Here is a 72,089-nt window from a genome sequence, read left to right as displayed (position 1 = left end):
TGCATATTTAAGAGTTCTTGTTTGTAAATCCAGTCAGCTCGAAGCATTCAAAAGTCAGAAGGAGACAAAGCTTGTGTTACTAATTCTTTTTAGCTGGCAGATAAAACCTGTCTACCTCTGTCTGAACTCCAGAAACCATTGTTTAGAAATGAAGTGCTAACAATGACTCTGCTGATCAGATTATCAGTTTATCTGCACCGTCATCCTCAAAGATGACTGTTTTTTTTTTGCATCCACCTCTTGCTGAGTCACAGCGACCAGGAAACCGTTCAGCGAGGACGGGAAAAGATTTCCGCCCGTCAATCCTCTGAGCTGGAGCCGCGAGGCATCGTAGCAGGATTAGCCTCGTCATCTGCTGTTATAGTTATGGAGGAGCTCTGCACTGTAATACTGTGCATTGATTCAACTACACATGCGCACACACACCTGCTTGTAACCAAACATTATAATCTCTTTAAGAAAAGGCCGACAGTAATGGATCGACGAGTGCCTTCTCTCCCCACTCCTGATGTCATATATCGCTCTGTCTTCTGCCCCCGCTTTGTTTACCAGCCCGCCCGTTGATCGATGTTTGTAGTCTCTTCTTTAACCCTCACCTTAGGTTCTCTTGTATCGCCTCTTGTCGCCTTTGAACCATAAATCCTGCGTGGATCCCTGCGAGTCGTGCTCAATACTTCACGGCGCTGCTGTCGCTTCGCGCTCCATATTTCACCCTGAGGTGAGCGGCCTTCTCCACCAATCTTTCCTCAATAATATCATGGCCATAAAATGGAATCTGTTCGACTGCTGAGCAGGCTATTCAGTAATGATTGATATAAATTACATATATCATTATTAGCTCTTGTGCTTGTGAAGTGTCAGTACAAAGATAATACATGTGAGGGAGCAATGTTTAAAGTTACAGTGAGGATCTTTTAAACAGTCTCAGTTTAATCCTGATCCTATGATCTACATCAGTAAACGAGACCATCAGAGACAAGATCCTCCAGCAGAGACCTGGTCCACCGTGGACAGACCCAGATCCTCCAGCAGAGACCTGGTCCACCGTGGACAGACCCAGATCCTCCAGCAGAGACCTGGTCCACCGTGGACAGACCCAGATCCGGCTTCACCTGCAGCCTTGGACCTGCAGTCGGAGCTCCGGAGGGAGGAGGAGAGCTCAGCTCCCGGCAGCAGAACACATATACTATCTAGAAATGTAGAGAAGTCCTGCACAGTGATCAGTAATGTGACAATGGGATTAAAAACAAAGGAACAGCACTCATGTAGATGGATTCGGCTGGCCAGACACGACTTAATGGGCTGAAACAGAATCAGAAAAACAAGAAGTGGAAGAAGAGAAGAATAAATATGCGGTGCATTATCTGTTCTTGTGGACGACGTTACAGAGAAGTACTTTCTTTCTACCTCTCCTGCTGTCTCTTCACCCAACCTCTGGCTGACAAGGAGGGGGAAAGCAATTAACATCACTGTCACTATCCATCTATTATCCTCCGTCCTAATGGAAGATGACAAATTATGGAGCGCAATATGGGATGCCGTGGCCCACCTCCTACTCCCTTGTATGTGTGTGTGTGTGTGTAGGTGGATAACAGAGAGAGAGAGAGAGAGAGAGAGAGAGAGAGAGAGAGAGAGAGAGAGAGAGAGAGAGAGAGAGAGAGAGAGAGAGAGAGAGAGAGAGAGAGAGAGAGAGAGAGAGAGAGAGAGAGAGAGAGAGAGAGAGAGAGAGAGAATGGGGTAAAGTAGTTTCCTCATTCACCCTGAGAGTGAGTCTATAACTCAGAACCTCGGCCTGTGCAGTTTGTGATTACTGACTTACAGAGGGATGGAGAACGACATCAGCTTTCACTGATTCACGTGACGTAAAATGTCATCAGAATCCCGCACGCTGACTTACAAATTACCTTGGACATGAGCTTGACAGGGAACAATGTCATAAAACACAGCTGGAGTGACGCCTACTGTGAAGTCTTCATGAGAGCTTCAGCTCATACTTTGCTGCTGTTACATTTTCAACCATTTGAGCAATGAGAACCGTTAATACACACTTTATTATCCAGATTACAGATCATCCCTGAGCCACGGGGATCCTGTTTCTGGAATGACATGCGACTGCTGATGTGCCTATTTTAAAAAGCTCAGAACGTTGAAATTTTGTCGCTTGAGTTTTTTTCCCCGCGAGCTTCATATTTAATGCACAGACATGAGAGTTATATCGATCTTCTCATCCATGCTTTCAAGAAAGTAAATGTTGCATTTTTGATAAATGAAAGTCGATCTATGCCTTTAAAGGTGTCTGGCACAGAACATGCAGGCTCAACCTTCATCATGTGTTTTGTCCCTCGGAGGGAAGTTTAATTATTCAGAGAAACACGGAGTCAGCAGCACCGCATCAATGAACACTAAGCAACACATGATGACTATCCTGTCATCGGCACCGCATAAAAGTGTTAAACATAATCAAGAGCTCGACGTAAAGCTAAAGTATTACCACTATAACATTATAATCACAAGTCAACAGACTTGTCCAGCAGCAACAACATGATCAGAGATCAACTTGGAGTTTTGCTGAACCCCCTCAACCAGGCAGCGGTTTCCGGTCCCCACCGTCGGGTTATTTATCTCCTCGTAACTGAGATACGAGTGGATGCTTCTGTACCTGAGGGATGAACTGAGTCAGTGTTCATTTCTCCACTAATAGAAAGGTCCACTTTACCTCGGGCACTCTGTGGTTCTTGGTGCAGACCACAAAATGCTGTTTCTCATCTTGGGGACCATCAGGCTCCGGGGCCTCCTCCCCCTCTCTCTTCGTTCGCCGCTCCACTCGCTCCGTCTCTTTCTCCACACTTAACATTCGGCATGTCTTTGATTCCGCATCGAGCGTGGCCTTTTTATTCCACAGGATGTTTCTTCTACGTGTACATCAGTCCTGTCTGCTCTCACACGTACTCTACTTAGTCCAGACGTCAACTCAAAGCCCTGAGAGCGATCACGTGTTTCTCAAGGACAATGAACTGAGAAGAGGATGCACTATGTGCAAAGATATGGACAAGAATGAAAGACAAGAATGAAAGAATGAAAGATATTTACCTAAAACTAACAGAGAAGTTTTGTTGCTTGAACATAAACATGTTTTTCACAATCTTTTGCTAAACGTACATTCCGGCACCAATATAGTACTTTAATGTATATGTTTATTATCTACTTAATTCAATAACCTTCATGTAAATGGAGGCATTCCTTGCCACCTCCGCCTCTACTTTTATTTGATGCCACAGGTGTGCAGCATCAGCCCGTTCTCATTGTTACTAAACCTAACTCAGTGGTTGTGTTGCTTAAACCCGAGCAAGTGTTTAATAAGCCGTATACTTTCCAACGTTTCGGAGGCACCTCGGCACCCAAACCGCGCTCAACTCCACCTCTCCACAGACTGCGTGGGCTGTAGCTGCTGCGATGGACACATGGAAGAATGCTTGCTGTGATTGGCTTTGAGCAAAACATACAAATAGAAAAAAAGGTTTAAATGCAGGTATCGATACTTGCTTCTGGGTTATTTCGATCGATGCTTTAAAGGTATTGAGGACCGATACCCAGCTCAAGGGACAATGTCAAACAAGCTCATTTTGAGACGAGCGTTTTAATGGTTTGAGTGAGTTTTGCAGGTCAATAAGAGTAAATACTGACCAAGCATGGGATGGTAATGACCGATGCTTGTTAGCAATAGTCCAGACTTCCTGTTTTCCAGACGGGTCACACACACGTCGTCTTCGGTGCTTGTAAATAACTCCGTTGGTTAAGCGTAGAGAGCTTCAGAGATGGTAGTCTGTGCTAATCCTCCGTCCTCCATTTGTTCCTGTGACAGGAAAATAAATTGAAAGAACAGAGGAAGGTTACAGCCCTGAAGCATTTTCCAGCATCATCCTTTAATGCTCCGCCTGTTTCTTTGTGATACTGTATTTTTTACTTGAAACACTGAGAAAAATGATAATAGTAAGAGCTGTCATAGCAGGTTCAGGGTAAGCAGCACGATAGTCATTCTTTGTGCTTGCAGATTCTCTTTTCAGCTACGCAATCAAACCATAATAGTTAAAAAGCCCAGTGTCAACATATAAATATAATGATGCACGTTAAAGGTTTTGCACCAAAGCTTCAGGTAATAAACGGATCCAAACAGTAAAATCTGGAATTATAAACGCTTGCGTCATTTTTGACTCCAAGGAGCTAAATGAATCGATGCTTTGGCATTTGCAGGTTTGTAGACAAAAAGTATGTGCTCCCCGTGGGGGGGTCGGAGACGCGACACGTAAAAGATCACAGGGCGAAGACGCATCAGGCCGTCGTCATGGAACCAGACGTCCAAAAAAATAGCATCACAGCACATCGACAATCCCTGTGACCACTGACCCAAAGTCTTTATTTGGGCGTTTTTGTTCGTGGACACATAAATAACAGTGTTACATTAAAGGTGTTGTACAGAAACACATTGAGGTCGCTATTATCAACATCACATTTCAAGTAAAGCTGCTGAGGACTGCTTCTACTAGAGAGATGCTGCAATTTCTTTTCACATATTTTGTGAATCCCGGTGCTATTTAACTGAATACAGATTCATTATAATTCCTCCTTTCTGTCTTTGAATATTGTCGTCTCTACTTCCTGTCATCCTCCCGGAGTCTCCTCTTCAGAAACCCTTCACCCCCGGGTGTTCAGAAATGTAATTAACCTTTACAGCCGGGATCTTCCAGAGGCCATTTCTTTCTTGTTACTAAACACCGACTCAACTGCAGCTCGACCCTCACAAGCTCTTTTTCTGAGAATAAAAAACACATTTAGTGTCTATTTGACTACTTTCTTTTCCCTTAAATTCACCAAAAGTAAGCATTAGATAATACAGTTGCATTTTTACACAAACCTTGTAATACAGGAAATCATTTTCTTAACGTTTCTTACTAAACTCCCCTCGTCTCCCCTTAACTCCAGCCCAGAATATCGTTTGTCCATTAGTTTGAATCCGTCAGTCTCTTTCCAGAGTACATACTCAGCGGTTTGTAAGTTATAGCAAAAACAAGTAATTACCTGCCTCTCAAAATACATTTTTCTGAAGGTGTGTGAGCGCAAAGTGTGAGTGGGAAGATGAGTGGAGTGTGTAATTACAGGGAAAACAAAGCAGTGCATCCTGATGCATTCTAAAGCAGACCTTGCTAACAACCCCCTTTGTTGTTGTTTTTTTTAACGCATGAAATTATGCGCCCACCGGAGCGTGTAATTAGAAATCAATTAAACTCCATATCACACATCCAACTAAACTGCTCAAAAACAATTTCCCAGTATATCGTCTAAGCGTTCTCCCCAAAGGCTGCAGCAGTGAGAGGTTTGGAGAAGATTGCAAAAAAATGTCAAGTTAATTCATAAGCAGTGAACAGGATGTGAGGACAGTGACGAGTGTGTGTTCGTGTCTGTATGAATGCTTTTAAAGTGACTATTGTTTACAGTAATATTACAAACTAAAGTGTTTGTTACAATGCTTGTGTGACAGTAAGTTGTCATGCAGATACGCACACGATTTGTCACGTTTTTTTATTTTTGTGTTGGTTAATCAGGTGATTTTTACACAGTTAGAAAAGCTCTGCACTGCACACCAGCCTGGTTTAGTCCGGTTGAACCAAACACTGGAGCGATGACCCCCCACGGTTAGATTCGTTTGGGTCGGTGTGAACTAAACTACCGCTCTCTGGTCGGCCCTGTAGTATTGGTCTCGGACCGTGTGTCATGTGAACTCTGGAGCAGTTAATTCCTGGTGTGAACACCATTCTAACCAATCGCAGGAAGCGTATCGTTTATGTCTCCTTTCATTGGGGAAAAGACGTTTTGCTTTTCCTGTTTTGGTGACCGGTTAACTGGCCTATTTGCGCATTTGCTGCCACTGAATGTGATACATTTACTGTTCATCAGCTGCTAGATGAGCCAAATTGAGCCAAAACGTAATCGTTCTTCGACACACTCTTGTCATGTATCATCTTTGCATTGGTTTCGATTCAGGAACCAGACCTTTTAGGTGTAAACCCGCCTTTAGACTCCAAAGATGTTGGATCCGACAGTTTCCATCACACAACTTGATGGTGTCTTTATCTGTAGCAACCGAGCATCCCGAGGAACTGAATCCACATTGGGAGATCCTGGGTCCGTTACATCAAATGCAATCTGTGATTTGCAAGTAAATTTCTTCTTGTGTTCATTTTATCTTGTTTCACAAACAAATAAATAAAAGTCATCCATCATGTATTTATAAGCACGTGAGAGCCCTGTAGGACTCCTTAATCTATCTGCAAACAATCATCAAACAATCAACATGACGCCGCCACCGTTTTCAGATGTGTGTATACCACAAATTGCTTTTCTGAAGTGGGCCCCTGTACCTTGTGATTTACATCCAATGCCAACATTAGTAGTGCGTCCTTTATGTCGCACAATATTGCAGATTGATGATTGTGTAGCACGTCTGATTTTCATGAGATGAGAAGAGTTTGCATCACAGGCCTGCGATTCACGTTTGGTCTCTTTTCACTGACCTTGTTCCGGAGTGTCAGTTGTGTCAAGAATATGAATTTGAAACATTACTATTGAATATAATCCAGGGGTTTGCAGAATGGTCCAATATCTTCATTCTTTGGATTGAACGGTTTCTAAATGATTAAAGCTCATCTTGTTGGGACCGTGTTCCTATTTACTCATTGGAGCATATTCTTTATTGATCAAAGGCTTTGAATGATGGTTTATGGAAAAAAGAGAAAAAAAAGACAAAGAGAGATGATATTATTTGAAGGTGTATTGAGTTTGCATGCCCAGAACAGAGCTCATGTTATGTTAATGTTAATGCAGGAGTTATGTGCACATGTGTGTGTGTGTGTGTGTGTGCAGGCATGTCCTGATATGAATAATGTGTGTGTGCGTGTTTGGTTTTATTCATTTCAACCCTCAAATTAAACAACAGCTGCCCGATAGAAATGCAAATGTGTCTGCGTTTTTATTTGACTGAGTGAGAGGGACGTCCTCGCAGGCTTCCTTCCTCGCTCCTTGAGATTTCTCCTGTAATGGTTATTTCTGAGAGCGGAGGAGAGGAGTGCTCATTCACCGGGGTTCATAATGGCCCTTCTGCAGCCATGCAGAATGGGATGGGTTTTTGGGGGATTGCTTACTCTCTCTGCCCAGACGTCCGCATTGAACACTTTTAGCCTCAAAGTTTGGCGCCGGCTGGCTTCCTTCAGAAGGTGCAGATACAAAGACGCTGGATTCAGACGTGCAAAGATACACTCACATATACACTTACATTTCATACAGACTGTGCATAGGTGTCATCATTAGCTCGTAAATGTAGGTGTGTTACGCTAGTACCTATAGACTGTATATAAGAAGTGGACATAGTCATTGTAATGTCACCCATTGGTAAGAGTACTGATGTTTTGAAGCCTCGAGTTCAATGATTTGGCCGTCGCCATCTTGACTTTTTGCAACCAGTAAACAGAAGTGACCATATTTGGACTGAGGAGGAGTGACGTAGAGACGCCGTATACGTCTCTGGAAGCAACCTGTCAATCACTGTGTAGCCCCGCCCTAAAGCATCCCCTGCTTTATGGTCTGTTTGACTCTAAATGGACCATCATTTACTAAATGAACATCATGCTGTATTGAAGAAGACTTGAAACTAGAGATTGAGACCATAAACTCATGTTTACAATGTTTACTGAGGTAATAAATCAAGAGAGAAGTAGAGTCATTTTCTCATAGACTTCTATACAACCAGAGGAGTCGCCCCCTGGTGGACACGAGAGAGAATGCAGGTTTAACACATGAAGCTTTGGCTTCACCCATCAGGACCGAAGGTTGCAGCCTGCCTGCAGCAGAGATGAGCCGATACAGAGGCCGTTGAGTCAGTTTATCAGTTTAATCTCTCTCGGTAGCCACTAAAAGGGGCTTTAAACATGTGGGCAACTACGCCGCATCACTAACCAAGACATGTGAATAGAGCTTGATGTCTAAATACTTTAAAGTGACTCTATGTTTTTTTCTGGGTAGTAACTGCATCTTGAATTTCCCTCAGTTTCCAAAGGTGTTACAGAGAAACCTGCCAGGTGTAAGTAGTGACATGAATTAGCTGCTTTGATTTCGGGTTCCTGGTATCGTGCATGTGTTTGACTCACTGTCACTCTCACTGGCACTCTTGAATAGAACGGAGACATCGTTAGCGTTATTAGTAACACCTGTGCTTTTTTCCTGCTATGACGAAGTCAGAACGTGTGCAGAGAGAAAGACCTGAGCGCATAGAAGAGAAACCAACCTGACCATGATGACAAGCAGGAAACAACCAACATGTCTCTTTTTGAGGTAACGCTACACAGTAATGTACAATGTAATGTATTATGTTGTAAAAACTACTGAAATGTTGATCCGTGTTGTAGCAGAAGAGCTAGCAAGTTAGCAAACTGACTCAGTCGCACAGTAACTAAAGTTTTGCTAACATTAAGCTTTAACGTTACAGGTCAACAGTTGAATCCATGAACCTTCTCAGTGTCATTTATCTGCTCCTCAAAGTTACTTATTAGCAACAAAGATATGATTGAATTGCGTTTTCTTTTTCTAGCTATTTAAAAAGGCAGACATGTGAACCGCTGCAGGCAAGATTTATAATCCATTTTGTAATGAAATGCTTTTAGTTGTATTCTGAGGGTGTCGAATATGACATTATATAAGACATGGATGACATTTCAACATGTCACAGGTGTAAATAATTCAAATTAAACTGTGACACCTGAATGGAACAGAGCCTAATGTTATAAGCAACACTTGAGCTTTTCCTTCTATGTGTCAAATTAAAATGTCTGTTGTGTAAAAGGCCAAAAAAAAATCCAACTAACTCCTGAAATATGTGGTGTTATTAAATGAAATTGAGAGCAGATTATCATATTTCATTAAACTGGACTTTTGGCAGAGTATAGTGCTCCAGCAACAGTCCGTCATCCCTCAGTAAACTTCTTCCCAGCATGCCACTTTTCCCTCCTCACTCCTTCTCTCTTCGGTCTGTGATGCTGCCAAACACCCTGCATCACTGAGCCTCCGACACATATCCTGCTGTATGACACGGAAAATACTCACTATTGTCCGTTTATTGATTTCAGTCTGCCTATTCCCTCCTCTCCTCCCCCCCCTCCCTCCTCCCTCCCCCTCCACCACACTCCCACCTCCCCCTCAGCCTCTCAGCCTCTCTCCTCTTCCCTCGGACTGCAGCAGAGAAACAGCTGCATCGCAGGAGACAAGAAACGAGAGATCTCGGCGCGATGCTTTCCATCCGTGTCGCCGTGTAGACTCGTCGCGCTCGGATACGATGCGTCTGGTCCTCTGCAGGCTGTGAGTATTTGATTTATTTTGTTAAATGTGCCAAAACTGTAACTTCATCTCCCTCCGCTCTCCGCTGCACAGTGGAACATAGCAAGCCTCTTTATCCGCCTTTATGGGGGATCATTTAATATGCAACGAGAAGATGTCGGATGCACCTGGTGAATAAAATGCTATTTTATATCCCTAATGGCAGTACAATTATGAATATAGTCCCTGCGCGCGTGGATCACGGAAAAGTTGGGGAACTTTCCAAGAGTTATAAGAATTATAAAAAGATCACCTACATTTTTTATCAAATGTTTATTTTTAATACAGCAAAGTTTTTAATGAATTTTTTAATGAATAATAATGAAAAATAAATAAAGAACCACAATTTAACGAGCAAATTAGTGACTTTCCTCTCCAGATATCAGATGTGTGTGTGCTGTGGTAGGTCGTGGTGGTGTTGGGGGTGCCACCATCCTGACGTGCTCAGTGATCGTGGAAAGATGAGTTGGCACACACGCGTGGCGAAGGCAACCCCCGGAGCTTTCCCGTCCGCGGAGCGCGCGCATGCAGGCAGAGTATGAATCTGCAGCGAGCTGCGCATAGCCGGAGAGCAGATCCGTCCATTACTTCAGGTGGAGTCAAAAAAGCTCGATGCAGTGTGTGTGTGTGTGTGTGTGTGTGTGTGCGCGCGTCTATAACTGTGCACGTGCCGCCGCCGCGCAGGAGAGGATTGATTTCCAGGCAGCAGGACAGACCGAAATCTAATTATGGGACGCGACTTGCGCCAAACAGCCTGCGCGGTGATTGATGCTCCTTCCTGTACCGTGCGTGGTCTGTGGGCTGGTGCTCAGCCGGTGGAGCCGCTGTGTCGGCTGCAGCAGTGAATGCACCCTGCGAGTGGAACAAAGAGGAGGAAAAAGTGACGGATGGGTTTTGCATAAAGCTGACCCTCCCACCAGACTGAACGGGAAGTGTGATTGGATCAAAGATGTTGAAATATATCCAGGTGTTTGCTGCAGGGCCACTGCTCTGAAGGCTCCTTTTGTCAGTAGATGAATGTTTGCCTTGGGCCTGCATGTAGACCTCAGTGTTTGCTTTAGCTCAGCAGATGACAATGCAGCCATCTCTTCAGCCTGTTCAAACATTTGTTATTGGTTGTAAACACAAAACACAAAAGAGGAGCTTTGGCTTGCGTGGGTCTGCACCACATATCATGATGAGGGCCAGGCCAGAAGGATGCCATCCTGTCAGCCAATCGGTAGCCTGGAAAGAGGAGAGAGGGGAACATCGTAAAGCCATTCAGATGTGAAATCTAAACCAAAAAAAATAGATGTTTGCAGAAGATGACAGCACAGAACATGTGATTCTTAATGGAAACGCAGTTGAGCGTGTTAAAGCGACGTGTGTAGGATGTGGCACATCTTTGGTGAGGTTGCAGATTGCAACCAACTGAATTCCCCTCGCTCACTCCTCCCTTTCCCAGACTGCTAATGTGAGCCGCTGAGTGCCTCGCACAGGCTTTACCATAATAACACTACTTTAGAAGCAACGTTTGTTTTTACTCTGCGACTCATATTATCACGGTTTCACATGCGTGTCGAAGAACTACGGTGGCCTTCACGTAAGATCAAACTGCAGGTGTATTTTTTTTTCCTGTAAATGGAAGATTAAAGAAATGATTGAAAGAAATTCACACACACACACACACACACACACACACACACACACACACACACACACACACACACACACACACACACACACACACACACACACACACACACACACACACACGGTTTGGGCACCCACACAGGGACCCCCAAAGCAGCTGGCCAAACTCCAGCAGCCTGTAAACGCTCACAGTCATCATTATGTACGAGCAATCAGGCAGCTGTGTGTGTGTGTGTGTGTGTGTGTGTGTGTGTGTGTGTGTGTGTGTGTGTGTGTGTGGAGGAGAACCCAAATGAAGCGCTGCGTCGTTTGACAGTTCCCTTTGCAGCGATGCATTTGTGAATTTATGAATTCATGTGTTTGTGCTCAGTGGATGTCTGAGCTCCAAGCCATGATGCTGCTGTATAAAGTAGTGTGCGTGTGTGTGTGTGTGTGTGTGTGTGTGTGTGTGTGTGTGTGTGTGTGTGTGTGTGTGTGTTCATCACTTTAATGCTTCATTGCTGCTTCAACAGCCTCTTGAGGCTGCGTGCTTTTAAAGCGCTTCTTCATCAGTCTGTCTGTCCCCCTTTTTGTTCTGGAAAGCAGAGCTTTGTTTCCTGAAAAGTTCATTTTTAGGTATTTGGGTATTAATTAAATCAAAGTTTGCAGACCTGCAGTGAGTTTTAAAAAGGCGTCGCTCTGTGTTTTGACCGACCCTTTTGCTCTTCACTGATTAGTTCACATTGTGTGGAAAAGGTTATTTCTTAGTTTCTTTAGTTCTTTAAAGCTCGTGATCTCACATGAATCTGCAGTCGACTTGGGATGAAAACGTGTTTGTCCAGTGAAGCTGAACATTGAAATCCAGATTTTTGTGTGAAGTTTTTCTCTTAACGACAAACATGTCTAAGCTCTACTTTTCTTCACTACCTGCTGTGTTTCAGTCCACTGACCCTGATTTGCCATTGACTTACACAGGCTGCATGCGTCACAGATGAGAGGTTTGCTCGGCTGGTAGATCTACGAAGGGGCTTTTGCGGATACAAATGTATTTACTCTATTCAACCCTATTTCAACATGGCATGGTAGCCTGTATCTAAAACCCTTTCCCCCCCCCAAAATGAGCTTGTATGTGCAGATTCTTTTAATGCTGTAAAACCTGCTAAAATGGTCGATAAACGTCCCTTTTGCCAGTAGGCTGGTATGCATTTCTTTTCTTTTTCTGCTGTGTCACAGGGTTAGTAAACCGAAGATGTCACATTGGTTACTTCTTTCTTTTTATATCTGTGACTTTTGTCTTTCTTTTAAGCTCGTTGGCGACTAATTTGGAACGATATTTGAGCTCTGCTTTGACGGAGACGCAGAATTTGTGGCTGAGACGACAAACACTTGTTCACAGCAGACAGAGTGGTGAAAATCAACGCGTCCACCCGAGTGTCATGTTTGCATCACTGCTGATCGGAGCTGGAGACGATGAATACCTGTCACTACTGCAGAGTCACATTGTAACCTTTCACACTTAAGACAAAAGCCAGATGTAAGTGTGTGTTTGTGGATTATTTAGGAGTTGAGTTATCGCTACGACTGAAAGAAGAAGAAAATAAATGGGCTGTCAGGAACTGGTGGGAGGATGAAATGAATGCATGATGAAATGTGTTCATTAGCATTTGTTGTTGTACCTTTACCCACGTAATACATGTTGGGGAAGTATCTACATTTTAGAGCTTATAAATACCAGAAATGTTGCTAAATTAGGGGAAATGTGTAAAAATCAAAGAAAGAAAGGGATAAGATGATCTACTGCAGCAGTTTCAAACTTGATTCTCTTTTGTGTTATTTTGTATTCAACGCTGTTTCCAAGTGTATTTATACAAACACCATTCCTGTTCTTTTATACTTTAGTGTACACAGCACTAAAGCTGGTCATTTAGGACAGAACTCACATTGCATATTAAGCTGGAGGAAGTCCTGCGTTATTTCTGTCCAAACTTAAACCTCACTCGTGCGGCATCCGCTGAGCTTGGCGTGTACTTTTATTCTCACGATGTGCGTTTAGCGACTGCCCACTGCAGCCATCTGTGGGCACTGCAGAACGCCTGTAGGGCTCTGCACACACCACTCACATTTACATACTGTCGATCAGCGTGTCGCATGCAGATACAGGATCTCTCTCTGGGTGTAACTCACATGTTCGTATTTCTTTTCCCCCTCTTTGAAAAACACAATATGTTCAGAGAAAGTTTGTCGGAATGTCCTGCAGAAAACATCGTGCACAGTGTGAGCGTGCATCTACTGTATGCGTGTGTGTGTGTGTGTGTGTGTGCGTTTGCGTGAGTGATTAATGAACGTGGCTGGATGCCGTCAGCGGGCCATGACAGCACGACTGCGAGGAAATGATTTCTGCTCTCCCTCCGTGGACTGCTGATTCAGAGCTCGCAGGACTTTTTCGCTGATTGCAAAAATCACATCATAAGGGTGCCGTTATAATAACCCCAATCACAGCATCACAGCAGAAGGCGAGGGGAGTCGCCATCAAAAAAGGAAATAAAAGCGGCCATGAGTGATATTAGCTTGCCTGTTTATGGGGGGGGGGGCAGGCCAAGGTTGTGGGTTGAAATGTGGCAGCTTCTTGTGCAACCATATCTTACATCAGCAGAATGTGTTGGCTATAGGTGGCTTCAAAGAGGGGACTGGACATTTAGATATTAAAGACTGATCTCTGTGGCTCAAAGGGAATGAAAAGACTTCTAAATGTCAGCATTAATGACTATTTGCATAAGGAGGAGAGCGGTTAGCTTATCATGAATAATGAAATGTCAACAGAAGAGGGATATCGCTCATTTTTTTCTACGTTGCCGTCAAGACGCTGACTTTGAAATTCCTGTCGCACTCGGATGAGAGAGATGAGAGGATGAAGAGAGAGAGAGAGAGAGAGACAGAGAGAGAGAAAAGGAAGAAGAGACGAGAGATTGACAGTCATAGAGGGGAAACAAGCATGGGGGAGGTGAGACCAGGGATGACACAGACCTGGCTGCATGTTATGCACCATTATTCGTTTCCCCTCCTATTATTAAAAGTTCTCTCAGTGTTGCAGTGCAGCGAGTTGATTGGCTACTTTCTTCTCGCCCATGCGGTGCAGAAACTCTCAGAGCATATCATGAGGTTTATCACAGAGTCAAAGTGCTCAGCTGGAGGAGCTGGAAATGAGTCCAGGGAGGTTTGGAAACAGGACTGTGCTTCGAACATGCATATTCCTTTGATGTTCTGGCTTTAGGGTAACCAGCAATGTTGTGTCTTTGTGTCGTGTTGCGTCTTATTAAAAGTTTCTTTTCCATAAATGCCAACGCTGAAATGCCCTAAAGCTGCATTCTCTCTAGTGTCCACCAGGGGGCGACTCCTCTGGTTGAATAGAAGTCTATGAGAAAATGACTCTACTTCTCTCTTGATTTATTACCTCAGTAAACATTGTAAACATGAGTTTATGGTCTCAATCTCTAGTTTCAAGTCTTCTTCAATACAGCATGATGTTCATTTAGTAAATGATGGTCCATTTAGAGTCAAACAGACCATAAAGCAGGGGATGCTTTAGGGTAAACCAGCTTAGCTCTCTCCAAAAGTTCAAATATATGTTTACACTGTGCGGTTGCCATGCAAAAAAATACGGAGTGGACTGACGGATTATTATTTGTCAATAAATAGTTACATTTAATAACTTGGAGAGAGCCAGGCTAGCCTTTTCCCCATAAATCCAGTCTTTATGCTAAGCTAAGCTAATCATCTAACTCTCGGCAAGACAATATATTTAGTCAATGCAACAAATAGGCTTTTGTTCTTTTTCCAGTGAGAACAGTTTCATATATTTCTCACTGACTGCCTTCATCAGTACACTTGGTGAGGAAGCCAAGTAAGAAATAAACACCTGACCGCTCAATCAGCACTCATTTCACTGAAATACCGACTTAAAAAACTCGTTAAAAGACTCACTTTTGCCTTCATGCTTCAACCGAACTGAAGTGGGAAATGATGCAGCGTAAACCCCGACGGCAGCCGTTCTTTTTATTTACTCTCCTGAAGCCACAGGGTGGTAAGATTTTTCAGACACTTGCATGGCCGGGGGGGGAGTCAGCGTCTCATCATCGGGCCGTGCACAAAGTTAGTTAGAACACATTTCCTACTTCATTTCATTGCTGCATTGCACCAAAATCTCTCGGGCAGCTTTACGTCGCTGTGGAGCCCACGATGCTTACGTGCAAATGACAGATCCAAGCTGATGTTTTATCTTATCCAGCAGAGCAAAGGTGAGCAGAAACACCATACATCAACCTGCCACGGTCTATTTGGAGACTCACCCGGTCTCAACACTTCAGTGTGTGCTCTCCACTCCACGGACTGCAGATACAAATACAGCAAATAGCAGATTATGCAGAATACCGGCTAACTGAAACCAGAAACCACTGAGCCGAGTCGTCTGTGTTTGAATCATTTCTGTTTTGGGTTGTCTGATTTTTGTGTTAGTGGTTTTGATCAGCAGATGCCACTGACTGCTGTGCTCCCTGATATCAACAACGAGATGCATCAAACAGTGAAGACATAATGTATCATTTACACCAAGTCTTTTATTATTGGATACCTCCAATACCAAAACTGATGCGATACATTTATATGTATTATTTGTGTATTCGTATCAACACAGGACTTTCACCCAGGAGATCGTTGTTCGTGTCGAGTGTGAAACAAAGTCACCGTTGACTCAGTTTAGCGTAGTTTTGTTACGCAACAAAATTACTTATTTTAACCTAAACCAGTATCTTTTCCTAAACCTAACCAAGTACTTATATTGCTTAAATCTAACAAAGTACTTTTGTTGCTTAAAACTAAACAACTACTTTTGCCGCGTAAGTAAAATTAAAAGTAAGTATTTAAACATTTTATTTTGTAAGGAAACGGTTTACTGCACGTTTCCTGTGAACGTTTATTTTGAAAAGACACTCCGAGCAGAAAGTGACACATCTCAAACTCACGCTAGAGGGGAAAATAGAGCCCAAAACTGAAAGCCCTGATTCAAAAATATTACTTTTATCATTTGTAATTGTTGATAAACAATTTGGAGGCAAGTCTTAATTGGGAGAATGCGACTCCTGAAACTGATGTGAAGCGATCGACTAGAGAGAAGTCACGCTGTTGAACATCTTTTTTTCTTGATTTGCATTAATCAAAGGATTTTACATTACTAAAATCAATTTGCCAGACATTAATAAAAGAAGAATTTCCAGTCAAATGGCCGTGAAAATCCTTCTCCACATATCTTTAGCATGTTGTGTTTGTGTGCTTTTGTTCTGTCCGTGCTCTGTAACAGAGCTGTCAATAACAGTGTTGATGAAGGGCTTTAGAGTGCGTCGTGAGGACCCAAAGCTCGCTGCCGTTTCTCCTGCAGCTGCCTGGCGACCGCTGGCTGCAGCGTGGTGGACGGACTGCTCCGACCTGACGTGTTGACGGGTGTTCTGAGAGGCCATGCCAGAGCCACAGTAGAGAGAGCCAATCATACAGGCTGAACAAAACGAACACATTTCTGAATGTGTGATACAAATGAATACATGTCGGCTATAAATGATATCTTAGTTCAGCTCTACACACTATGCACCTCTTCTTCTAAAAAGGCAACACAACATATAGTTTATTAGGTGCAACCAGCTGCACACATGCAAATATAAGATCCCTGCATTAAATCTAACCCTTGTTAATCTCATCATAGTAGGTGTCTTACTTTGGCAAAGATGTGCTCATTCATCTCTTTTTGGAGGCTGTAGCATCATAATTATTGGTGTCTGTAATATCCATATATCTTTCTCTTTTGTTTGAACCCTCTTTAGTGAAGCGTTTCCTCTTCAGTAGTAGATTGCACTTTGCATCGGCTTCAGTCTGGCTGCCTTGGTGTCGAAAATGCTCTTTTGAAGTTCTTTTCAGTGTGCCAAGAAATACTACAGGCGAGTATTTGTGACGGCTGTTAATCAAGCTAAACTTGCTTTTCTCTTTCTGTCCCCTCAGGACGGTGGTCTCTTGTGCTGAGCTCTGACAGGGCCGAGGATCTTTTCCAATTTGAGATCAACTGTCTTCATTCCAGTGCTGTCCGGCGACTCCCATCCAATGGAATTAGACATCATTACTTAATCATTACTGTTCTGGCAGCTGACTAACTTTTTAGCACTAATAAACTGCTTCGAGTCTGATACTAGAAGACCAGACAGAAAGAAAACCGTACCTTTGTGGCAACCGTTGGAATAAATCTCAATAGATTTGAACTAAAAGACTTTTAGTGCCAAATCTCCTCGTTCGAAGATGGATGAAACACATAACAACAGGACTGCCTTGGCTAAAGGGGCCAAGGACATTGCTAAAGAAGCAAAGAGGCACGCTGCCAAAAATGTAAGCAAAGCCGTCGACCGGGCCTCGGACGAATACTCGACCCATCGCAGCTACAACCGCTTCCAGAACGAGGACGACGAAGAGAACAACCGCAACACGTACGGTCAGCAAGACGGCCACTACGCCGACAACGCGGCCAACGACGACGAGGACGCGGCCTCGAGCGACGCCACGGAGGGCCACGACGACGAAGACGAGATCTACGAGGGGGAGTACCAAGGCGTGCCGGCCCACAACGACGGGAAGCCGCGGGACGGTCAGGTGGCGCTGGGCCAGCCGGTGTCCGACAGCCTGAAGAGCCGCAAGGAGCTGGAAAATGAGAGACAGTCGGACGAGGAGGAGCTCGCCCAGCAGTACGAGCTGATCATGCAGGAGTGTGGCCACGGGAGATTCCAGTGGCAGCTGTTCTTCGTCCTCGGGCTGGCGCTCATGTCCGACGGCGTGGAGGTCTTCGTGGTGGGCTTCGTCCTGCCCAGCGCCGAGACGGACATGTGTGTCCCCAACTCTGGCGCCGGATGGCTCGGTAAGCATTTTGCAATTACAGTCGGAGTTGTTTGTATTCGTACACAGAGTCTCACCTTTAAGAATCTTGCTTTTGCTGCAGTGATGTAGACGTGTACCCCCGGTGCACGCTGACATCACCGTGGGGGGGCGTGGTTACAGGTGCAACACGGCACCCTCATCAACCAGAGATGGTAGAGAAACACTGCTTTACAGCATGGTGTCTTTAAAACACCTGTTTTTTCAATTAGCTTCTTAATATGAGCGATGGGTCCTAGAACAGATTTTTGTTTGTGCTTTTCTCGTTGGTTTGAGAAGGTTGAGGCTCAGTTGTAAAAAGGTGATGCCATATAGTTCAGCTCTGTGAGGCTGTAATGCTAATATCTGGATGCTAACATGCTCACAGTAACAACGATAATGTGCTGATGTTAAGCAGGTGTAACGTTTAACCGTGTTTATTAGTTAAGTTTAGCACGTTAGCATGCTAACATTTGCTAATTGGCACAAAACACAGAGTAAAGATGGCCGACATTGTCGTCCCTAGATGACAGCTGTTGGGCTGTTTGCTTGTGTCAATCAAAGTCCCGATGATGCAGATTTAAGCCTTAAACTGTAAGAATATTTCTTTCTTTGATTGTTGCGTATTAAGTCATGTATATTTAATGTTAAAGAGAAATAAGATTTTGAATCAAGTTTCTGACAGCCTTTAAAGTCAAAGTAAAAAAACAAACTTAAAGTGACAACCAAACACAAAGTCGTGGAAATCAGAATTTCCTGTGTTCAGTGATGGAAAGAGGAAGCAGGTTACAGTCAGTCTGGATATTTATTATCTGAGTGAAAGCTTGAATCACTCCACGTCAACAGGGATGTTCTAAATAAAACATCCTCAAACAAATACGTGAAGTTACAGGTCGGATCGTCAGCAACCTGCTAACGATGTGTGTTGTTTCCGACACGCTGCACATGGAGACACACGCAACTGTAACGCCGTTGCTTTAGGAGCTTACCGGAGGGTTGTCATGGCACCAGGTATTTGGATACATGAGTAGGAGGTGTAGATGGATCTCTCCCACACTACAAGGGAAGGTTGTGTGTCTGTGGGCCACTGATGTGTCTGTATGTGCGATTTAGCTTCATTATTTATCTCACTGATATCAAAAATAGCTGCCGGACGTGTTTCTTAATATACTGTATGTGTGTCTATGTTTAGTGTAACATTAAAGCATGTTTATTTATAGAGCACACTTCATACTCCATGTGCTTTAAAATGAAAAGGCAAAGATTAAACATATTAGATAAGATGGTATTACATCTATGAAAGCATACAAGATAAGAAAATAAAAAGGGAATATAAGACAGTTTTATGGAATAATAATAATAATTATTCTGGAATAAATGTCAAACACTTTAAACCTTGAAAAAAAAAGATATGCTTTTAGTCATTTACCATTCCCAAATAAAGATCACCTTTATTTTCTGTCTTTTCACCATATGACTTGCGTGGTTTTATAACCCAAAGTAGAGTGCCGACCATTTACATATTTTTGGGAGTAGGATGGTTTGTTATTCACCCAGATTTCACCCGTATTCTGACTCATCTCTCAGTGGGAGACAGGAGGGAGAGAATAGCAAGAATGAGTCATTTTACCAGCTCACTCACACACACTGCATAAGTAAAGGATGTGTGTGTGTGTGTGTGTGTGTGTGTGTGTGTGTGTGTGTGTGCTCACTTGTGAATGTGGTTAAGACTCAGAAACACCGAACCGACATCAAAGAACTGAGTGTTGCGTCGCCAAACAGTTGCACTTAAACGTGTGAAAATCCCACAAAATCATTTTGTATGTTTTTCACGTAATCATGAACAAGGAAATGTAAAGACAGCAAAAGCCCACACAGAGCAGCTGGATGGGGCCAATAAACACACATGGTTCACCCAGGAGACCGCTGAAGTCGATGACCTTTACCTAAAGCGAACCAAGTTGTTTCCTGTGAAGGTGGAAGTTTATTTTGAAAAGACATGTGTGCATGTAACTCGCATAAATTCATACGAGTTGCATAACTTTGTAGGCAAATGCACGAAAAATGATGAGTAAATTAAATGATATGACGATACGGCCGTGGTCATCTTGGCTCTTTGAAACCAGTGAACGGAAGTTATATTTGAACTGTGGAGGAGCGACGTAGAGACGCCGTATACGGCTCAATCACGGTGTAGCCCCGCCCTAAAGCATCCCCTGCTTTATGGTCTGTTTGACTCTAAATGGACCATCATTTACTAAATGAACATCATGCTGTATTGAAGAAGACTTGAAACTAGAGATTGAGACCATAAACTCATGCTCTGATTCGCTTATGCTGAACAGCCAATCAGAGTGACGCACCACTAAAAGTAGGGCCACAGACGCTCACATTGGTCACATAATATGACTGATTGGTGTTTTTTTCTCCGGGAAGGTCAGAGACTCTATTAGTGATCAATAAGAGCCTCTTCAGTGGAACATCTGGCTGAAACGAAGGCTCAAGAGAGAAATAATAAAATAAAGAGAATGATACAGAGATCATCCAGCACAGTCAAATGTGATTACAGCACAATATTTAGCTCAAATTACACAGCATGATCTAATGTTTGAGCATTAAGGGGCTTTGCATAATTCATCCACATTAAATGATTGCAAATAATGGAAGTAGAGTATAATATTCATGGGAACACAACCAGCTGCAGCAGCAGAGTATCTAAAGGAGCAGAAGGTTTATGTTGTCTGGATCATGTTCTCTGTTACATCAAGAACTTATACAGAAATAGATATTGATCAGGAAGGACGGGGTTTTCCATCCACGTGAGGCTGGAACAGTCTGAGGTGAGGACTACAGCCGGGAAGTGTTTGTGTGTGTGGGGGAGGGGGGGGGGGGGGGGGGGTTATGTGCCGTGTGAGGGTCCGACAAACACTTAGTTTGAAGCTTACTGACCCTTTAATCTGAAATAATTTGGGGGAATTGGAGCATATTTTAAAATGCATCAACCATGAACATTTACATGAATCGTTTGAAAGCATTTTTAAGAGCTTTTGCAAAGAGGAAATGTAAATGTACCACACAGCAACCTCCTGTTTCTTAAAGCTGCATTCTCTCTAGTGTCCACCAGGGGGCGACTCCTCTGGTTGTATAGAAGTCTATGAGAAAATGACTCTACTTCTCTCTTGATTTATTACCTCAGTAAACATTGTAAACATGAGTTTATGGTCTCAATCTCTAGTTTCAAGTCTTCTTCAAAGTCCTGCATTCAAAGTATTATCAGCAAAATATACTTTAAATATCGAAAGTAAAACTACTCACTATGCAGACTGGCTCATTTTAAAGGTGATATATTGTTATGAAATAACATAATATTTTGTTCATATTACTAAAGCATTTGTGTAACTTTGTGTACTACTGGGTATAGGGTAGTTTATCAAAATTGTACTTCATTGCAGTACTTGAGTATATGCATTTAGTTACTTTCCATCACTGCATTTATACTACAATACATGGCTCCAAATAAAAGGGACAAATGTCCCACTCCATCTCTTAAAAAGGAACTAAAATGCTGCAATATGACGCTTTAACATTAACATATGTACTGGACATGATTTGATTGGTTTTCCTTCTTAATTATCATGCATCTCTAGTATTTCTCTCCATAATCTACTCCAAATGCTGCCCCATTCCCCCCCAAATCTCTTTCCCTTTAATATAATAGAAAAGGTGAGATGTTATCCAGATACGGGACGTCCAGGTCTCTTTTCTTCTTCTTCTTCTCTCCTCCCCTCGTCTGTCCTCTCTGTTACCCTCCTGCTGTAATCCCTCTCTTACACTCTCTGTGTGTCTCACAGCCATGCGGGCGATCTGAAGATATAGGAACTGGAGTTAATCTCTGCAGCATTGTGCTTCGCTGCAGTTTAGCCACGGTAGACTGGCTCACGTAGCTCCCCCGAGAAAGAGAGGGAGAGCTGCTTTTTATACTCACCTCCTATCACTCACCTCCCCCCTCTCTCTCTCTCTCTCTCTTCCCTTCCACCATATAAGGCTTTATTTTGTCTGCTGCTGTTTTCCTGCACCACAGTTAGCATCTTGAGGCTGCTCGGTTTAAAAAAACCTGCGAGAGTGAAGACCTCGAGTGCTCGGTAATCGATGGCAATCTTTTTTTTTTTTGTTGCTTTGAGTGTTGCGGTTGCTTCTCGAGTGCAATCACGAGCACCACCAACAGCTGATGTTGTAATAGAAAGGCTCTTCTGCAGCCTGACATTAGCTAATTAACAAATCCAGGGACAACAACAATCACTTCCACCTCTTCCAGTTCCCTTTTCTCTTCTCTTTCTCCTTCACAACAAAGCACCAGGATCCATTCACAGGCACAGAGGTCACCATTCAGCACGGATTCACCGTAAAAAACCTCAATGATTGAGTTGTTCTGTGTTTCCTGTAGTTGATTAGTGTGCGACGTGAACAAGGGGCTGAATTCATTCTGTTGGCTCGTGATCACAACTTTTTAAGGAAAGTATTTCGGGGAGTTATTGACTGATCAACTCACCTGATAAATCATCAGAAGTGGCGAAAAAAAATCGTTAGTAAATTGTTTCATCTGGTGCTCGGCTTACAGTCTTTACTGTTATCTGAGAGAAAACAAGTATCTATGAAGTGAAATCTTAAATGTCTCAGTTTGAACATAATACACACAATGAATTATTGAATAAACAGTATTTTGATGCCATGTTTAGGTGGCATTAGCTGGCTCATGCTAGCTTTGAAAACAATAACATCCTGACGACTAGCAGTTCATCTCTACCGTTGTCATCTATTTTTAGATGCGTGTTCGCTGTAACATTTCAGGGGATTTCCTGTTCTCTTCCTTTTTCATGGTACGTGGTCGAAGGTAAATGCTACTGCTGCAGGAAACTAACTGCAATGCAATTACATTTAAAACTAAAATAAAAACACAAAACTAAAATTCCTCCATCTATAATTTGCGTTCGTTCGTCTAATTTGTCTCTAAATCCCAGACTGATCCTGATCAGTTGATTGGAGAATGAATCTTTTTGCCTCCATGATAGTGGATCCCTCCAGCCTGGCTGGTCTTGAGTTGTGAGTGTATCACAGATGTTTTGTGACGTTATAATTTGTTCTTGTGTTGTCAACATGTACAGTAACAGTCAGTGAACGCCACCGTTTGGAAAACAAATCAGCAGGTGTCGATGTAATTAATATCCAAGGAATGTTCTGCGCTCCCGGCGCTCTGCTCTCGTTCCCTGCTGTAACCCACCTGTCAATCACACAGCGTCCTCTGGGAAATCCCCTCATCTGTTGAGCTCCTTGCAGCTCTCACATTATGTCCTGAAAGTTTCCCGTTGAGGAAATTACCGCTTGATTCTACAGACGGCTGTCTGTCTCCTCTCATCCGTGCCTGGACGCTGCACGGCGGCGTGGAGAGAAAACAGAACAGAAATTCGTCAAGAGAGAATTACACTTGAACATACGAGTTAATTACTATAGAGAGGGCGGGGCGGGGGGGGGGTAGCATGCATGGAGACTGCTGGACAAATTAAGAGCTAGCTGGTCCCTCTGGATGCAGAAAAGCTGCACAGTGTACCGGTGGAAAGAGCAGAAACATCGCCCGCTGGGAGCTTCTGCTTAAGAAAAAGATTAACGCTGAATTTCAGGTGAGCTCAGTACAACTTTACTGAGAGTTATTAAGTCGTGGCATCAAACCAAAGTATTTCTGCTGGACGGATTTCACAAGTGTTTAAATGTGAAAGCTGCTCCAAAGAAATAGCCTTTGACCCTTTATTACTGGGTCCATACAATCTAACTTCAGTTATTAAAAACAAAAGCCAACTACTAACTAACAACATTTAACACTCTGAGAGACGGTCCCAAAAAATCACTGCTAACTTATAATCTTCATGTAACGTCGGCCAACTTCTGTGTTTACTGGGACACTAACCGTCCTCCCCGAGACCGCCCCCATCATGAGGAGAGCGACGGACTCCCAATTAATCAATTCAGCCAGCATGAACCCACAGCAGCGCCGGGAGTCTCAGTGGAGCGTTTCCCTGCAGGAACGGCAGCGACAGAAAGTCTGCTGATCCGGCTAACCGCTAACGGCTAACTGAAGGCCCGTCTCTCGGAGCCGCCCTCGGAGACGAAATGACAAAACGAAGACATGAGTTGTTTTCTCGTTTCTCCCACTTTTAGATTTAATCCAATAAACACACTTTCAGAACGTACACACACCCTGAACATTCAACCGACCTGGACACGGCGGCCATTGAATTCACTATGTGAAGACACGGCGGGAGGAACGTCCCTCGATTGGAGCTTTTAAGTAAAGATGCAATTGTTTTGAGGTTGATTACACCTTAAAAACCTGTTTTTTTTTTTAGTGTGCTGCATGAGGCCAAACATTTAAACCACTGCTTTCTACCGGCCCTCTCTTATTTACATTAGAAGCCCTATAATCACGAGGCTAGTGGAGGTTTGAAGGTCTGACCTGAGTTTGAACCCTGTGGAAAAATCACAAATCCAATCTCAGAAAGATTCCTGATGCGTCTCAGATGCCTCATCACCCCCACACACACTACCCTCCCCCTTCATTACACATACACACCCAGTGAAAAGGGGAGCCATAAAACAAATGAGCCGGTGCTACCAGATAGCATCTTGATGCATTGTTTACACCGATCAAAAGATGTCACCAGTGTGTGCAGAATGCAGCCGTTTTGATATATGTAAACCAGCTGTATGGTGGAGCTTGCTCTTTATATCCTGCTGCCAAAAGGCAGAGCCTTCCCTGCAGCAGCTGTGCATAGATAGATCCAGTGGCTGTCACCTGTAATGAATCACTTGCTCTCAGCATCATGTCTGCACAGCTTGATAAGACCTTCTACTTTCAGCGTATCTGTCCCATCACCTCAAACACGGAGGGGGAGAAGAAGAAAAAATAGAGAAGTCTTCCCTTTCCTCCGTCTGCGTTCTTTCTGGAGCTTCCTCGTCAAACACCCCCCCCCCCTCCATATTCATTAGCATTTTTATTAGCACGTAGAGAGTAAAGTGGATTATTTACCGGCCTGACAACCCCCCCCCCCCCACACACACACACACCCTTCTCCACCAGCCCCTCCTTTATGCTGCACGTTGCCGGGGACAGGAAGAGAAACGACCTCCGACTTCCTGTGTAAAAGAAGCATCAGCAGCCAGAGAGATGAATGCCTGGACTTTAAAAAGCAAAGCTGCAACAAACTGCCGTTTTCCTCCACCGTCACTTTAAATCACCAGATACTCGTTTCAAGGGAGTCAAATCTTCATTTTACCGCAAGAGAGGTTTCACCAAATGGCTTTTGAAAGACACGGCAACCTCTTGAGTCCTTCTATCACTTGAGTCATTTCACAACATTCACTGCAACGTAAACCCAGCCGAGTGAACGCGCTCCGCTCGGAGCTCTCGACGTAGATTAATGAGTGAAGCTCAGAGCAAGTGAGGAAGAGCAAGCCATATCTAAACAGTGAGGAAGACTACTTATGGTGTCAAACAAACACTTTCACTGAGGAGACCGGCGTTCGTGTCCCGTGTGAAACCAAAGGTGTTATTACTTATTTGGATGTTACATTAGTGACGTTTGTGTCTTGTTTTCTGCACTTATGTTACGTTGTTTACGTGAATTATTGAAATTTTATGACGAAACGTGCTTACATTGTAAAACATGGAGTTTGGGAGACAATAAAAACAGATGTCAGAGGGCCCTAATATAAGATAAATGAAATGCAAACACAACTCTCATGTCAAATAAAGCCTCTATTGAAGCACGTTATTGCCTTTAAGAGCTGTAACCTAATCCTTACACTCTAGCTCTATCATGCTATGTGGATCAACAATGCTTGCTACCAGACACTGACCCTGCTAACCCAGAAAAACTCCATCTTCAGTCCACTCAGAGTACACAGTTGATCTACTGTGTTGTTGTGCTCCAAGCTCAACTTATCGATCCCAGCTCAGCCACAGACGTACGTTTGATTTGGTCCTCAGTGTTCCGTCGATGGCTGGGAAATAACAGAAACAATTTCCGTCTGAGCTCTGTTACTCCACTGATGCACTTGGAAAGCACCACTTAATGCTTCAGCCGATGTTTAGCTGTGTGTGTGTGTGTGTGTGTGTGTGTGTGTGTGTGTGTGTGTCCAAGACTAATGCAATCCTAGACCATGAATACCTGCGGTGCCGCCAGGTGTCAGACCAATCTAACTAAATGTCTTTAGTTAATGGACATGTAGCCTTTCTTTACTGTACGACTGTATCACGGTGCCTGTGCTACGCTACGTTAGCTTCATTCTGTAGAAATGTAAAAGTTTGGAGGAAACTGGCACTTCTGAATTGATCCTCAGCACCCGCTTTGAAACAACACAAGCTGCTAAAGAAAGTGGAACGCACCGTTTGACTCTCTCTCTCTGTTTCCAGGTAGCATCGTGTATCTGGGGATGATGTTTGGCGCCTTCTTTTGGGGCGGCCTGTCAGACAGGGTGGGGCGTAAACAGTGCCTGCTGATATCGCTGTCCGTCAACGGCTTCTTCGCCTTCCTGTCCTCCTTCGTCCAAGGCTACAGCATGTTCCTCGTCTGCCGCATGGTGTCCGGATTCGGGTGAGTTCTCATCTCTTGAATCCTTCCTCCAAAGTACAAAGCACACAACAGGAGGTTATTCTAACGGCCTGAGTGTGTGTGTGTGTGTGTGTGTGTGTGTGTGTGTGTGTGTGTGTGTGTGTGTGTGTGTGTTTCTGCAGAAACCAGTAAATGAACATCTGCGCGTTTGAGCGCTCATAAAGGTCAACTACATATTAAACGTCACGCTGCAGAGCGAGACAATATACACAATATATATATATATATATATATATATATATTGTGTTTGTACCACTGCATTTTTAATTGGACCAGAGGTGATGACTTGAGCTCATGTAGGTTTATGGTGAACTTCAGAATATATTAATCAGACCACAACTAATGTTAGAAAACATTGCACCTCATGCAAGAACACTTTCCTCTTCTTATCTTCAGTTTAAACGTATCCTCAGACAGTTACTTCTCATGTTGTGTGTGTTTTCCTGCTAAAAGCAACACGCGTTGGTTTCCGTCTCTTTACATGCAGACGGCCTTTTCAAAATAAACCTCCATCCTCACAGGAAGCAACTTAGTTTAGGAGTAGATCACTGCAACAGGAGATGTTTTATTGATATTCTAGTGTTATTTAACAGCAACAACAGCCGATATAAATGAATGGGGACAGTTTAGCTATACATGTATTAGCCTATAATCGGAACTGCTTAATCACATGAGGAAAACGTCAACATTATAACAGTGTTGTGCGTATTTCAACCTCAAAAAGAGATCAAATATACGATCCTTTAGTGAAAGGCTTTGATAACAGACTCATAGAACAGGTCTGAGCCACTCGAATGCTGCGGAAGAGAAAAGTTCTCCTGAATCTCTCGTACAAGCCACTTGGAAAGGAATCTGTTCGTACGAGTTGTTCGAGGCCCGCTGCATCTATCTGAGAGAGCTATTTTATTTTCCGATTGTTTTTATTTGAGTGTGTGTGTGTTGCATATCTGCATCCATTACAACCCACCGGCCTCTCAATCTAATCGTTGTGTTCTGGCAGCAGAATCTCCTGATTTGTGTTTATTTACCAGTAAACCAGTAAACTCTATCTGAGTCCAGAACAAACAGCTTCATGGCTCTGCGTTACATTTTTTAATGAGTAGCTTTTGGCTTTTATTTCACTTAAATCTCAATCTGCATGTGTGTGTAAACTCATGACGGGGGTTAAAGAGATTCATTTGAAACACTTTGAAACGCTGAGTTTTTAAACCTTTTTATACAAACAAAGACGATCCGCATCAAGTGTTGTTGCGTGTTTGACTGGATGCTGCTCGTCTCTGACTGGGGTTGAGCATTATTGAGGTGTATGTTTATTGGTCTCTGTTAAATAAACTTGTAAAATATAAATTGAGTTTACAGCAACTTTGTTGTAAAAACTTATCACAGGTCATATGTTCACATTTCATTCTTAGAATATCTATTATATATGAAAGCTATATATTTTAAATAGAGGTAATTAAAGAAAACAAAGAAGCTGTGTTTCCCTCTGGATATAGAAATGTATTGTTTTATGCTGAATGATCTCCAGATTCTCTTTAATGGAAACAAATGAGCAACAACGATGAAAAACACAGATACAGAATCCGTCTCTCCGTCTGCTGCACGCCTGAAACATCCTTTTTAATTTACCTCTTCGCTGCGGTCCAGCTCCTCATTGACCTCTTTTTATCGAATTCACTCACCGTTTGTTTTTTCACTCTATTTTATATTTTCGTTGTTGAAGAAAACTAGATTTTCATTCAAACAAATGTGGAGCTGAAGGCGGAGGCTGCGTCCTCCTGCAGGGATCTGTCCTGTGACGTGATTTAAATTCCTTCTGCTGGTATTAGTTCACACATGGCCGCCTGCTGACCGAGACAAAGTCACTTTCAAAGTTAGAAGTAAAAGATTTTATAAAAAAAAGTTTAAAATCCTGTTTCTCCTTGACGATCACAGTGAGTGATAGTTCTGTGCAACGCTTTGTCACATCAGATAATGAGTTCACAGATCTGATCAAAGTTACAAATGATTTTCTGTAACCATGAATCTGTTTTGCATCTCCGTAACTATTTGTCACACACACACACACACACACACACACACACACACACTAATGTAATTACGATGAGCATTCGTAGCTCATTACAGCCGACTCTTTTTTTTTGCAGGATCGGCGGCGCGGTGCCGATCGTATTCTCCTACTTCGCGGAGGTGTTGGCTCGGGAGAAGAGAGGAGAGCATCTGAGCTGGCTGTGCATGTTCTGGATGATCGGAGGGATTTACGCCTCAGCCATGGCCTGGGCCATCATCCCACACTATGGTGAGCGACAACTCACGGCCCAACGCATGAGTCACGATAATGTCACACTGACGCCAGCGCCAAAACACATCACTCCTTGAGTCATTAGAGACTTTATTCATCAGTGTTGATGTGATTTTCTCCTCGTCTTCACCAAATGGTCTTAAAGTTTGGAGACTTGGAGAGAATTTGTTTGTGTAGCACTTCTCAAAAAACAGTAAAGCCAGGATAAAACGGTAACAGTGGGATGAAAAATATGATGAAAAGTAAATAGAATTCAAACCGTAACAGCTTAAATGAGACAATTAAAAACAATTACACTCGGTTAAAAGAAAGCCGTGTGATAAAAACAAGTTATTTGTATTTAAAGATGATGCAGGTACTTCTCCAGGAAGTCCAGTTGGACTAACAAACCTCCCTCGCATGTTGTCAAATACTGACTCTAGGTCAGCAGGCTTTGCCGTTCGATACCGACCCACAAGGCTTGTGTGAGACACGCCGGGCTTTAAACTAACTCCAATATAAACCCATCTGTGTTGTTATTAGACGCTCAGAGAAACTGACGTAGTATAAAGAGCGACAACGTCTACTTATGAAAGAGGTCGAGGTGGATGATCGAGTCAAACTAACGCAGACTTTCACCAGTAAAACAATTCCACACGGTGAAGCGTATTAATGAATCACATCCCATCGGCTTATCCACAGACTGTCTTCATGCAACGAGCTGAAACTGTGTGTTTCCTTTGAATGTTTATTTTGAAAATACACGACACATGTACGTCCAAAACTGACGCTAGAGGTTAAACTAGAGCGTCGTAGTTGGAAGCGTCTAGAGACGCGGACCAAACGTCGGTATTTGATGAGTCTGGAGTGAGAATGTCAACGAAGCACTTGACACTTGATCTCGTGCTCTTGCATGTATTTGATCGGCCACGATGACGCTGCATCACGCCGCAGAAAATGTTGAGCCTCAATGTACATTAACTTTCCGCTCTGCAGACGTCCCCCGTCAAGAACCACCCGCATCACTAGTTCAAAACATTGCCGCGAATAGAGACGGCAATAAAGTTTGACTCGGCGGTGTTTTTATGGTGCTCCCTGCTGTAACTGACGCACACGCAGTCGCAGCACGATAGATGCAGGTTGCATTGCAAACACATTTTCCGAATCATGGCGCTTGATTTAGAAACGGCCCTCCGGGGTGCACAGGAACACAAAGCAGGTGGCAGTGTAGGTGGAGGCTCCGACAATAGCAGCAACAAAGCATATGTCGGCCTACACAGTAAGCGTGAAGGCCTTTTGAATTCAATGGGTGGGGGAGGCAAGCTGTCAGATGTCACTTTTCATTTTTTTTACCAAAACAGGCCTGAAATCTTCACATGAGGTCCACAGCCAGTGCTCATCTCATGTTATGTGAACATGTCGGAGGTAAAACTAGATTCACGAGGAGGAAAACATAAAAGGTCGTAGCGAGGGAGGATGAACAGGGAAAGGGAGGAGGTGTGTGTCAGAGGATGAGAACAAAATGAGTGAAATGAAATCAATCTGGTGTGTAGGGGACGAGGAAAGAGGAGCAGAGGAAGAGATTAGGAGGACAAGAGGGAAGGAGAGGCTGGGGGTGATTTATGTGGCCGGTGTAAGGGATAATCGAAAGGTGAGGGGACACAGCAGAGCAAAGAGAGAGAGAGAGAGAGAGAGAGAGAGAGGCAGGAAAGAAAGTGTGAAGGAGAGGATGAGTGAAGAGGAAGGGTTTCTTTGTTTGCCTTTTTTTTTCAGGGCCGTGTTCATCATCAGGAGTGTGTGACTCTATAATGCAAGTTAATTAAGTTCCTTATCTAGAATAAAGTCATGACCCAGAGAGAAAACATCACGTTCTCTGCAGGAGGAAACATCTGCGCTGTTTCAGTTCGGCTACTTCTCTCAGTGCTCTAGTAGTCGGCGACACTGTGTACGCTTCCTTCAAACACGGCTGTGCTCAGAAATGAAGATTGCAACATTTCTTCTTCTTCTTCTTCTTCTAAATCAGCCGGGCGGAGCGTCACCGCCAGCATTTGTCAGCAGCCAAAATATCTGCTTTGTTGCTCACTTGACATTTGTATTAAAATTGAATGCAGGTGTAAATATGCTTTTACTTGTGAAATACCACTTTTTACCAAGTTGGGTGGTCCCTTCTCTCCCGTTACGTAGCCACGATGGCGACCACTGATGGTGAGAAGTGTCCAGCGTTCCACACTCAGCTTTTTGACTGCTATGAATTCACGATCCGGGTACTCATAGTATACTTTCTTTTGCCGTTCTTAGCAGTGTGAATGCACTTATGCGCTCAAAATAGCAATACAGAAGCTTCAGGGGAGTCTTGTCCAGCTTGAATTGACGACACCCGTCATAAAATATGACCATAAACTGCATAAAAGAAGTGGACGTAGTCGTGACATCACCCGTATACGTCTCTGGTAGAGACCTGTCAATCACCGTGTAGCCCCGCCCTAAAGCATCCCCTGCTTTATGGTCTGTTTGACTCTAAATGGACCATCATGTACTAAATGAACATCATGTTGTATTGAAGAAGACTTGAAACTAGAGATTGAGACCATAAACTCATGTTTACAATGTTTACTGAGGTAATAAATCAAGAGAGAAGTAGAGTCATTTTCTCATAGACTTCTATACAACCAGAGGAGTCGCCCCCTGGTGGACATTAGAGAGAATGCAGCTTTAAGACAGACAGAAATACTACATGTCCCAGAATCCTGTGGGCTGCAAACACTTGTTGATCATATAGCAGCTGGTGTATCTGTTTACAGTGCAGCCAAACAAACTCACTTTGTTTTCATTAAATAAATCGACCTTCTGGTCCACTGTCAAAAAAGTCTGGTTTCAGAGTCGACTTGCGTCATAGTTCTTTTTCTTTTTCGCTGCGTCATTGTACAGCGAGCAATGCAGAATAAGAGTGTGTCAGGCTGTAGACTTTGCCTCAGAATGACCTCCCTGTGATGGGAACAGAGAGGGCAGCGTAATGCAGAACAGCTCATTTGTTTCTGCTCGCTGCTCTGAAAGCTCTGCGCTCAGGAGACGAAGATGAAGCAGACGTTGATGCAAACTACTGCTGTCAGCAGCCTGTGGTGACCAGGATGTTGAAACTATGACCACGACACTTTCCATTTTTTTTCACTGTGTTGAAAATTTCGTTTGGCAGACGATGAACAAAACCATTAAAACGTAAGATGCGTGTCGGCTGTTACAGCACAAAAACATTGTGTTTTCTTTCCTTCACAGTAAAAGCCACACAAAGTTCAGCCGGTTAAACGCTTTTAATGTCGTGAAGCTCACGTCTACGAGTATTAGCGTCTCATTTGTGGCTCTGAAGTAGCTAAAGATATAAGTTTTCAATACGAAGGCTCTCCGTCTGTCGTCACAAACTTTATTCAGGCGAGTGAGCGTTTCGAGCGCCGGCTGCGTCTCATAATTGAGGCCAATTGATTAGACGTCAGTGTTTCAACACGTTTTCTTTTCTCCGAGACGCAGCGGTGTGTGTGGGTAGCAGGTTCCGCCGCAGTGCTCTTTGCATCGATTGGTGGACGACGGCCAGACAACTGTGTGTGTGTGTGTGTGTGTGTGTGTGTGTGTCATTCTGTCTTTCTTAAGGTGTTAAGAATGTGATACAGTAACAGAACGGTTAAAAATAAAATCACGCAGCCTGTGTTTTATATATTTTATTATGTGTGTGTTATTCTGTGTGTGTGTGTGTGTGTGTGACGCAGTGTCAGTGTGATTTGCCAGTTTGCCTTTCTGTGTTTTCATTAACACACCAATGCTTTAAAATGTGTGTGTGTGTGTGTGTCACAGCATTGAACAATGGCCAAGGACAGTGTGTGAGTGTGTGAGTGTGTGTGTGTGTGTGTGTGTGTGTGAGTGTGTGTGTGTGTGTGAGTCTCAGCCGTGCTCACCTACTGTAGAATAGGAACATAAATCTTGCTGAGTATCTGAATCAGTCAGCCATCTCCTCCAGTCCATTAAAGCTATAATCCCCCTAATGAGGTTTGTACTGGTACAGGCCGGAGCAGCACCACAGGCCACACACACACACACACACACACACACACACACACACACACACACACACACACACACACACACACACACACACACACACACACACACACACACACACACACACACACACACTTTCTTGTTGCTGATTCTATGAAACAGACTCCGCTGTGTAACATTTATTTAGATTTATTTAGACTAGAGAACCGGCGTTTGTGTCCCGTGTGAAACCAAAAATGTAGCGATTTTTACTGACGACATCATGTCACATGTTACATCACTTAATCTAAGTTTAATTTAATATTCTAACCAAGTTATTTTGTTGCCTAAAATGAACCACAACTGTTTCACAACATTAACAAACCTTCTGCATCAGGATACGACGCAGACGGCTTCCCTCGGTCAGAAATATGAGTTGAGATGAAATCACGTTGGGTCACCACGCTTTAAATCCTCCTGATTTCAATATTTTATGATTTTCCTATACTTTTCTTTGATCCATTGTCCGTTCTGGGAGTTGTCTGTGTTTTTGTCAACTTTAAAGCTATCATAGTGTGTTTTCAGCTCATGAAAGTTAAATGTAATATTTTGGTTGCTTATTCAGCATTCGGTTGCACTTAGCTCCGCCCTCTCTTGTCGCTTCTGGTTGCAAAAAAAACAAGATGGCGAAAGCAGAGATGCCAAACTAAAGAGGTCAAAACCAACAGCTGACGTCACGGTGACCACATCAACTTCTTACATACAGTCGATGCTTTTGAGTCTTTTGAGCAACACCCCCTACCAAGCTGAGAGAGAGAGAGAGAGAGAGAGAGAGAGAGAGAGAGAGAGAGAGAGAGAGAGAGAGAGAGACACTGGGGAGGAAGTTGACCTGCAGGTTAATTCATTTCATCAGCTCGTGGCAGAAACATCATGTATGTTTTGTCTGTGACTGAAACCTGGTTCGTCCAACCTTGAAGGGAAGAAAGAGCTACCAATGAGTTTTTATGTGCTCGTTTTATTCATGTGTGTGGTGTTATGTTCGTGTTATGAGAATTCAAAATAAATGTGTGTGTCTTGTGCTTCTCTGTGCAGGCTGGAGTTTCAGCATGGGGTCGGCCTACCAGTTCCACAGCTGGAGGGTGTTTGTGGTGGTGTGTGCGCTGCCGTGTGTCTCTGCAGTGGTGGCGCTCACTTTTATGCCGGAGAGTCCTCGCTTCTTCCTGGAGGTGAGAGAGAGACACACAGAGGATATTGTGCTGCAGCATGGCAGCACCGTGATTACTCTTAATCACAGTGATTCTTATAGATACCAGAGAACATCAAAACCTTTGTGGAGTAACCTTGTTTTTCTTTATTTAAAATAAATGCAGTCATAAATTGCATTATTTAATTGCAAAGTTAGAAACATGGTTTGATAAAGTTTGACCAAAGTTTCACCAACACGGTCCGCAGTTGGAGCTGCAGCTGTGACGCACAGAATCTGTACACACGGACATGATTTCAGATTCAGTGGGACTTAACATTTCCCAAGCGCATCATTATCTCTAATTTCTCTTGAATAAACGTCCATAAATCTGCTCAGAGCTCCTGTGAGAAAGAGGCTCTTTTATAGCTCCAGAACTCTCCAGAGAATCATCAAATGTTTTAAGTTTTCTATCCAACGATTGATTTCTTTATTTCCGTGTCGTGCACATAACGATCCCCGACCCTCGTGGGTTTTTTTAAGACGCCGCAGCTGCAGCTGCAGTAGTAAAACCTTTCTTTTAATTACAGAACATATTTTTTCAACACTAAGTCTAAAACATAATATTCTGCCTTCCCTCCCAGGCTTTGCAACTACAAAAAAAGGTTCTTTTCCTGATGCACAACTCCAGTTTCTTATCCAGCCCAAAGAAATCAACATAAGCGGAGGTCATTTCTACTAAACACTATAGATCCCTTATGTCGTCTTAGAGAGGACAGTAAAACAAAAAGTGCACCTCAGTCTCAATTTCACGGAGCTCACACAACAAATAAAGTCGGTCCTCCTCTGGAGTGACATAAAAACCTGCCGGTTTTTAGAGCTAATGCTAATGTTCCTGAGTGTAACTGTGCACACAGGGATCTTTGGTTTAAGTTACACTTCAGCTGTCTCTACGTGCATGGCTGCATTGCAAACAGGAACTGCTAACGGCTAATTCGGCATGCTTTGTGTCAAAATGTAAAGCCCATAATGTTGTCAGGTGCAGCATTAATGTCATTTGCAGCATATATGACTCATGCAATTACTGTAAATATGTATTATGAGTAATGATATGATGAAGTTAAAGTCCCCCGGGGGATTAAAGCCGGTTCGGTTGACCATATGACGAATGAGATGTGTGTTCACACATCATGTGACTTCACTGTCCCTTTAGACGGGTAAACACGACGAGGCCTGGATGGTGCTCAAACACATCCACGACACCAACATGCGAGCCCGCGGGGAGCCGGAGAGAGTCTTCACCGTGAGTATACACGCCGGGGCCTCCACGACTCATCGTCATTGCTGCTGCTTGTAACGCCATCGGCAGGGTGACAGAGCGGTGTCTCCCCCTGCAGGTGAACAGGATCAAGACCCCCAGGCAGCTGGACGAGCTGGTGGAGATGCAGAACGAGTCGGCCAACCCGGTTCTCAAGGTCCTCCTCAAGATCAAGACTGAGCTCAGAGGAGTATGCGCTTCCTGCTTATTCTGTCCCGGTTTGTTTTGTTCAGATTTCTTTTTTCTTTCATGAGATTTAAATTGAGTAAAACTATTTTCCCTTTTATTACAGATCTGGTTGACTTTCATGAGATGCTTCAACTACCCAGTGAAAGACAACACCATCAAGCTGGCTGTAGTCTGGTTCACTCTGTCCTTTGGGTAAGAGACTTCCTGCACAGCACAACTTCTACACTTCTCTATATTGTCTGCTTCCGTCATGTTGAATGATGCTATATACAGGTATATATACCTGTATATATATATACAGGTATATATATATACAGGTATATATATATATACAGGTATATATATACCTGTATATATATACCTGTATATATATATACAGGTATATATATACCTGTATATATATATACAGGTATATATATATATACAGGTATATATATACCTGTATATATATATACAGGTATATACACGCCGAGAAGCTTCAGCCTTTTGTAATTAATGATTATAATATTATATAAATATTTTACTCAAAACCACCTCAGGTATGTAAGACACTGCGTGTTATATATTCAGAGGAGAAAACAGCGGCAGAAATCTGACTTATTGACCTTTTGTTCCATCACAAACATTACAGTCTGGATGCCTATATGCTTATTTAGGAGTGTGTGTGTGTGTGTGTGTTTACAGGTACTACGGGCTCTCTGTGTGGTTCCCCGACGTCATCAAGCACCTCCAGGCCGACGAGTACGCCTCCAGAGTGAAGATCCACAACAACGAACGCCTTGAAGACTTCACCTTCAACTTCACCCTGGAGAACCAGATCCACAGAAACGGGGTCTTTCTAAACGACAGGTAAAAAAAAGAATTTGGATTTCAGTATTCTCCAGCGAGCCCGGCTCCTTCAGACGAACGGATTCATGATTAAAGAAAAGCCGCTGCAATGACCTGAACCCGTGAGCCTCCCTCGGCACAGTGTTGTGGTTAAAAGCCTCTCGTACCGTGCACAGCAGCAGATCATTTAGATCACTTACAGTCTGGTGAGCTCTCTCATATTACTGTAGACGTGCTGCAGGATGGACGCACTGATCTTATGTTCAGTAAAGTTGTTTACTTTAAGTAAAAGTCCTGCATTTAAAGTTTTAAATGTAGAATGTTAGCAGCAAAATGTACAGGATGGTCCATTTCAGATTGTTACGTTATATAAAACATTACAGTTTTCTTATCACTGATGACGTGCTGATGGCTTTTTATACTGTTCGATGGTTGAATCTATAAAGATGCATCATATTTAGTGATAAGATCATTTGTCTTGTATGTAAAATCTATCTGTAAAGTAACTAACTATAGATAAAGTCAGATAAATGTAGAATTATGTGCAATATTTGTGGGGCACAAATGTATATTAGTATACAATGTAAATACTTAAGTGAAGTACAATTGAAGTGCCTTTAAAATATATTTAAGTTAAATTAAAGAAAGTCAAAATGTACTTTTGGTTTCACACGGGACACAAACAGCAGCCTCCTGGGTGAAAGTCCTGTGTTTGTGTTTTTCTACATGGACCTCCGCGGACATTAGAAACGTATTTGTGAAACGTCAAAAGACAAACGTAATCCAGGAGAAAATAGGTTTCACTGGAATCATAGGTCACGTGAGGCAGCGCTGGTTGGGACTAAAGACTACAAGTTTAAAAATGAAGAATATCTGGAGGTGTGAAGTTAGTAAGAAGTGAGCTAACCAGACCGCTAGCTGCTCATCTCTGCTGCAGGCTAACAGCTGGCGGCTACGTTAGCTGCTACGAGCATAAAACGCTCAAATCTGCAACTGTCGGCGTTGGAGTTGCATTGTGGGTAATGTAAGCAGCAGGTTTTGAGAAAGGAGAAGAATGCGTGGTTAAAAAAAACATGTCATTTGCATAGATTTTGATCTTTTATTTAAACTATCCATTTAGCATTTAATTCAATACTGTCAGAAATATAATCCTGTTTTATTGATTCATTTATATATATTTTTTTTTCTCTTCTCCTCTTCACAGGTTCATCGGTATGAAGTTCAAGGCGGTCACATTCATCGACTCCTCTTTCCTCAACTGCTACTTTGAAGATGTCTCCTCCTTAAGATCCTTCTTCAAAAACTGCACCTTTGTTGACTCCTTCTTCTACAACACGGGTGAGTCTCCGCCTGCAGAATCACCCACAGTCACAGCACGCAGTTCCTCCCCGTACTCAGGCCTTTAAATGCTATTATACTGCAGGTGGCTTATAAGTCTCGCTCAGTCTATGCCTGACAGTTCACTTTGGGTTTAACGTCCGAGCTTCTGGGGGAAGAAAGAATGGGTTTGAGCGTTTATGGCTGTGCTTTTGTTATTCCACTAAATTACTGCTTAACCTCTCTGCCCCGGCACAGATTGCCTCTCTGAACTCAGGTGACTGGCGTTAACAAAGAAAACTGCGGCGTGCTCTGCTGCAGAGCATTTTTAAAATGTCAATTTCTAACCGCGCAGCCACTCCCGGAGGGATGCTTTTTATCGTATCTGATGTTTTAGATGCATGCAAAAATTCAAACGGTGAGGAACATGAACATGGTTCTCTGAAGAGCTGGATTTTAATCTCCAAAATGTGAGTTTTTTCTTCTCCCTTCGTCACTTGTTTTGGTACCACGGTGTCTGCAGAAGCCTTCAAAACATCAAATTACTAAACCCAGGCTATGGTATAAAAGTGCAATTCAATCATTCTTGGTGGCTGACAAAGGAAAAAAACAGAGCAAGAAGAAAAAGGAAAAGCAGAGCAGACGTTTGAAATGTTGTGAGAGGAACCGGAGCTGAATCAGACCTTGTGGGAGCGCACGGTGGAAAAATAGTTCCCTCCAGCGCTCCGGAAAAAGAGCTGAACGTGGAAACAGTGAGGGCACGTCAGGTTGCCGGTAATGCCCCATGGGAAATGAAGTCTCTTTGCCCCCGGCAATGTGTCTCTAGAGCATAATAGGAAGAGAGAGGGAGGGAGGAGTGCGTCATGAAAGCAGAGGTGAGAGCAGGGAATGTTTTCTCTTCACTGCAGCAGCTGAAGTTTATTAATACACATTTTCTATTTAGGGAGAGAGCCCACAGACATTTTAACTATTCAGATTATTTAGTACACACTGTGAGTATCATATGCATATAGTTGATATGGGATATTCGTATTAATTAAATTTAAAAATGCCTTCACAGTGCAAGACTTTATTTAGGTCATCAACCGGAAAGCTGCATTGAGATTAAAGGAACAGTTCAACAATTTGGTGCACCGGAGGAGCAGAGAGGAGAAGCTCTGCTCCTGGAGGAGGAGGAGGCGCTGCTGCTGCCGGGAGCTGAGCTCTCCTCCTCCCTCCGGAGTTCCGACTGCAAGCCGGATCTGGATCTGTCCACGGTGGACCGGTCTCTGCTGGAGGATCTGGGTCTGTCCACGGTGGACCGGTCTCTGCTGGAGGATCTGGGTCTGTCCACGGTGGACCGGTCTCTGCTGGAGTCTGAGCTGAAGGAGGTTCTGGTGAACCTGCATGAGTTCATCTGGTTTCACCAGAATCCGACCCGGTGGCCCCGATGACGAGCATCAAGAATAACTCTATAGAAACAGACCATCTTCTCTCTGATGGTCTCTTTACTGATGGAGGTCTGATAGAGGATCAGGACTACACTGAGACTGGTTCAGGACCAGTTAAAAGTTCCTCACAGTAACTTCAAACGCAGTATGAAAACTGATCGCTTGTCTCTCAATTTTACAGATATTGACGACGCCAAACTAACAAATTCCAGAGTGATCAACAGCTCCTTCCACCACAACAAGACAGGCTGTCAGATGACGTTCGACGACGACTACAGCGCCTACTGGGTCTACTTCGTCAACTTCCTGGGAACGCTGGCCGTGCTGCCCGGAAACATCGTCTCGGCCCTCCTCATGGACAAAATAGGACGTCTCAGCATGTTAGGTATGACATAACGTTCTCTATGAAGAGCTGCCTTTTTTCCTCTCCTGCTGCGTCTTTTCGTCCGAGACGTGACAGGCGTGTGGCGTTGTTTTCTCTGCAGGAGGCTCCATGGTGCTGTCGGGCATCAGCTGCTTCTTCCTGTGGTTCGGCACCAGCGAGTCCATGATGATCTTCATGCTCTGCCTCTACAACGGCCTCAGCATCTCCGCCTGGAACTCCCTGGATGTGGTCACCACCGAGCTGTACCCAACAGACAGGAGGTCAGTCAGAGTAACGTACGGGAGAGAGTGTCTGTGATTCATCACATGAATCCAGGGGAAAGATTTCAGTCAAATAATTCATCTACGAGTTCTGAAAAATCAGCTGAGGATTATCAATCCAATGTATCCACTGTGTTCCAGAAAAGCCACCATGTTCTTCTGTTGCAGAACTACTTTAAATTCTGACTCTCCCTCTCTTGCGTCTCCTCGTTTCCAGGGGAACCGGCTTTGGCTTCTGTAACGCCATGTGTAAGCTGGCCGCGGTGCTGGGCAACCTGATCTTTGGCTCGCTGGTTGGCATCACCAAGGCCATCCCCATCCTGATGGCGTCGTCTGTGTTGGTTGGCGGCGGGCTGGTGGGGCTCCGACTGCCAGACACTCGCGCCAATGTCCTCATGTAAACCCTCGACACGGAACAGCGTGTTGTTCACCAGGTGTTTACTCAGCTTACTGAATAAATAATCAGTCACGGACTCTTGATTCATTTGAATATCACCGAAACAAGCATCGCTGCCATCCACCTTGTTTTTTTAAATTATTTGATGAATGACGTTCTCAAACAAAGTACCGGACGAGTTATTATGTTCTATCTGAGTAAAATACCTGGTAAATAATACAGATTAATGCAATGAGCCGTAGATATAGAGAGTCCAGAAACAAGTGCTGATTAAAACTCTGTATATCAGCAGCTCATCAGCTGTTTCACACATGCGACCCACTAATGCATGTGTCAAAGCTGCAAAAGGCTCGGACGGCCCTCAACCGTCCCCTTCGGAGTCCTGCTCAGATAAAAGGAATAGTTTGACATTTTTGGAAAACGCGCTTATTCAAAGCTCACACTAGCAGCCAGTTAGCTTAGCATAAAGACTGGAAGTGCTAGTACAGGCTCTGGCCAATGGTAGAGGAACAAAATCTGCCTCCCAGCACCTCTAAAGCTCACTAACTAACACGTCATATGTTGTTTGTTTAAACGACTCACAGACATTGTTGTGAGTAGTTTCATGTAGGAACTATTTTCTTTTAGGTCTGTGGATTATCTTAAGTAACTGGGTCATGATTACTGGAAAGAGTCATGCTGTTGAGTTCTTAAAATTTATTTTTTGGCGCATTGAGCATCATAAGCAGAGTGTTTTCTAGACCCATGACACCCCAAAACAATCTAGACTGATAAATAGCTCTACAGGTACGAAGGAAAACATGTGTTTTTGATTTTGGGGTGAACTGTCCCTTTAAGCCTTTTCAAATAAGATACGTTCAGACAACAGATTGTGGGTTTTAAGGAGGTTTATGAGCCAGACTATTTCTTGGTTAGGTGCAGAGCCAGGCTAGCTTTTTCCCTCTGCTTCCAGTCTTTATGCTAAGCTAAGGTAGTTGGCCAGACATGTGACACAATTCATTTGGTCTAAGTCTCAAGTCGTTCATTCTCGGTCAAGTCGAGTCAAGTCACAGGTTATTTATTTCAGTTTTACCTTCAGTATCCTGTCTTTACAAAGAGAAGATACGAGGTATTAGTACCTGTCTAGTAATGATATCTAAACAGTCTCAACAAAAGTATGAGAAATTATTGAAATTTTATATTTTGTTTGAATTTATAAAAGCTTATTTATTTCTTAATTTCTTCTCAATAAAAATAAGCCCCCCCCCCCCCCCCAACACATGACAGTACTATTCCCATTTCTAAATATTCTACAACTGATATTTTAACTGAAAAGTGATCCGAGTCACCAAGTCTCAAGTCACCTGACAAGTCTTAAGCTTCCAAGTCATTTAATTTTCTGTGAAATCAAGTTGCAAGTCATGAAAACGGTGACTCGAGTCGACTCAAGTCCAAGTCACAATGACTCGAGTCCTCGTCTCTGTAACTGGCTGCTGTCAGTAACTTTATTATCTTCTCTTATAACGTTCAACAAAATGTGGAACTATTCCAAATCATTTTGTAACAGTCGTTTATGTGATTCTGCTTCTTTACATGTAAAGCTATATATTTAGTAATTTATAGTATTTATGTTATTTATTGCTTCACCGGTGTGCTCTTGACCTGCGCTTCTACACCTGAGATCAGAACTCCACTGATGGTTGAACACGTTCAAGCCTTTTGCTGCAACTTTGCAAGAATGACAAGGCCATAATAAAAAAATAAATCTATAACGATATCGTAGTTTAGTCAAAACCGGCAACTTCAGCAGCTACATTTCTAAAGTGAAAAGAAGTTTACATTTTCTGCTTTTTACAGTAAGAGACTTTTGAGATTGGAAACCTTTTTGTCTGAATGCTTCCTCTCTCCCTCTCTCGTGTCCGTGTCGTGTTCGTCTTGTGGCACCGAGCTCACCGCGAAGGGCTTTGCTCTCCGTTGCAATCCGATCTTGTCAAGAAGAATTTACACTCTGCTGTTATATTCTGCTCTTCTCCTTGTTTTTTTTGTCTCACCGTCTTGGTTTCCTCATCGTGTCCTGTCCTCTTGCTCCGTTTATCTCCTCCTGCCTTGCTGCTGCTGCTCCCTCCAAAACTCAAAGGCCTTTCTCAGATGTCGTGCCTCTCTCTCCATTGAGCCTGTCTCTCCTTCCGAACCTTTGCAGGAAGCTTTGCCGCTCTGTCCTGCTTTTTTCGTCTTTCATTTCTTGATATTGCAGTGTGTGTGTGTGTGTGTGTGTGTGTGTGTGTGTGTGTGTGTGTGTGTGTGTCCAGACAAAACCTTATAAAATTCAAACCCGGTCGCAAGAAGAAATTGGCATTGTACGTTTTTTTGTAAACAACGGAACATCTTGGATGTTGACGTATCTATACCAAAAATACGCTTCATAAATATGTATTAAAAATGGGAAATGATTAAGTTCAACAACAAAAGTCACAACGTAATGTAACATGACAACGCAACATGACAACGCAACATGACAACGCAACATGACAGCGTAACGCAGCAGCTTAACGCGACAGCGTAAAGTGACAAAGTAATGTAACAACGTGACAACGTGACAACGTGACAGCGTGACAGTGTGACAACGTGACAACGTGACAGCGTGACAGTGTGACAACGTGACAACGTGACATAACAACGTGACAGCGTGACAACGTGACATAACAACGTGACAGCGTAAAGTGACAAAGTAACGTAACAACGTAACAACGTGACAGCGTGACAGCGTGACAGCGTAACAACGTAACAGCGTGACAACGTGACATAACAACATGACACTGTAATGTGATATTGAACTTGACAGCGTAATGCGGAAGCTTAAAGGGACAACGTAACGCAACTATATGACAATGTGACAGCGCAACGTGACAGCGTGACAACGTAACAACGTGACAGCGTGACAACGTGACAGCGTGACAGCATAATGTGACAGCATTACGTCACAACGTAACGTTACAACTGCAACAACTTAACTACTATTAATAAGCTTAGATGCCTTTTTTACGTAGCTTTTCATAACAAGCGTAACGTTGGGCGACTCACACACATTTTTGGTTTAACATTGGACACAAACAATGGTCTCCTGGGGGAAAGTCGTGTGTTTGGTATTTTAAAAGTCCTATATTTTTTTGTCCGATCCAATATTCTTCCACCATCAGTGGACATTATTGCTTGTTATACTCGTTCCAATACCACATGACTTTTAATAACGTTCGCTCGATATACTATACGTCACTTGCTCTGACTGAATGCAAAGATTTTGACGTATCAATGGTTTACAGAAACGCACATTGCCAACACTTGTTCCTGGCAACTTGGCTGTCTTGTATGGAAACCCAAATTGTTGGGTTTTTTTTGTTTCTATACCTGGAAAGTGTTTTTAGAGGATTTGAACTACATGATGAAGTGAAAATAAAAGCCATGCTTAAAGGATCAGTTCACCCAAATTCAAAAAATACATATTTACCAGCCATACAGATAGTAGGCTAAATGTGGACACCAGAGTCAGTAGGGTTCATCATCTGGGGACCATGAATGTTTGTAATTTCATGGCAAACAGTCAATAGTTGAGATATTTTAGTCTGGATTGTGACGGATCTTTCTAGAAACAGTGTTCTGGTTCCTCTGGAGGATCAACAGAACACACTGTGAACAGATTTCCTTCATAGAAAGAAGATCCAGTAAAAAGAGTGAGAGTGAGGATGTGGATTATCCAAATTACATTTTTCAATGTTGCACCTCAAACAAAACTCCATTCACCTCCATTGTAGTGAGTTGGAAGCAGAAATGTCAGACAGTTAAAACTACCTGCGTGGCTTCAAACCAACTCGGCTAAATAAGAAAATATGTTTTTATTGTGATTTGGGTGAGCAGAGATTTTAAAACCTTTAATGAATGAAACTCTTGCTGCTACAATGTTTAAAAAAAAAGGCATTAGATAATTTGTAAAATGTTCACTTCTGGGTTTTTTCCAATCACAGAAAAAAGTCAAATAACACAAAAAAAAATACAGCACTGTTTCATTCAGTTCTTCTGAAATCTGTTTTACGATGATATTAAGCGTCAACATGCGGAATGTGATGTTCTGTTGCCATATTTCTGAATAGCTCATTTGTGCAGAACATGACCTCATTCCTTTTGGACTGGAATGCAACCATTTCAATCTGTCTTTCCCTGATGTTTGATGCTTTATCTCTGCTCGTCACCTCCACCTGTGAAAAGAAGATCCTGCATGTTTGTTACTGAAGTCCTTCTGTTGTGTGTGTGCTTTTTTTCCATTTTGGTGTCTTTCGCTGTTTCCTCTGCGGGGGGGGGGGGGGGGGGGGGGGGAAACAGACATGTGATTCCCGGTTCAAAGGTGAATGTATCATTCTCGTGTGTTGTCTGATTTGTTGTGGACAGGTGTTCATTATACTCAGTTGACTTCTAGGTCATTGTGAAAGGGCATGCTCGTGGTGAGGTGACTGTATGTACTACAAGACGTTCTCCAGCAGAGAGCGGGGGTCGAATCTGTGAAGGTTTCCAGTTAGATTCTGAACCAGATTCAGGACTTTCTCTGCTGTGAAACAATATGTAGAGGTGTGTGTAAAAAAAAAACAATCTATTACCTGTCCTTGATATGATTTATTTTGATAAGAAAAGGCTCAAGTGAATGCAGTGTAAAGGTGGATTCCTCCGGTGTGTCTACACGTTGAATAAAGAGTTTCATTTGAACAGCTGTGGGGCTTCATTCACTGTGTTCAGTGTCTGAATGTGTTTGCATCCCTTCACACCAGCAGAGGGCATCATTAATATATATACAATAAACCACGACATGCTTCGACATTTATGTAAGTGAGCTTTTGTTATTCAGAGACTGTTTGTTATATAACTTGTGACTAACATTATGACGGCTCACTGTTGAGTGTTCCTGTTTGTTTTATTTGACATGGTTGGTCTGGTCCATGCACCACAGGGGCCAACTGGGGCCAACTGGGGCCAACTGGTCTGATCTTTTTGAGGGGCCACTTCAATTCCCAATTAAATCACAACAATGTAAGCCCTCTTGTAGAGGCTTCATCGATCCATTTATCTCTTATTTGCATCTTCAGAACCTTTTCTTTTTCACCTGTAATGTTATTTTGTCCATTCTAGGGGGACTGTCCCAGTTTTACCTGAAAGCATGCAGGTGATCCATCAATAAGCCTTAACAAGACAGGTTTACAGAACAAATAAGGTGACGGTCACACGATCAACTCCTCTGTCACATTTAAACACTAACACATACATTTAAAGTGGGAACAAATATTTTAAACGGGACATTTTGGCGGACGGGTTTTGTGAACGCAGCGTTTGATATTTTTAGTTGTTGTTTATTAGAGGTCACAAGCGCAACCGCAGTCATACACATTCACTCCAGTGTGGCTCACCTCAGGCGGGGTTTGAACCCGCGTGTTGGCGTCGACGTCCTCAACCGCCAGACCAGCTTCAGCGCTGATCACTTCAAAGAATCAGAGAGAGAAAGAAGATCAGACTAAAGCTGCAGGTTGATGTAACGGCTCAGCCGGGAGAGAAGCCGCTTCACAGTCTGAAGGTTGAGAGTTTGAATCTCTTCTGTGCTGCTTGTGCTTTCCTTCCGTTACCCCACAGAGGGTGTCTCTTCTTGTGAAATGTCTTGAATGAGCTAAACAAATCCGTCTGTTGCATGAAGATTTGTGAAGTGACTCATTTCTCAACTGAAATGTTTCGCAGCTGCAGAAGTTTGAACCCGTCAGCAGCTGCTGATGGGAACACGCCGTAATGTACAAACAATGAAAGGCTTTCCGTTGGTTTTGTCTTTTTTAAATTCAGCCAATCCAACTGTGTCTTTCCTATTTAGGTTTTTTAATGGATTATTTACATGGGTTATGTTTTTTTATTAAAGGGGTAACAATCCCTTAAAGAGATTTCTTTTGCTCAATAATCAACCATTTCAAAGTTTAAAATAGTTTCTTTGTGTCAGACACTCGTATATATTTAGACACTAGCCTCAGACTTAGTGTTTCCAGACAGATAAAGTCACAAATAAATCATTTCAGGAACCTGTTTTTTCAAGTTCTATATGTGTCATCGTACATCCTGTTGATTGGCAGGAAATACCAACTCCCCCGGTGGAGTTGGAGGCTAAATGAGGCTATATGTACAATTTCTAAATTGTACATAGCTTGGCTGTACGACGAGGGATTCACACAAAATCATCCAAGTAAACATTAAACACAACATCAGACGTATGAAGTTCATGTTTTACTCATCGTAGCTCCACATGTGAAGACAGGAATACAGAAAGTCAGCAGACGAGTTTTCTAATCAGTCTGTTTCATGTTATTCTTTGTCAGCTATACACTTCAAGCATAATCAACACAATTCAACTCAAATATGAAAAAAATACTTCTGTGTTAAAAACTACACAAAACCATCAATGATCAAGTGTTACATAAATGCATTCTTTCTTTTCATTATTTACACTCGTAAACACACATTAACATATTTACCATCTGTCTGCTCATTCCCTCTCTCTGACTCACACACACACATGTAACTTTATTCTGAAGAGAGCACATCTAATGCAACACACACGTTAGTCCATTGCTTGTTTATCATAAATACAATCAGGGTCCTTTTGCTTTCTCTTTGGATTCCAGCCACAGAGAAAATCTCCCTTTTAATCTGCTGTACAGGTCCCTCTTACACAGACAGGCTGAGGGTCTTGCCTTTGAAGCCCCTGGAGTAAAGCGTGGCGCCTGCAGACTTGGACATGAGGACGAAGAGGAAGGGGTCCAGACAGGCATGGAGGCAGCACAGACACACCGCCACTTGAAAGTGCACGTACAAACTATCCGTCCCGTCCGCGAACAGCTGCACGTAGTGGACGAAGTGCAGGAGTCCGGCGGGAGCGAAGCACAGCAGGAAGATGACGAACACCAGCGAGCTGGCCTTGATGTACATCGCCCAGTCGTGGTGCGAGCGGTTGAGCTCGCACACGATCCGGCCGTAGCACACGACCGTGACCACCAGCGGCGCCAGGAGGCCGAAGGCGGTCAGAATCAGGTTGTAGTAGAGCAGGAAGAAGTGGGAGTCGTGGCCCAGGGGCAAGACGTTGTGGCAGGTGATGCGGTCGACCTCGGGGAGCCAGTAGCTCTGCTGGACGAGCAGTTCGGGGACGACGGCGGCGCCGAACACCCCCCACACGGCCACCGTGACCCAGGCCGTGAACATCCTCTTGGGGAGGCTCTTGTACATGAACGGGTGCACCACGGCCAGGTAGCGCTTGACGCTGATGCAGGCCAGCGTCTGGGCCGAGCAGTAGAGGTTGCCGTAGAAACAGGCCGTGACCACCCGACAGGCGGCCTCCCCGAGCACCCAGTGGTTTCCATAGAAATGGTAGTGGGCCTTGAAGAAGAGGGAGAGGAGGAGGAAGAGGTCGGAGACGGCCAGGCTGCAGTAGAGGATGGCGGAGGACACCTTCCTGATCTTGGAGACCAGCGTGCACAAGATGGCGACGTTGGCCGGGATCCCGACGGCAACGACCAGCATATAAACGACGGGGATGACCCGCGTGCTCAGAGGCCCGCGGAGGTACCCGACTGTGCCGTTGCTTAGGGACCGCAGCGCTGGAGCGGGATGAGATGAAATGGGAGCTTGAGTCCCATTGGGCACTGAAAGGACTTTGGGCTGACTGATGAGGATCCCAAAAAATGTTCTGGGCACAGCAACCTCAGAGCTGTTCGTCTGCACTTTGTGTCTCCTGTTCCCTGCAACAACAACAAGAAAATGCAAAAGTGAATGACGTTTTTCATAAGATTTATTATACTATTATGCAATATGTTGCCATCTAAATAAATCACTAATAATGAACCAACGAGACTGCAACTAAAAATGATGTTCATGAGTGAATACTATGTTGATTATTTCCTTAATACATTGATTTGTGTAGCATATAAAACTTATAACAGTAAAACTGTTTCCTAAACCACAAAGTGACGCCTACAGATTTATCAGACCAACAATCTGAAACCAAAGACGTTTAGTCATCGGTTGTTTCATACGTGATCTTGATAATAAACCAACTTGTGTCGTAACACCTGATTTTCTGGAGAAAGAGTGTTTTTTTCTGTGGTTGAAGAAGTGTTCACATCCTTGTTTGAGTGTGATAAGTAAAAGTATTGACAGTGTTCACTGTCAGTGTTTTACTATTATATCTGTTTCTGGATTAATATTACTGCTGCATTAATGTGTATGCTGCATGTGAACTCCTTTATATCCTTTATATATGTTTGTAGCGTCTCTGTCCTGTGAAAACCACGTATCTCTAAAAAGAACAAACAGTAGGAGGTTTTCATCAACACATAAAGGAACACTTCATCCTTCAGTTTATCACAAACATTCAACATCAACACAAAAAGGAACACTTCATCCTTCAGTTTATCACAAACATTCAACATCAACACAAAAAGGAACACTTCATCCTTCAGTTTATCACAAACATTCAACATTAACACATAAAGGAACACTTCATCCTTCAGTTTATCACAAACATTCAACATCAACACATAAAGGAAACACTTCATCCTTCAGTTTATCACAAACATTCTACACATAAAGGAACACTTCATCCTTCAGTTTATCACAAACATTCTACACATAAAGGAACACTTCATCCTTCAGTTTATCACAAACATTCAACATCTACACATAAAGGAACACTTCATCCTTCAGTTTATCACAAACATTCAACATCTACACATAAAGGAACACTTCATCCTTCAGTTTATCACAAACATTCAACATCAACGCATAAAGGAACACTTCATCCTTCAGTTTATCACAAACATTCAACATCAACACATAAAGGAAAGCATAAAATGGAAATAGTCATGTAAAGTACAAGTACCTTGAAGTTGTACTTAAGTACTTGAGTAAATGCACTTAGTTACTTTCCACCAGCGCTGATTCCACGTTAACTTAGAAATAACTTAATCAAAGATCACTTATTGTCTTCAGAATCAGCAAATTAACATACAGTCAGTCTTATTTAACAATTAAATTGACATCAACACTGTAAAGTGAAATATATAGCACAGAAGTTTAAATCTTGAACTCACCTTTCTTTTGAAGAGAACTACTGAGACAGAGAGCAGCAACCAGTAAGAAGAGAAGAAGCTTCCCCATTCTTTCCCTCAGCGTTTATTAACAGCACTGTAATAATCTTCTCTCTGCTAATACTTCACGCTCAGCCTCACATGTGTTGTTGTCGCCGCCGTCTGCTGCTGCGGCTCTGTTGGTGTACTAACGTCACAAACACCTCCCCAAACCCACAGAGTAAGAAAACAAAAAAAAAACACTTGACATCGCCGCTGCTTCAACAGGAATGTGGGTTGTCTTTGGGTTCTGTTTTAACATGCACACAGTGTGCAGCAACGCCTCCACACATGATCTTTGTCACTCTGTCGCAAGACGCCCTCTGTTTTATGAGAGTCTAATCTATCAGCCGTGACCTACTGCCTCTTTCTCATTTGAAGTTGCACCCTAAAATGTTTCCTTGCTGTATGTTAGATCAACTTAAATGGAGACGAGGCGCGTTAGGAAGCTTTGGGGTTTTTGTTGTCTGATGCCTGGAGGGATGTAGAGTGAGGTCATAATCTGGAAGGGGATGCTGGGTCCGCAAGGAAGTGTCTGCCTGAAGATGATAAGCTTGTCCAAACACGAGCACTTTTATTTAGTCTTCACTTCCTCTGTTTTTTCCTTTAGTCATTGAGATATGTGGAAGCCCATTTACACAACTGTGATGGAAAGAAAAGATCCTTTTAGTCATTATGATGAGAAACTATCGAAAAGTAATGAGTTAGCATCTAAAAATGCCGTGAAGTGTGCTCAATATTTTGACTTAGTATTAAAATAATGACTTTGTATGTCAAAATAATCACTTAGTATTGCAACAATAATAACTTAATGTGTCAAAATCATGACTTTGTATTGAAATAAATGTGAAGATTTCTCAATATTTTGACTTTAAAAAAAAGGTTTCTTAAAATAATAACGTATCTCAAAAATATAACTTTCTATGTCAAAATAATGAAAAGCTTTCTCAATATTTTGGCATACTATGTCAAAATATTGACTTAGTATGTGGTATTCTCTAATTATTTTGACTTAGTTTCACTAAATAATGACTTAGTATGTCAAAATACTGACCAAATATCGAAAAATGAATGACTTAGTACCATCAAAATAATGAGTTAGTGTGTCAAAATGAGGTTTGTAATTATAATGACTTTATTCATCACATTGGTGAAAATGGACTTCCATAGATATTGTTCAGTAGAACTCATATTTTGGTACATAACCCCTTAAAAAGTTGGGAGCTGCTTAACTATTTAACTGCTTAACAAAAATCTCACGAAAAAATCTTAACTTGTCAAAAATCTCATATCTACATTCCTCTACAGATACGGGTGTACATGTCTGCTACGGTAACTTTAATTCAGTTTCTTTTCCCAACTTTTATATTTAAAGACATTTTTATCTTCAGGACGTATACATCTTATCTAAATGCTTTTATTTGCACAGTCCAGTTTTATTATTCAAGCTTCATCTGAGGCAGGAACAGCTGATCACAGATGGGAGCCTCGTCTTGTTTTCATCTCGTCTGTTTATCAGAGACGTGAGTCGAGATGTTTTCAGTACCAGCATCTGCTTGACCCCCCCCCCCCCCCTCGCCTCAGACGTCATCGCTGACACGGAGCTGAAAGCGTCCGTGACTCAAACGGAGAATAAATAAATGCATCTGCTCGTCAACACGAACAGAAACAACAAACATGAACATGTTTGAGGAGGAGCAGCAGCGAAAAGACCAAGAGGTGAAGTAAACCAGAAGGTACAAAAACAGTCACAAAGTCTTCCAAGTCATGTGTTACCAATTTAAAACAGTTATTAATTTGTAAACATGAACACAAATGAAAGTAATATTCATTTACAGTGGAATAAACAGAAATCACACCTCTATTTCAGGCCTGCCTCAGAAGGCACACCTGTTTCCTGTAGAGGAGTCATCGAGCACCACAACACTGCTTTCTGTTCTTACTGTAAAAACAAGCAAGAAACCAAGTTTGCTTATTTACGACTTTGGGGTCTGGATTTCAGAGAGAATGAATGTGTTACCAAGCGTGTGAGGAGGAACTGAGATGACTTATATATATATATATATATATACAGGACTGTCTCAGAAAATTAGAATATTGTGATAAAGTTCTTTATTTTGTGTAATGCAATTAAAAGAACAAAAATGTCATGCATTCTGGATTCATTACAAATCAACTGAAATATTGCAAGCCTTTTATTCTTTTAATATTGCTGATTATGGCTTACAGCTTAAGAAAACTCAAATATCCTATCTCTAAATATTAGAATATCATGAAAAAGTATACTAGTAGGGTATTCAACTAATCACTTGAATCGTCTAATTAACTCGAAACACCTGCAAGGGTTTCCTGAGCCTTGAAAAACACTCAGCTTGGTTCAGTAAACTAAATCACACGTATGGGGATTATCACAATATTCTAATTTTCTGAGACAGTCCTGTATATATATATATATATATATATATATATGTATATATATATATAAGACTTATAGTAAATAGTCCTATAAGGGCCTGATGCCAACGGCAGCTGTCAGGTTATTATAAAAAGAAACCCAGCATGCTCTTTGCTCGTCTTGTCTGTTAAATGTGAGATAGAAGCCTGTTTTCTCCACAAGAGGGCGACATCCCCTTCACTCTCAAACTGTTTCATTTCAGGGCTTTTTGTACCGTAGACGCCACTTAATCTCCTTTCTTTTTGTTTTGTTTTACTTACAGCTCAGAATGAAACACTCCCGGCTGCCACAGTATTTACATGTTATGTCAAATGAATTATCCAAGTCGTCCCACACTCCCTCAGGACACAGTTGTCATTACTGGTAATCACAGATGGCTCCGATAAGTGGACTGTTTGGATGGTTTCCTGTACTGCTTTCATGCTTTCTGCAGCGTAAACAACATTCAACTCTGCGGTGAATTTAGGCCACGACTGACTGTAAAACTTTCTTGCTTCATTTCTGTATTTTCCCTTAAGTCCTCTTCTTTAAAAGCGCTTTTATTTATGTTTTTCACACACTTTAGAGGAAAACATTAATAATTATCCCCCAACTTTGCAGCTCAGCTTGTTTGGGTTTCACTCTCACCTCTCTCGGCTGCTGCAGGAAGCTGTTTACAGGGATGAAGTTCTGATTGACGAAACCAAATTCATCTAAACTAAAATCAGACACAGTCAGAGAGCAGCTGGTGAGCAGATTGAGAGCCAGATATTTCATCACCTCGCAGGATAACAGTTCCAGATCAAGAGATAATTATCACTCAGCTCTGCCGGAGCTTTTTAGTGTCGTTCTGCTTGTTGTTTTGTGTTTTCTTGGTCCACAGCTTTACTGCTTTGGTTCCCCTCTCTCTGCTCTCATCGTGTTGTTTTCAGCCTTTTAAAAACTCTGATGAACCCACAGTACGCTCCTTGTCCAGCACCAAACACCTGACAGGCAAAGTTAGCAACTAGCTGGTGAAAACTGTCGAGCATTTAGCATCTTAAGAGCCAAATATCACCCACGACAGTTGGCTGAGACCAAACACAGAGCTAAACGAGAGAGAACGTTGGACTTAGATCCATCAGGTGACCAGAAACGGAACTCCAAATGAATCATCTTTCTCTGCATCTGTAATAAGCAACTGTTTGCTAACAAGTTCGCCATATTCAAAGGGGATGATTTGTCTGTATAGTGTTCAAACTTGCCCCTAAATGGCAGAAAAGATTCTGTTACTGCAGGTTGGATAAACAATCACTGTCTGCAAATGCATGGACATCAGTTATTAGCATATGTTTCCCTCGACAAAAGACAAGAATTTGTTAAAGTAAACTCTTACTCACAAAAACAACAGAGAGAGAAAATCTGTGCTCAGTGATTGGAGGCTGCACGGATGAGAGGAGAAACGGATGATGTGTTTTTAATAAGTAGATTTTCGATTATTGCAGAAAATAATCTCTGCGTCAAACAAACATTTATGATATTTATGTTCATCGAGCTAATCTTCACCAATGCACACACCACCTTTATGATGTTTGAAGCGTGAATACAATCAGCAGAAGTAAGAAGCTAACGCTAGGCTATAGAGGAACTCCACCACGGTCACATGACTTCACGTCTCCTCCACTAAGGGAGGACTAGTGTATAACATTCCTAAAACACACAAATAACCAGACCGAGCCAGCTGGACGGGGCTGTTATATAACAGCAATAGTTACTTTACAGCTTCATATTTAAAAAATATGATCGTCTTAATTAAGCAACCCACAAATATATCAGGTGATGATGGTGGAAGCTGTAGTTGCTCTTGATCCACACTGTGACTTGACTTGTTGATCTATTCTGCTCTCACCATGTCGTTTACACGTCTGATCCCCTCCTCTTCCTCAGCTTACACTCTATGAATCCCCTCCTCTTCCTCAGCTTACACTCTATGAATCCCCTCCTCTTCCTCAGCTTACACTCTATGAATCCCCTCCTCTTCCTCAGCTTACACTCTATGAATCCCCTCCTCTTCCTCAGCTTACAGTCTATGAATCCCCTCCTCTTCCTCAGCTTACACTCTATGAATCCCCTCCTCTTCCTCAGCTTACAGTCTATGAATCCCCTCCTCTTCCTCAGCTTACAGTCTATGTTCCTGAGATGTTTATCAGTTCTTACTCTGGGGAATAATGACTTGTTTAGGAATTGAAGCACAAAGTTTAGAACTTCGACTTGACGTTGAACTGTGACATACTTCCTGTTTACGTCCCCCAAAGCGTCAACTTAAGTTCAGAGATGATCTGTGTCTCAGAAGGTGCCTCTTGTATTCCTGGAGCACCGACGCTCTCCTCTATTCATCCATATATTTAGACGAAAAGATTTGCCTTTGACCTCTACTAACAACTTTCTTTCCCACAGTGATGAAGATCTTATATAACAGTTAATTATCTGGAAAAGCACAGTTTGTTATTTTCTCACAGATGTCAAAGGTGCTTGGGTACAAAATAAAAACGATCAGGTCAAATAGTTTAAACATTGATGCGCTTCAGGGATTTGTTTTCTAAAGAAAATTGTTCAATTCATCAACTCAACCCTGGGAAAAACCGGGACGAATCCTCCCCCAAATCTACCCTTTGAAGCACAAGTACATGCTGCTGATAATACTTTCTGTACTTACCAAAAGTAAACTTTTACATTTTGCATATTTACAATGTGCTATTGCTACTTTTACTTAAAGGATCTCAAAACAACCCAATAAATCATTAACTCTCGACAAACACATTTTATTGAACATGCTTCCACTCTGCATGTTTGACTGCAGGTTTGCTGCTCGGCTGCATTAGCCTCTCATTACAGCCTTCATATCGTTAGCTCTCTAACTGCACCACAGTTTAAAATGTAGCTTCATCAGCAGAGACATGTTGGTCCGTGCAGGCAGGGCCAGTTTATTTATGGACCTCGTTTTAGTGACTAATGTAAAGCGCTTCACTTCAAACATCAAAAAGACAAAAGACAGAGTGCAAAAGAAACACATTTATGTACAAACCAAGAGAATAGAAAATAAAAACAAGCTGAAATAGAATAAGACAGGTGTGAAATAGAAGACGGACCACAGTTTGTATGTTTTCTCAAAGGCTTCCTCTGTCCGATGGATCAAAATAGACAAAGATCCTCTTTCAGAAGGGTTTTCATTATATCCTCCTGCACACACACACACACACACACACACACATATACACACACTAAAAACCTCACCGCTGGTTTTGTTTTTCACAGATCTGAATCATACACCAGATGGTGAGATATGAGATTCTCAAGGGAAGTCAGATACCTGTCTGTGTACCTTTGTGTCTTCATTTCTTCTAAAGAATGAATTCAAATAGAGGAAACAAGACATTTAGTTTATCAGCTTTAAATGTAGTTTTATAAACTTTGTTCAGCGGCTCATTTCCCCCGCACAAGTATTTAAGCTCAACGAACCCGTTCACTTCCTCTTCGACTCTGTTCTCTCATCCCTCCCCCAACCCCGTTTTGTTTTCCTATTTTCTCTCTCTTGCAGGATTACAGGAACGACAGGGGACTCTGCACCGCCAGAGCTTCCGAAGAGATAGCCCCCATCCTAACAGTCTCCGTTCCCCCTGTTCTTGCCAGCCACCGGACACCAACGGGACACCAACTTCTTCCTTACATCCCTCAATTTCTTCACCCCTACATCCCTCTACCTCGACCCCTACCCTACATCCCATCATCCCTCTACCCTACTCCCCTTCATCCCTCTACCCTTTACCCCTTCCGCTTCCTAATCTAACAATCATTCCGTTATGCAATAAACCTCTCGAAACTCATACTGTTATTGTCCTTGTTAGTGAAACTTTGACTGAGAACACAATGTGTTTTTGTTCTTTTCCCCAGCGCCCTATTGTTAAATCCACGCTGACTGGACGATGCCCAGAGAGCGATGAAATGTGCCACAGAGGATACAGAAAACAACAGGAATGAAACTGGCCTGGAACTGTGCCACCGCCTCCTCTGTGGACCTAATCTCCCACAGTCTGCATCCTGCCTCCTCCTGTGAGCAGGAATGAGCTTATGTTAGTTTAGTAACGCCCAAACTCAGCGCGCTGCAGGAACAACATAACCTCTGAAGTGGTCAACATGTCCAGCTGCACTTTGTCTCATGAGAGAATTTAAAGCGGAAGTGATCAATATTTCCACATTAACATCAAAAGATAATTATCATAGAGCTCTGCAGGAGCTCTGTGGAGCTTTATGGTGTCTCTCTGCTTTTGTTTTGGTTTTATGGTCCCCAGCTTTAGTGTTTGGTTCTCTCAAAAGGCTCTGGTAAACCCAGAGCATGCTTCCTGTCCAGCAGCAAACAGCTGAAAGGCAAAGTTAGCAACAAATAGCGGAGCATTTAGCAGCTAACGGGACAGATATTTCCTGTGGGAGTTGGTGGAGACCAAAAACAGAGCTGAAAGAGAGAGTAATGGACCAGAAACACGACTCCAAATGAATGAAAACGTTACTTGATAACTGCTGGATGTGTAAATAAACAACTGTTTGCAGGTTAACCGTTATAACTTAAGTTTGACTTCGCAGCTTGTTTCTGCTTCCCCCCAAGTGGACAAAAAAAGGTTTATTTCATGCCGAGTCAGATGAGAAGATTGGTACCGCTCTCGTGTTTGTAGGTTAAATATGAAGCTACTGCCAGCAGTTGGTTAGCTTAGCTTAGCATAAAGACTGAAAAACTGGGGGAAACAGCTATAGGCTGGTTCTGTTGAAAGGGAACAACATCCGCCGCCCGGGACCTCTAAAGCTCACTACCCACACAAAAAGTATAAAAACAGCTATAGTTGCTATTTGTGTGGGTTATATGTGCCGGACTATTTCTTGACCGAGGGCAGAGACTTCCTCGTGTCTTCGCTCATTGTCCCGGCATCCTCGCGCTGAGGACACTGCAGGAAGGATGTAATGTGTGTGAAATGAGCGAGCTTTAGAGATGCTGGGAGGCAGATTTGTTTTTCTACATTTAAGCAGAGCCAGGCCAGCAGTTTCCCGTCTTTATAATAAGATAACCTCTGTCTTTTGGCACTCTGCTTCATGTTTAACAGACACATATAAGAATGGAAATAACTCATACAAAGTGAGGAAGCATATATCCCAAAATGTTAAATTATTCCTTCAAGAAACGCACGTTACACCAGCATGTGGTTTAGTTTAAATAATGAGCAGAACAAAAGTGATTCAAAAGTAAGAAACTGATGATTGTGACAAACGTGTCTGAGAGGAAATGGGTTCAGTCTGTCTGTCTGTGAGCTCAGATACAGAGTCCCGGTGGATACAAAGCTCAGGATGAATGAGTCAGACATCTTCCTCCTCAGAGAAAGTAACCAGCACACTTCTCTTTTCTTTCTGTCTATCAAACACACGTTCTCCGTCATGTATCCTCCGTCTGCATAATTACAAACCACACATGAAGGTAAACTTAGAGTGTCTGAAGACGTGACTGTTTTTATCATATATGTGAGTTTAACGACGGTTCAGCTTTAGTTACAGCAGAGCATCACTTTAAACACTCACACGAAGGTCTCTGGTGCAGATAACCACACTTCTAACACCTCACAGACTTATTTGGAACTACAGGAAACATTTGATGATCAAGATAATGAGGCGGGGAAGGGTTTCAGAGGAAGCAAGAGAAAAAAAAAGACATTAGTATTTTCAAAAGATGATTTAGAATAAAGTAAATAGTCTAGTTTTGGTGAATTTGACTGTTTTTCCCACTTTCCCAGAGTCAGAAACCAATAAATGCCTCATGGACAGCTCTCTCATGTATTTGATGTCGTCTGAAGTTAAAAAACTATCTTGGCTCAGTTGTTGAGAGTTTATGGGCTCAAATAACATAATCCAGGAATAAAGCAAAAGTAAATGAGATCCGAATAAATTAGTTTAGTTTAGATCATCCAAATAAAATAATAATAAAACAATTCAAAACTTTCTTTTTTTGCTTTCTGAACTGATGTTTTGCTTTTGTTGTTGATGTTGTTTCCATGTTGTTGCTTTTGTGTTAGATGCTTTTATTATGAAGAACTTTGTAACTTTTGTTTTGAAAAAAAGATACATAATTGTAAAAGAAGCTTTACTTATTTACTTGAGTTTGTGTTTAATCACGTTTGAAAAAAACCTTGAACAGAAACGTTTGAAAACAATATATATATAATAGTAAATAAATATGGACTTTATTTTGTGTTTACTAACGTTTAATACAATCTCAGACAGAAAAGTTACTTTGCACTTTCAGACTAAAGTGATGAAAGACTAAATTAAAGAATGAAAACAAGTAATTCCATATTTCTGATTATGCTACTTTCCATAATTCACATTATTTTTCAGCACTATTAGATTCACATCAGAGGACAGATGACCGTAGATGGCATGAAAGGATCAGTGTTTTTGTTCTGGCTCATTCTCACGTTCATGTTTTGCCTGCTGTGTGACGGGGAAGGTGACATCAGACGATCGGAATGTGTCTCTGCGCGCGGCCTGTCGTTGATTAGTGGACCGGGGCGTTCCGGAGCCGCCGGACAGCGGTGGGCGGAAACAAAACACGCTGCTGAAGAAGAGCAGCAGAGACAACACGGAGGAGACTCGACGAACACGGAGAACGATCGACCTACACGAGGATTGTCGACATCTTATATCGTTTCTGTTATTTTGAGACTTCGGCAAAATGTTTTCAATGTGTCCAAAAACGTTGCTGTTGGTGCTGGTGTGCGCGCGTGCTGCCTCGGCTGCAGCCAATAACGGTGAGATGACCTGCAGCTTATTAATTTAAAGCAACGTGTTGATCAGGATTTAAGACCTTTCTTACTGCAAACGTGGTACAATTTGGTAGAACATGTATGATTTGCTATGATTTACTGTAAATACTATGGAGGTGAAATGGTTAGTTGATTAATTTACTTTCTATCAAAAGAATATTTGTCATTCTGATGATAAATAAATTGTTTGTCATTTTCTTCAAGCAGAAATAGTGAAATATGTCAAACTGTCTCTGGTTTCAGCTGCTGACATGTGAAGATGATGTAGCTTTTCTAATGAAAGTAGATTCTTAATTGTTTGAGTTTTGGGCGTTTGGTCAGACAAAACTATTAATGACGTCACCTTGAGCTTTGGGAAACAATTGATTCTAAAAAATAGCTGTTAGTTGCCGCCCTGTAATAAAGTATAACATAAGAGAGATTAACGACAATGACATTTTTTATTTATTTTTAAAAGTTTGTGGGGAAAAAACCCACAGAGCCAATGTGAAAACCCAAAGATGTTTAGTTTACAACATAATGCAGAGAAAACCTGAAACCACAGAATATTTGTCTTTTTTTTCCACAATTTTTGCTTTAAAAAAAACAAACAAAACGTATTGTGTCTGTCTCTCGTGTAATTGATTTGTGGTTGCAACTACTTAACCAATTACTTTCATTGTCGATTAAGCTGCTGACAATTTTGTCAATTAATTATTTGGTCAATAACCCAGCATCATTTCAGGTAAGATATTAATTCAATATAATTCAATATGATATTCAAGATTGGAATCTGGAACCAGTAAAGTATTGGCATTATTGATAAAAACAAACTATGATGAATTGATTCTCAAAAGTATCAGTTTCCCATAGTTTTTCTGTAATTTAAATCACTATATGAATAAAACTGAGCCGATTGAGCGTCGAAATGATTCGCTGAAAAGTAAATGGCGGGCCATCTCGTCCTACGTTCACGTATTCTCTCTATTATACTTTCAAACGAAAGCGATGGACCGGATGCATATGTAGCGAAAGGATTTAAGCAAATTTAGAGTTTTTCGCCCAGAAAACCAGCTCAAGGTACGATTCGTTTCAAATTTTTTGCTCTGGAAGCTATCTGCGGATTCAGGCTGGAATTCTCATGCTTGCTAAGCTATCGTTCGGCCATGACTGTCTCTTTTTTTTTGTGTGATGATATCTGCATTCGGAGTGCGTAGCTCGCCGAAAAATCCGTGGTATTGTGCTAGAACTTGGTAGTTTATATAGTACTTTCTCAGAATCTCGTCGTTAATATAGCATGTGGGTAAAATTCCTTGTATTTGTTTCGGAAAAGTGATTTATATGACGCTGTTCTTCGCAAAACTCTCTCGCTGAAGACCTTTTGGTCGCTGTTCGGGATTAAAAGGATTGTTAAACCTTGACACCTGTCTTTCTCTCTCCAGTCAGTGCAAGGGGGAGGACCTTCGCCATCTTCGACCGTTCAGTCACAGATGAACCGTTAGATCTGAGTGACATTTTTCCTGAAGACAAAGTTGCCGAATCGAACCGCTCTAGAAGTAGCCGGCAGCGTAACGCGACCGTCTCCGTCGTAATCTCCGAACAGGCTCTGCAGTTTCTAAAGGGCCCCGTGTCCACCGTCCTCATCCCTTCCTTCTACGCGCTGGTCTGCCTCGTCAGCGTGCCCATCAACCTCTGCGCGGTTGTGGCCTTCACTCGGAGGATCCGGCCCAAGAAGGCGGCGGCCATCTACATGCTGAACTTGGCCTCCGTCGACCTGCTCTTCGCCTCGCTGCTCCCCTTCAAGATCTCCTACCACTTCAGTGGCAACAACTGGATATTCGGGGCGTTCATGTGCCGTGTGGTCACCGCGGCGTTCTACTGGAACATGTACTGCTCTGTCCTCCTCATTGCTTGCATCAGCGTGGACCGGCTCCTCGCCGTGGTCTACCCTATCGACTCCCTGGCTTGGAGAAGGCCCCGCAACGCTAACATAGTCTGCGTGGCCATGTGGATGCTGTCCTTCGCCGGCTCGGTGCCCCTCGTCCTCTCCGACCAGACCACCTACCTCGGAGAGTTGGACATCACCACCTGCCACGATGTCCAGCGCGCCGACGAGCTGATCCGGCACCACAAGGTGTACTTCGTCGCCCTCTGCGTCACCCTCTTCTTCCTGCCTCTGCTCGTCACCGTGGCGTCCTACGCTCGGGTGATCTGGTCGCTGAGCGGAGTCCCGCGCGGCTTCCCGGGAAGCTCCCGCAGGAGAACAAGAGCGACGGTGATGGCTCTGACCGTGCTGGTGATGTTCGTGCTGTGTTTTACGCCCACGAACTGTCTGCTCCTGGCGCACTACCTGCAGTTCAACGAGGGAGTGAAGAGCAGCCGGGAGGCCCCCGACGGCTCCTACGCGGCCTATCTGGTGTTTCTGTGCGTGGGGAGTCTCAACTGCCTCCTGGATCCTCTGGTGTACTACTTTGGGTCCTCCCAGTGCCAGAAACAGCTGTCCAGCGCGCTGAGGTGTCAGAAGATCACAGAGGGCGGCGGCCATTCAGCGTCTAACTCGAGCAGATCCAGCAGCAGAACAATTCTCAAATCCAGCCGTGCAGAGAGCTCTAAAATAAACACTCCGGTCACCAAGATGGACTCTTTACAAGCGAACCTCAGCAGCCAATACAAGAAGCTGCTGGTCTGAGAGGATGAACTGACTTCGACCTGTGATTTTAGAGTTATGAAACAGTGGAAATATTTTATTATGAAGTCCAAATAATTGCAAAACAAAGAGCTCAAAGTGAATCTGTAGTGTTTTTCTTTCAGATAGACGGGAGGACGGCTGATGTCCTGCCAACACAAATAACTTGTTTTCATGCAACAAATGAGCAATGACGGAAGAGCCTTTTGAGAAGAAGGAAGTTGAGATTAGATCAAGTGCTTTCTAGAATCCTGCTGAACAGTTGCTGCTTTGAAATGCTTTTTATTTTTGCACTGTAGAAGTATAAGAGCTTATAAGCTGCAAGTAAATCTGTAAGTATTACATTTAATGGAAGGAAACTACTTGCTGTTTTGTGTTAATTTTTTCTGCTGAGATGCTTATTATATTTCACATTTGAAAAGCTGTTAATATTTTCTTACTTTGTAATTTTTAAAGAAAGTTTTCACTTTTTTTTTTTTTTTTTCTCTTTTTTTCTAAATCTGTTATATCATTGTGATGTTTTACAGATGAACAGGTCTGTTTCATGCTGCTCTCTGCTGGTTAGAAGTGTGAAGTACTTTTAAGTGTATTATACACAGTAAGGCTGTAGTTTTACTGTGTTTTCTCCTCCAGCAGGAAGCGCTACGATACAGATAATAAAAAGAAACCTGAGGGACTCAGAGCTCCACCTCCTGTTTCACTGTGTTCATATCGGTCCTGAGCAGAGAGTCATGTGAGAGTGTAAAGGAGCTGCTGACTGAATAAATACTTTTTTAATCTTTTAAATGTAATTACTTCTCTTCATCCACTTGATTCATCTGCCCGTTATCTTCACATGTTCCTGGGAATCCGTCTTTAAATGTCTTCTTCTGTCCGACAAACTATCCAAAACCAAAAAGATGTTCAATTAACAGAGAAACAAAAAGAATATATTTTTTCATGCACAACCCATCTAACTTATGAACATGAAATATTTCATAATTTGGAGAAATAATGATTTCTGTTTTTTTCTGCATTAAATGTGAACGTTTGTAGAAAATGTAAAGAGTTACAACTTCAGCTCTTTTCTACATTTTGGGTTTTAATTAAGTCAAAACTAAACAAAAAGGTTGCTTTTGGTGTTTGTAAAGACATTTTAATTCTTAATTTTGGAATATTATGTAACAAAGGGTCAGTTGAACCAGTTTAGACCAACAGAAATATTGAAAGACTCAAATATTGCACTTAATATAATATAATAATCACATAACATGGACCACACGCCTGTGTGCATATGTTCACGTACAGCAGCTTCCGTTCAGCTTTCTTCATAAGGTTACAAATTTGGGTTACTTACCTGAGTATTTCCATTTTATGCAACTTCATACTTCTCTACTGAATCTCAGTGGTAAATATCTTTGCACATCTCAGAGGTATATATTGTACTTTTTACTGACGGCTCTTTTTTCTTCTTAGATGGCTGTCGTCCATCCCCTGCCACTGGAGGTATGAAGTGTTCCTTTATGATTTGATGTTGAATGTTTGTGATAAACTGAAGGATGAATTGTTCCTTTATGTGTTAATGAAATCCTCCTTCTTCAGATAAATAAACTCTTTAAAAAGCCTCTTGGATCAGCTGGAAAATGCATCGTCACAAAGCTGAAAACAGGCTGTTTGTTCTTTTTAGAGATACGTGGTTCTCACAGGACAGACATATGATGATCTTATAGAATATGATGCATTGATGTAGATTAAACTAAATAACAGAATATAAAGAAGTTAACGTGCAACACACACATGAATGCAGCAGGAACATTAATCCAGAAACAACAGGTTTAATAGTAAAACACTGACAGAACATTTTACTGAATTATACTTTCACTTTTCATACTTGGAGGTTTTGAATGCAGGACTTTTACTTGTGGTGGAGTATTTTCACAGTGTTGTATTGGAGGTACATTTATAGTACGTTCCTGCATGTACTGTCAACCTGTTGCACTTCTGCTTTTCACATGTTTTCATTTCATATTTTAAACAACAAGCAGGCCTCACCGGTAAGGAGGTGTGTGTCAGCTCCATGAACGTCCGCTCCGTGAACATCAGCTCCGTGATCGTCAGCTCCGTAGCCAAAAAAGTCCTGAGCAGCCCCCTCACAACCGTCTTCCTCCCGATCGTCTACATCATCGTGTTCGCGGTGGGGCTGCCCACCAACGCCCTCGCCATCTGGGTGTTCCTCTTCAGGACCAAGAACAAGCACCCGTCGTCCATCTACATGGCCAACCTGGCCCTGGCCGACCTGCTCTTCGTCATCTGGATCCCCCTGAAGATCGCGTACCACTTCAACGGCAACAACTGGACCTACGGGCACGGGCTGTGCAAAGTGCTGGTGGCGTTTTTCTACGGCAACATGTACTGCTCCATCGCCTTCATCACCTGCATAAGCGTCCAGCGCTACTGGGCCGTGGTCCACCCGCTCTCGCGGCCCCAGAGGGCCAACGCCGTGGCCGTCGGGGTCTCCATTGCCGTGTGGGCGGCGGTCTGGCTTCTCACCGTCCCCCTCTACCTGTACGACCAAGAGGTCCGCGTGGTGAACCTCGACATCCTCACCTGCCACGACGTCACCAGGCCCAGTCAGAGGAAAATGGCGGCGGGCTACTTCCTGACGATGGGGACTCTGGGGTTCGTCGCTCCCACCGCCGTGTGCATCATCTCCTACGTGCTCATGCTCAAGGCTCTCCGCCACAGCACGACGGACCCCGCCTTCGCCAAGAAGCGGCGAAGGGCCATGGTGCTGACCGTCATCGTGCTGGTGATGTTTCTGGTGTGCTTCACCCCGAGCAACATCATGCTGCTGGTGCACTACACCCTCCTGTTGGATGAGGCGGACAACAACCTGTACGGCTTCTACATCTCCACGCTGTGCCTGGCAAGTCTCAACAGCTGCCTGGACCCGTTCATCTACTACTTCATCTCGGAGGACTTCAGGGATCACGTGAAGAACACGTTCCTCTGCAGGAGCGAGAGGACGGTGGAGAGGATGAGGGTCTTCAGCGCCCTCAAGTACTCCAAGAAGAACAACTCGTACAAGTCTGATTCAGGGAACAAGTCTGATTCGGGGAACAAGTCTGATTCGGGGAACAAGTCTGATTCGGGGAACAAGTCTAATTCGGGGAACACGCAGAGCACCGAGTGCTGACTCGTCATCTTTAAAAACTCCTCTGTTATGGATTTCTTTACTTTGAGGAAACTGACATGTCATCTGTTTTGAAGGCCTCCTAGAAGCTTTGAGCTGTCTAAGTTACTGTTTTTTTATTTTTTTTAAGGGATTTTATTTTTTGTATCTTTTGATAATACAACTGATGTTTAATGCTTGTTGCAGTCGTCTGCAGTTTTTTTTAATTTAGCCATCATTTATTTTCATATATATATATGATCTTTTAGCTGTCACTTTTATTGTTTTGACGTGCTAAAAGGTTTTAGCATGTTGTGTGATACATGATGCAAGCTTGACATGTTTTTTTAACATGTGTTTGCGTTTTTTAAAGTAATCATTTAAAGGTTTGTCAATACATGTAAATGTCCAAACCTGCAGGCCTGGAAAAGTCTTAGAAGGTGTAAAGAAGTCTTACATTTGATATACAACTGTCATATGTTTCTCTTGAGTTCTGAAGGGAGTTATGTTATAATCAATGTTTTACTTTTTTTTATCTGATCGCATGCTGTCAGGAGATGTTTTGCATCTATAAAGGATAAACACTCTGGTCACCAAGATGGACTCTTTCCAAACGAACCTCAGCAGCCAATACAAGAAGCTGCTGGTCTGAGAGGATGAACTGACTCCGACCTGTGATTTTAAAGTTATGAAACGGTGGAAATATTTTATTATGAAGTCCAAGTAATTGCAAAACGAAGAGCTCAAAGTGAAGCTGTAGTGTTTTTCTTTCAGATAGACGGGAGGACGACTGATGTCCTGCCAACACAAATAACTTGTTTTCATGCAACAAATGAGCAATGACGGAAGAGCCTTTTGAGAAGAAGGAAGTTGAGATTAGATCAAGTGCTTTCTAGAATCCTGCTGAACAGTTGATGCTTTGAAATGCTTTTTATTTTTGCACTGTAGAAGTATAAGAGCTTATAAGCTGCAAGTACATCTGTAAGTATTACATTTAATGGAAGGAAACTACTTGCTGTTTTGTGTTAATTTTTTCTGCTGAGATGCTTATTATGTTTCACATTTGAAAAGCTGTTAATATTTTCTTACTTTGTAATTTTTAAAGAAAGTTTTCACTTTTTTTTTTTTTTTTTCTCTTTTTTTCTAAATCTGTTATATCATTGTGATGTTTTACAGATGAACAGGTCTGTTTCATGCTGCTCTCTGCTGGTTAGAAGTGTGAAGTACTTTTAAGTGTATTATACACAGTAAGGCTGTAGTTTTACTGTGTTTTCTCCTCCAGCAGGAAGCGCTACGATACAGATAATAAAAAGAAACCTGAGGGACTCAGAGCTCCACCTCCTGTTTCACTGTGTTCATATCGGTCTGAGCAGAGAGTCATGTGAGAGTGTAAAGGAGCTGCTGACTGAATAAATACTTTTTTAATCTTTTAAATGTAATTACTTCTCTTCATCCACTTGATTCATCTGCCCGTTATCTTCACATGTTCCTGAGAGTCCGTCTTTAAATATCTTGTTCTGTCCGACAAACTATCCAAAACCAAAAAGATGTTCAATTAACAAACAAAAAGAATATATTTTTTCATGCACAACCCATCTAACTTATGAACATAAAATGAGAAATAATGATTTGTGGTCTTTTCTGCATTAAATGTGAAAGTTTGTAGAAAATGTAAAGAGTTACAACTTCAGCTCTTTTCTACATTTTGGGTTTTAATTAAGTCAAAACTAAACAAAAAGGTTGCTTTTGGTATTTGTAAAGACATTTTAATTCTTAATTTTGGAATATTATGTAACAAAAAAATAAAGACTCAAATATTGCACATAATATAATAATCACATAACATGGACCACACACCTGTGTGCATATGTTCACGTACAGCAGCTTCTGTTCAGCTTTCTTCATAAGGTTACAAATGTGGGTTACTTACCTGAGTATTTCCATTTTATGCAACTTCATACTTCTCCACTAAATCTCAGTGGTAAATATCTTTGCACATCTCAGAGGTATATATTGTACTTTTTACTGACGGCTCTTTTTTCTTCTTAGGTGACCGTCAACCCACTGGAGGTATGAAGTGTTCCTTTATGATTTGATGTTGAATGTTTGTGATAAGCTGAAGGATGAAGTGTTCCTTTATGTGTTAATGAAATCCTCCTTCTTCAGATAAATAAACTCTTTAAAAAGCCTCTTGGATCAGCTGGAAAATGCATCGTCACAAAGCTGAAAACAGGCTGTTTGTTCTTTTTAGAGATACGTGGTTCTCACAGGACAGAGACGCTACAGACATATGATGATCTTATAGAATATGATGCATTGATGTAGATTAAACTAAACAGAATATAAAGAAGTTAACGTGCAACACACATGAATGCAGCAGGAACATTAATCCATAAACAACAGGTATAATAGTAAAACACTGACAGAGAACATTTTACTGCATTATACTTTTACGTTTCATACTTGGAGGTTTTGAATACAGGACTTTTACTTGTGATGGAGTATTTTCACAGTGTTGTATTGGAGGTACATTTATAGTACGTTCCTGCATGTACTGTCAACCTGTTGCACTTCTGCTTTTCACATCTTTTCGTTTCATATTTTAAACAGCAGCAGGCTTCAGGGGTACAAAGACTGAGGTGCGTGTCCGCTCCGTGAACGCCAGCTTCGTGTACATCAGCTCCGTGAACGCCAGCTTCATGAACATCAACCCCGTGAACGTCAGCTTTGTGTACATCAGCTCCGTGAACATCAACTCCGTAGCCAGAAAGGTCCTGAGCAGCCCCCTCACAACCGTCTTCCTCCCGATCGTCTACATCATCGTGTTCGCGGTGGGGCTGCCTACCAACGCCCTCGCCATCTGGGTGTTCCTCTTCAGGACCAAGAAGAAGCATCCGTCGTCCATCTACATGGCCAACCTGGCCCTGGCCGACCTGCTCTTCGTCATCTGGATCCCCCTCAAGATCGCGTACCACTTCAACGGCAACAACTGGACCTACGGGCACGGGCTGTGCAAAGTGCTGGTGGCGTTTTTCTACAGCAACATGTACTGCTCCATCGCCTTCATCACCTGCATAAGCGTCCAGCGCTACTGGGCCGTGGTCCACCCGCTCTCGCGGCCCCAGAGGGCCAACGCCGTGGCCGTCGGGGTCTCCGTTGCCGTGTGGGCGGCGGTCTGGCTTCTCACCGTCCCCCTCTACCTGTACGACCAAGAGGTCCGCGTGACGAATCTCGACATCCTCACCTGCCACGACGTCACCAGGCCCAGTCAGATGAAAATGGCGGCGGGCTACTTCCTGACGATGGGGACTCTGGGGTTCGTCGCTCCCACCGCCGTGTGCATCATCTCCTACGTGCTCATGCTCAAGGCTCTCCGCCACAGCACGACGGACCCCGCCTTCGCCAAGAAGCGGCGAAAGGCCATGGTCCTGACCGTCATCGTGCTGGTGATGTTTGTGGTGTGCTTCACCCCGAGCAACATCATGCTGCTGGTGCACTACACCCTGCTGTTGGATGAGGCGGACAACAACCTGTACGGCTTCTACATCTCCACGCTGTGCCTGGCAAGTCTCAATAGCTGCCTGGACCCGTTCATCTACTACTTCATCTCGGAGGACTTCAGGGATCACGTGAAGAACACGTTCCTCTGCAGGAGCGAGAGGACGGTGGAGAGGATGAGGGTCTTCAGCGCCCTCAAGTACTCCAAGAAGAACAACTCGTACAAGTCTGATTCAGGGAACAAGTCTGATTCAGGGAACAAGTCTGATTCGGGGAACAAGTCTGATTCGGGGAACAAGTCTGATTCGGGGAACAAGTCTAATTCGGGGAACACGCAGAGCACCGTGTGCTGACTCGTCATCTTTAAAAACTCCTCTGTTTTGGATTTCTTTACTTTGAGGAAACTGACATGTCATCTGTTTTGAAGGCCTCCTAGAAGCTTTGAGCTGTCTAAGTTACTGTTTTTTAATTTTTTTGAAGGGATTTTATTTTTTGTATCTTTTGATAATACAACTGATGTTTAATGCTTGTTGCAGTCGTCTGCAGTTTTTTTTTATTTAGCCATCATTTATTTTCATATATATATATGATCTTTTAGCTGTCACTTTTATTGTTTTGACGTGCTAAAAGGTTTTAGCATGTTGTGTGATACATGATGCAAGCTTGACATGTTTTTTTAACATGTGTTTGCGTTTTTTAAAGTAATCATTTAAAGGTTTGTCAATACATGTAAATGTCCAAACCTGCAGGCCTGGAAAAGTCTTAGAAGGTGTAAAGAAGTCTTACATTTCATATACAACTGTCATATGTTTCTCTTGATTGCTGAAGGGAGTTATGTTATAATCAATGTTTTATTTTTTTTTATCTGATCGCATGCTGTCAGGAGATGTTTTGCATCTATAAAGGATAAACACTCTGGTCACCAAGATGGACTCTTTCCAAACGAACCTCAGCAGCCAATACAAGAAGCTGCTGGTCTGAGAGGATGAACTGACTCCGACCTGTGATTTTAAAGTTATGAAACGGTGGAAATATTTTATTATGAAGTCCAAGTAATTGCAAAACGAAGAGCTCAAAGTGAAGCTGTAGTGTTTTTCTTTCAGATAGACGGGAGGACGACTGATGTCCTGCCAACACAAATAACTTGTTTTCATGCAACAAATGAGCAATGACGGAAGAGCCTTTTGAGAAGAAGGAAGTTGAGATTAGATCAAGTGCTTTCTAGAATCCTGCTGAACAGTTGATGCTTTGAAATGCTTTTTATTTTTGCACTGTAGAAGTATAAGAGCTTATAAGCTGCAAGTACATCTGTAAGTATTACATTTAATGGAAGGAAACTACTTGCTGTTTTGTGTTAATTTTTTCTGCTGAGATGCTTATTATGTTTCACATTTGAAAAGCTGTTAATATTTTCTTACTTTGTAATTTTTAAAGAAAGTTTTCACTTTTTTTTTTTTTTTTTCTCTTTTTTTCTAAATCTGTTATATCATTGTGATGTTTTACAGATGAACAGGTCTGTTTCATGCTGCTCTCTGCTGGTTAGAAGTGTGAAGTACTTTTAAGTGTATTATACACAGTAAGGCTGTAGTTTTACTGTGTTTTCTCCTCCAGCAGGAAGCGCTACGATACAGATAATAAAAAGAAACCTGAGGGACTCAGAGCTCCACCTCCTGTTTCACTGTGTTCATATCGGTCCTGAGCAGAGAGTCATGTGAGAGTGTAAAGGAGCTGCTGACTGAATAAATACTTTTTTAATCTTTTAAATGTAATTACTTCTCTTCATCCACTTGATTCATCTGCCCGTTATCTTCACATGTTCCTGAGAGTCCGTCTTTAAATATCTTGTTCTGTCCGACAAACTATCCAAAACCAAAAAGATGTTCAATTAACAAACAAAAAGAATATATTTTTTCATGCACAACCCATCTAACTTATGAACATAAAATGAGAAATAATGATTTGTGGTCTTTTCTGCATTAAATGTGAAAGTTTGTAGAAAATGTAAAGAGTTACAACTTCAGCTCTTTTCTACATTTTGGGTTTTAATTAAGTCAAAACTAAACAAAAAAGTTGCTTTTGGTATTTGTAAAGACATTTTAATTCTTAATTTTGGAATATTATGTAACAAAAAAATAAAGACTCAAATATTGCACATAATATAATAATCACATAACATGGACCACACACCTGTGTGCATATGTTCACGTACAGCAGCTTCTGTTCAGCTTTCTTCATAAGGTTACAAATGTGGCTTACTTAACTGAGTATTTCCATTTTATGCAACTTCATACTTCTCTACTAAATCTCAGTGGTAAATATCTTTGCACATCTCAGAGGTATATATTGTACTTTTTACTGACGGCTCTTTTTTCTTCTTAGGTGACCGTCAACCCACTGGAGGTATGAAGTGTTCCTTTATGATTTGATGTTGAATGTTTGTGATAAACTGAAGGATGAATTGTTCCTTTATGTGTTAATGAAATCCTCCTACTTCAGATAAATAAACTCTTTAAAAAGCCTCTTGGATCAGCTGGAAAATGCATCGTCACAAAGCTGAAAACAGGCTGTTTGTTCTTTTTAGAGATACGTGGTTCTCACAGGACAGAGACGCTACAGACATATGATGATCTTATAGAATATGATGCATTGATGTAGATTAAACTAAACAGAATATAAAGAAGTTAACGTGCAACACACATGAATGCAGCAGGAACATTAATCCATAAACAACAGGTATAATAGTAAAACACTGACAGAGAACATTTTACTGCATTATACTTTTACGTTTCATACTTGGAGGTTTTGAATACAGGACTTTTACTTGTGATGGAGTATTTTCACAGTGTTGTATTGGAGGTACATTTATAGTACGTTCCTGCATGTACTGTCAACCTGTTGCACTTCTGCTTTTCACATCTTTTCGTTTCATATTTTAAACAGCAGCAGGCTTCAGGGGTACAAAGACTGAGGTGCGTGTCCGCTCCGTGAACGCCAGCTTCGTGTACATCAGCTCCGTGAACGCCAGCTTCATGAACATCAACCCCGTGAACGTCAGCTTTGTGTACATCAGCTCCGTGAACATCAACTCCGTAGCCAGAAAGGTCCTGAGCAGCCCCCTCACAACCGTCTTCCTCCCGATCGTCTACATCATCGTGTTCGCGGTGGGGCTGCCTACCAACGCCCTCGCCATCTGGGTGTTCCTCTTCAGGACCAAGAAGAAGCATCCGTCGTCCATCTACATGGCCAACCTGGCCCTGGCCGACCTGCTCTTCGTCATCTGGATCCCCCTCAAGATCGCGTACCACTTCAACGGCAACAACTGGACCTACGGGCACGGGCTGTGCAAAGTGCTGGTGGCGTTTTTCTACGGCAACATGTACTGCTCCATCGCCTTCATCACCTGCATAAGCGTCCAGCGCTACTGGGCCGTGGTCCACCCGCTCTCGCGGCCCCAGAGGGCCAACGCCGTGGCCGTCGGGGTCTCCGTTGCCGTGTGGGCGGCGGTCTGGCTTCTCACCGTCCCCCTCTACCTGTACGACCAAGAGGTCCGCGTGACGAATCTCGACATCCTCACCTGCCACGACGTCACCAGGCCCAGTCAGATGAAAATGGCGGCGGGCTACTTCCTGACGATGGGGACTCTGGGGTTCGTCGCTCCCACCGCCGTGTGCATCATCTCCTACGTGCTCATGCTCAAGGCTCTCCGCCACAGCACGACGGACCCCGCCTTCGCCAAGAAGCGGCGAAAGGCCATGGTCCTGACCGTCATCGTGCTGGTGATGTTTGTGGTGTGCTTCACCCCGAGCAACATCATGCTGCTGGTGCACTACACCCTGCTGTTGGATGAGGCGGACAACAACCTGTACGGCTTCTACATCTCCACGCTGTGCCTGGCAAGTCTCAATAGCTGCCTGGACCCGTTCATCTACTACTTCATCTCGGAGGACTTCAGGGATCACGTGAAGAACACGTTCCTCTGCAGGAGCGAGAGGACGGTGGAGAGGATGAGGGTCTTCAGCGCCCTCAAGTACTCCAAGAAGAACAACTCGTACAAGTCTGATTCAGGGAACAAGTCTGATTCA

At 42.7% G+C, this 72,089-nt stretch overlaps 5 protein-coding genes across 5 annotated transcripts in view; 4 read left to right on the top strand and 1 right to left on the bottom strand.

Annotated features, from left to right (window-relative positions):
* Positions 1-17,364: 17,364 nt before the first annotated feature.
* On the top strand, positions 17,365-40,251 carry LOC306710961 (synaptic vesicle glycoprotein 2C-like; the record flags this gene model as incomplete). The annotated part of the gene is made up of 12 exons (XM_079179710.1): positions 17,365-17,974; positions 26,435-26,615; positions 28,781-28,932; positions 34,033-34,166; positions 35,337-35,426; positions 35,521-35,631; positions 35,734-35,822; positions 36,315-36,479; positions 37,663-37,796; positions 39,387-39,590; positions 39,691-39,850; positions 40,068-40,251. The coding sequence occupies 12 exons, from the start codon at positions 17,365-17,367 to the stop codon at positions 40,249-40,251; spliced, it is 2,214 nt and encodes a 737-aa protein (XP_079035836.1).
* A 6,260-nt stretch (positions 40,252-46,511) lies between these two features.
* LOC306710136 (proteinase-activated receptor 3) lies at positions 46,512-49,585 on the bottom strand. The gene is made up of 2 exons (XM_079178530.1): positions 49,385-49,585; positions 46,512-48,034 (listed from the first exon to the last, which is right to left on the bottom strand). The coding sequence occupies exons 1-2, from the start codon at positions 49,449-49,451 to the stop codon at positions 46,968-46,970; spliced, it is 1,134 nt and encodes a 377-aa protein (XP_079034656.1). The 5' UTR covers positions 49,452-49,585; the 3' UTR covers positions 46,512-46,967.
* An 8,934-nt stretch (positions 49,586-58,519) lies between these two features.
* Positions 58,520-64,533, top strand: LOC306710676 (proteinase-activated receptor 2-like; the record flags this gene model as incomplete). The annotated part of the gene is made up of 3 exons (XM_079179318.1): positions 58,520-58,678; positions 62,814-62,843; positions 63,380-64,533. Exons 1-3 carry the CDS (start codon positions 58,603-58,605, stop codon positions 64,531-64,533), a joined length of 1,260 nt encoding a protein of 419 aa, XP_079035444.1. The 5' UTR covers positions 58,520-58,602.
* A 2,675-nt stretch (positions 64,534-67,208) lies between these two features.
* Positions 67,209-68,360, top strand: LOC306710675 (proteinase-activated receptor 2-like; the record flags this gene model as incomplete). Its single annotated transcript, XM_079179317.1, has 1 exon — positions 67,209-68,360. The coding sequence occupies one exon, from the start codon at positions 67,209-67,211 to the stop codon at positions 68,358-68,360; it is 1,152 nt and encodes a 383-aa protein (XP_079035443.1).
* Positions 68,361-71,036: 2,676 nt separating this feature from the next.
* The window catches only part of LOC306710673 (proteinase-activated receptor 2-like), a gene marked incomplete at both ends in the record, with an annotated part of 1,170 nt that continues 117 nt past the window's right edge, over positions 71,037-72,089 (top strand). The window contains one exon of the mRNA XM_079179315.1: positions 71,037-72,089. This exon is cut by the window's right edge and continues 117 nt beyond it. Coding sequence (XP_079035441.1) covers positions 71,037-72,089 — 1,053 coding nt within the window.

Source organism: Pholis gunnellus (assembly GCF_910591455.1).
Source record: "Pholis gunnellus genome assembly, chromosome: 18".
Taxonomy (NCBI): domain Eukaryota; kingdom Metazoa; phylum Chordata; class Actinopteri; order Perciformes; family Pholidae; genus Pholis; species Pholis gunnellus.
Note: the sequence above shows the minus strand (reverse complement) of the source record. Positions and strands in the feature narration are given on the sequence as shown.

What these genes read in the sequence shown, in the direction of transcription:
- LOC306710136 (XM_079178530.1), bottom strand. Translation starts at nt 49,451, where the DNA reads ATGGGGAAGCTTCTTCTCTTCTTACTGGTTGCTGCTCTCTGTCTCAGT. An exon ending in TAGTTCTCTTCAAAAGAAAG is followed by an intron (nt 48,035 to 49,384) that starts GTGAGTTCAAGA and finishes TTGTTGTTGCAG; the next exon opens with GGAACAGGAGACACAAAGTG.